The 72,089-nt window shown below is 35.4% G+C and overlaps 3 protein-coding genes and 1 pseudogene across 3 annotated transcripts; 1 reads left to right on the forward strand and 3 right to left on the reverse strand.

Annotated features, from left to right (window-relative positions):
- Positions 1–17,767: 17,767 nt before the first annotated feature.
- LOC149138054 (disease resistance protein RPV1-like) lies at positions 17,768–20,632 on the reverse strand. The gene is made up of 3 exons (XM_089450224.1): positions 20,616–20,632; positions 19,532–20,528; positions 17,768–17,932 (listed from the first exon to the last, which is right to left on the reverse strand). Exons 1-3 carry the CDS (start codon positions 20,630–20,632, stop codon positions 17,768–17,770), a joined length of 1,179 nt encoding a protein of 392 aa, XP_089306350.1.
- A 24-nt stretch (positions 20,633–20,656) lies between these two features.
- LOC149138055 (putative 2' cyclic ADP-D-ribose synthase BdTIR) lies at positions 20,657–21,223 on the reverse strand. Its single transcript, XM_089450225.1, has one exon. It carries the CDS (start codon positions 21,221–21,223, stop codon positions 20,657–20,659), a length of 567 nt encoding a protein of 188 aa, XP_089306351.1.
- A 17,200-nt stretch (positions 21,224–38,423) lies between these two features.
- On the forward strand, positions 38,424–38,920 carry LOC149138056 (protein CHROMATIN REMODELING 8-like; annotated as a pseudogene).
- Positions 38,921–45,323: 6,403 nt separating this feature from the next.
- LOC149138057 (disease resistance protein Roq1-like) lies at positions 45,324–53,589 on the reverse strand. The gene is made up of 6 exons (XM_089450226.1): positions 52,985–53,589; positions 52,827–52,893; positions 51,738–51,966; positions 46,317–46,459; positions 45,744–46,050; positions 45,324–45,652 (listed from the first exon to the last, which is right to left on the reverse strand). Exons 1-6 carry the CDS (start codon positions 53,587–53,589, stop codon positions 45,324–45,326), a joined length of 1,680 nt encoding a protein of 559 aa, XP_089306352.1.
- Between the last annotated feature and the right edge of the window lie 18,500 nt (positions 53,590–72,089).

Genomic DNA, 72,089 nt, shown 5'->3' on the forward strand with positions numbered 1-72,089 from the left:
TTGGCTTCAAGCCTGTAGTAAGTCACCTTAGAGTATTTGGTTGTAAATCTTTTGCGCATGTTCCCAAAGAAAACAGGAAGAAGTTAGATTCAAAGGCCATTAAATGTACCTTCATTGGATACTATAGTGAGTATAAGGCTTATAAATTGTTTGATCCTTCTACTCACAAGGTGTTTGTTAGTAGAGACGTAGTATTCCATGAATAGGTTGATGATGTTCAAGGTAATGAAGAATGGCATGTACCGTTACTTTCATATGAGGATGTTGAAACATGGATCAATCAATAGCAGCAGCAACAATAGCAATAGCAATAGCGACAGTAGCAGCAACAACAACAGGATAAAGAGGAGGAAATTGAGTTAAGTCCACAAAGAGAAGAACAAAGCAGAATAGTTGATACCCTACCACTCAGGAGATCTAGCAGGTCGAAACAGTTACCAGCTTGGTATAGGGATTGTGCGCTCATGACTGGTATGTTAAACATTGCAAAACCTTCTAATTTTTATGAAGTTAGTAAGAGTTCTGAATGGAAGGAAGCAATGAAGGAGGAATATGAATCTATTATTAAGAAAAATACTTGGGATCTAGTAAAGCTTCCTCATGATAAACAACCCATAGGTTGCAGATGGCTATTTAAGTTGAAATTTAAATCAGATGGGTCTATTGATAAGTATAAAGCAAGGTTGGTTGCAAAGGGGTATTCCTAGAAAGAAGGTATTGACTTTGAGGAAACATTTGCCCCTATTGCAAAATTAAATACCATTATATTGATTATTGCTTTAGCCACTAAGAATCAATGGAAAATACATCAATTAGATGTTAAATCTTCTTTCTTAAATGGTGATTTAAAAGAAGTATACTTAGTGCAGCCTGAGGGGTTTGTTAAGAAGGGAGAAGAGCATTTAGTATGTAGATTAAAGAAAGCTTTATATGGTTTAGAGCAGGCTCCTAGATCCTAGTATGACAAAATTGATTCATTTTTCCTAATGCATGGTTATAAACGGAGCAAAAATGATCCTAATTTGTATACTGTTTTTAATGATGAGGGGAAATAGTGTTGATTTCTTTATATGTAGATGATTTTATCATGACAGGGAGTGCATACAATCACATTGAAGAAATCAAGCAGCAGTTATCACAGAAATTTGAGATGAAGGACCTTGAAGAAATGTATTACTGTTTGGGTCTAGAAGTTTGGAGAGACTCAAGCCAAACTTTCTTGTCCCAGGTTAAGTATGCTAAGAGTTTGTTGACTAAATTCAAAATGGATGAGTGCAACGTTGAATTTGTGCCTTTACAGCAAAACAACAAACTTCAGGTGGATGATGGTTTGAAATATGCAGATGCAACATTGTACAGATAGTTGGTTGGTAGTCTTATCTATTTGACTACAACGAGACCAGATCTAGCTTATGCAGTGAGTGTTTTGAGTCAGTTCATGACTCAACCTCATGAGAACCATTGGCTTGCAGCGTGTTAGTGTCAGTCTTTGAAGCCTTCCTCTAGTGATCAAACATGCTCTTACAACGTGGTTTTAGGGTGTCAAAGTCAAAATTTGTCATTTCAATGAATCTTCAAGTAAAATTTGGTCACTCGGTATTAAGTCTAGGATTTGTTTTCACTCCTTCCAAAAGTCTTCCAAGTATTGGTCCATATCACCATTTGAATGATTTCACCATCATTAAAAGAGTTCTCATCATTATTTCATGTTCCCAATGGGTCATTTTACACCTTATTTGTGCTCAAGTAAGGCACATTTCCCTCTCCTAGGGTTTTTGTTTCTGAGCAAGGAAAAATAAATTTGGAAAACGTGAGAGAGGTTTTTGTCCACAAGAGGCCAAGGAAGAAAAACCTTCTTCAATTTTTACACAGGTGTCATGGTTTTAGAGAAAATTCAAAAATACAGTTGCCTTAGGAAAGTTAATGAACCTCTGGAGTGACCTTGGGAAAATCAAGATTTCTCCTAGCCTGGTTGGCAAAATGACTTTCTGATGAGTCAACTGATAACTAGACAAAGAGAGATTGCCAAAGAGCTATCATGAGCTTAATTTGGAGTTGAAGAAGACCTTCAAAAGTTGATTGCAATAACACTCTACATTTAGGCAGCCTCATTCTTCACATTTTGACCAATATTTGGAGATTTGACTTTTGATAGCGAAAATGAACTCCAAATTTAAAAATTCAAGATGTTCTGGAAATTCGACTCGACAAGCTTTCCAACGAGCTATCACATGCCAAATTTGAACACTAGGAAGGCCTTCAAAAGTTGTCTGCAAAAAGGCACTGCGCATCAAAGCCATTTCTCCTTCACAAAATTGCATTGGCGTTGCGGAATGGGAAGGCGTTGCACATTGGGTCGACTGTGCTACGCATTGAGCTGCCAAGCTTGTAAATCACCCAAATTCATCCTCCATCACTTCTTTTGCTACATTCACTTCCCAACAAGTAAGTGTCAACATATCTTGAGCTTACATAGGGTTTTCATGCATGGTTCATGATTTTTGTCTCCTAAAAGTCAAACCCTAGTTTGCTTCTATACACTATTTCATACCATTGCAAACCATAATCCCTTGTCCCTTTTCCCAACTTCATTTGCCCTAAATCTACCCCTTGATCCCATCTTCCCTAAGTCCTATTCCCTTCCCCCATTTTCCCAAAAATCTAATCCCTTTATGAAACCCTAAGCCCCTCATACATCAAAACCCTAGGTCCTCTATCCATCCCTCTCACTCCCATACCTCACCTCATCACTATTGTTCCTTTCACAAATCTCTTCATACTCATCATTTTCCCCCTTCTATTATCCACCATTCACCATATCATCACCACATCATCCCATAGAGACAAGCATGGAAAGAGACAGTGACCCTGATTTTGAGGAGGACGCCCTTAGTGATATTTCTAGGGAGAGGAATTTGCAGCAGGTAGACAAAGGAAAAGGAAAGGTTACAAAGGAGGAGCTTGGTGATGATGATGAGAGGGATTTTCAGCTTGAGGAGCATGATTCTGATGTGCCACCTCATCATACTCAGGTAATAGACCTAGATAGCCCTTCTTTTTATCAAAGAATGCTTTTGAAAGAACAGGAGGCTTACATTAACATGCTATAGGACAAGATAGCTAGAGGAAGATATATTATCTATTACCTAGAGTAGGAGAATAAGCAGTTAGAGGGTAAACAAAGCCAAATGGAGTTAGAGATGCTAAAAATTCAAAGGCAAAGCAACAAAGAGCATCCAGTTCCCATGACTCCTATTGAACAAGAAGTGAAACATGATAGAGAACTATGGCTTGAAAGATTTAACATTCACCCTGAGGGGCTTCTAAAGAAAACAAATAGATACAATAAGATGCTAAGGCATATGGCCCACAATTATTTGACTCGGAATAGGATATGCAACAGGAGGATCAAGCACCTTAAGGCAAGATTTAGGAGGGCCTTAAAAGGCAAAAAGAAGGATGAGAAGCTCAAAATTTTGGCTGATGTTACTATAGACCAACAAAGTAACCCATGAAGCAGCTTTGAGCCAAAACTGGGCAAATTTTGAAACAATTTTGTCAATTTCAAATTTTTGAATTATGCAACACAGGAAATTCCGGTGGGTGGCGCTGCGCATTGGATTGGCACACCCATTTGAAAAATGGCTTGTATTTTTGGATTCAGTATCAAAAGTACATCAATCCCTGAAAGTTGCATCTCATTTGGAGCAAAACTAGGTCTCCTAAAGGGCAAAAAACACTCAAAAAATGCCCTCTCTGCCACTTTTTGCACCCACAGGAAGCAGTCTTGGGAGAATTCATTTTTGAAGGGGCAAATGACCTCCAAATTAGGAAATTCAAGATGTTTCAGAAACTAGACAAATAGAGCTTTCCAACAAGCTATCTTCGGCCTGATTTGGTGGAGTGGAAAGCCTCCAAAAGTATGCTTAAAGCAGCACTACGCATATAGGAGATGGCGCTGCGCATATAGCTGATTTTGCCAATTTTGCCTGTTGGTCTCAGTCTCAGCTAGTCTTACAATTAAAACATGAAACAACTTGGTAATAGAGGTTTTCATTTTTGCCTTCTTGCAGCAGAGCCCATACTTGTTCATCTTGAGTCGAGGCTTCATCTTTGCTTTCCTCGCCATGAGGTAGTGATGTATCTTCACCTCATTTCTTCCCCCGTGATGGAAAACTTGAATTCTTATTCTCGCCCTTTTTAAGATTATGACAGACTCGATAGGATAATTTTTCCTCTCACTCTTTCTAGTGTCAACCATCTGAAAGTCAGCTATGATGTCTTCATCATTCATTGATGTAACATCTGCACACACAGAAATATTAATGAGATCATCACAATTTAAATTTAAATTTTCTCTAGCTTTGTCTTCTTCTGCCACGTCTTTGCAATCAGCTTCATGTGGCTCATCCAATTGATCTTCAACACTTTGTTCCTCTTCACACCCTTCTTGAAGATCAGCTCGTGAATCTTGCACAACAGACTGTGCCTCTTGATTCTTGTGGTCATCAATAGAACCACATTTTTCTGAAATTTCTTCTGACTCGAACATACTACCCATGCTAATTCCAAATGCCAACATGAGAAAATCATCATCATCAAAATCAAAAATATCTAAAAATATAGACATGTTGTTAAATTCCAGCTTATCTCGCTTCGAGATTTCTTTTTGACTCCACACGGTCCTCTAACGAGCTTCAACAACCCCGTAACCACGCAGGCAGGAAACTTCTCCCTTTCGCAGCTCTTCAACTGTAGAACCTTATAGACTGTGGCTTCTGTGCCACACAGGTTTTAGTGCCCTCGACTCTGGCGACAAGCAACTAAATGACCTCTCACAAGCTGGAAATGCTATCAATATCTAATTCTGATGTATGTAATTAGCAATAACACATATTTCTGAAGATGGGTTCAAATCAACAAAAAATTTCACATTTTCTGTGGCATATAATAATTTACAAGAAAATTTACCCAATTGGTTTCGGGATCTCCACAACCTATTTGGCATACACACCAAAAATCTGCAATCAACCGCCTTCCTCCGATCCTGCGGTGATTTTCACTCTTTTACGCTGCACCCAGAAGAAAATCTACCGATCCATGACACCACGAATCTACAATGATCGAAGGCACCAACAATTGAATCCACAGGGCACCACCAATTCCTGATCAATGCAGTGCTGGCCTCGCACTGTTCGGCCTCCAGGGAAGTCTCCGGTTCTTTTTCACTACTGTTCCAAACCACCGATCTACACAAGTGATGATGTAGTGCCCAGATCACGCCTTAAATCCAATGTGCTGCCCAGATTTACTTTACTGCAACAGCATATGGCCTTGCGGTCCTCAAGAAGCCCTCAGTTGTGGACTTCAACCACAGGCTAAACCCTCATTGCCAGAACAACTTTGAATGACCATGCTGCTATAGTAAAACGGTCTCAGAGGCCCTTGCTACCATCCGCCATAAGGCATGAGCTGAAAATTGAGTTGTTTCATAAAAATCGGCCAGCCACAGTGACAAGAGATGAGAGAGACGCTAATGACTTTCCATGATCGACAAATAGAAGAACATTCCATTTGAATACAAAGGTATTCAAAGATCGCTTTCAATTTGAAGGGATTCAAAACCACCTTATCAGAGAGCCATTACCTATACTGAGTCGTTGGTTGAAAAAAAGCCACCGATTCCTATCAAAGAAAACAAAGAAGTCGCAGGAACTAGTGCCACCGGTGCCTGTGCGACCTAGTCCAAGTTTATCAGTGACATGATCAGAGTTAAAAACAGAGAGACAACGTATTCATAGTGTAATATGGCATCCAAAGTAGAAGCCAATGTGCCCAAGCTAGATTCCAAGCAGAACAAAGCGTAGAAGAAAGCGAAGGTGCATGAGATAGTTCTAAAAAGTGTATGAAATCTCGAGAAATCAGTGCAGGAGTTGCGCCAATTAGGATCAAAATTATTTTGCTGCCAATTAGGGCATGAAATCATTCCTCTGTATCAGATAGGATTCATTGCCCTCATAGAAATTACTCCTTTAAGAAAGTCGTTGCCTCAGTGATTTTTTCTTAAGATCGGTGCAGCACCACAGACTCGCGAAGGTCTTCGTGACTGTACACTTGAAATCTGCGACGGCCGACAAATTTGGAAACACGAGAAGTGTGATTGGCGCAATTTTCCCTTCATGTGTTTGCAAAGATTTCGCCTTAGTCGCACCTTTAAAATCAACGTACCAGTCCCCTCTGTCCTGTAGCTTTGATACCATGATAAAAACTGAGTTTATTACCTAAATGGCTCTCCAGGTGAGATACCTAGAGAATGTATAAACACTCATACACACACTCTGTGTACAATCAGGAGAAAAACCTAGTACATATAAGCTTTCTCACAATCAGGCTGGTTTCAACCACTCCCTAGATAGTAGGATCTGAGATCTAAGATTAGAGTCTCAATATTATCATCATCATAACAGTAATCTAAGTTTAATTTTCTCCATTAATTCCAACACCTACAGCAGAGCATGCAGCGAAGTCACAGGAACATGGTCAAGACTCTATCATAGAGTCCAGTTTCTCGCTGTGTCCACCGAAGTTCAGATGGCTGGACACCGTAGAAGACCGAAATGATAGTTTTCCTGGACTCCAACATCAACACCAACTCTTTCAAACACCAAATGGATTTCGCATATCTGGAAGAGAAAATAGCTATATGAACAAACGTTGTTCAAACAGCGCCTTCGATTTGGGGAGGGAAGAGATCTCCCTCTAGTTGAAATTTTAATTTCCCCTGCTGCGTACTGTTTCCAGAAAACCACCGAGACTTCCCCGCACCGCTTTTCAAGAGACGGTGGTATTTCTCAAATGGCAGTGATAACATCTAGAAGCAGACACGTGGACAGCCGTTTTGCCAAAGCAGTTTTTCCCCGGAGCGTAAACTTCAGCAGAAAAGTCCACGCGATATGTTTTGTCAACCATCCGATGAGATCAACGATTGTGTACAAGCCTGTAGCAAATGAACTTGACGTGAAGTGAAAGTTTTGATTTTGACTGCCGGTTTTGTCAGTGAAACATTAATGAATTTAATGTGATTTGTAAACGTTGGTAAAAATAGTAAACACCAGGTTTTATTGCGGACATGGGGAATGTACCGCAACATCTAGAAATTTCAGGAATTAAACTTATTTGTCTGCCGCTCCATACCTTGTTTTAATTTCTAGTCTTGTCATAAAAATTTTAAGTAGTTTTTCTGGTGTGTTGTTTTAATGAAATATGCAGCAGCATAGAAACAGAGTGGTAGTAGTGTTAATCCCTCTGCAATATAGCACAGCAGCGCCCGAATGTAATTTTTGTTGTGAAAATGTAATGCGCAGCACCGCGAGCTCATATGAATGAAACTTTTATGCAGAGCAGTGCAGAGATTGAAATGTAATGAAAAGAGAAACTTGCCGCAGCGAATGTAAGGAGAATTCTTCCAACATGATGAATCTAATACACACAACAGTGTGGATGTAATGCAAAGAATATGTAGCAGCGTAGAATTGCATATGTAAGGAAAGCACGCAGCAGCGTGAAGTTTTTTTGTTGATTGAATGTGAAAGGAATGTGCAGCAGTGTGAGGGTAATTTTGTTTTGTTGAGAGAACATGAAATGTAATGCGCAGTAGCGCGAGAGTAATGTAAGAATTTGTTTTATGCATAACAGTATAGTGATAGAGATATTACAGCCTGAGCGCCATTGTGAAGAGCAACGTGAATGAAGAGATTTTTACACACAATAGTGTAAAATTTCAAAACAAAAACAGAGTATTTTGTAATGCACAGCAGTGCAGACATAGCAATATCAATTTGCAAGCAAAGACAACGTGAAATCTTTGGAACAGCATCTGAAGCGTTCCTACTGTAATCCCTCTGTGAGAGGAAGAATATTGTAACAACAGTCTTGTTAATTAATACAAGTTTTTTTTTTTTTGTGTTGCTGAAACACCGTATTCAGAAAATAGTTTCTCGGCGTCAAAAATAGAGTGTTGTTGAAACACCAGTTTCAGCGTTGCTGAAACACCGTTGCTGAAACTCAGTTGACGAAACTCTGTTGCTGAAACACTGTATTCCGCAAACAATTTTTATTTCCGCTGTGTTAAAACAGAGCATTGTTCTGTTCAGTTTTTGATCCTGTGGCAAAACAGAGTATTACTCTCTGTTCAGTTATTTTGTTTGGAATTACCAGAAATTCCCAACATGGTATCAGAGCTTGTCCAGGCTCTTTGAAGGTGTCAAAGAAGCTAAAGGAAGGATTTCTTGCTGCAGCAGCTTCTCTAGCAGAGTGAAGACTCAGTCAAGAAAGAATCCAAGGTATTTCTCAAGTTTGTTTTTGTGTTACTGTTGAGGACAGTCAGTTATTTTAAATACACAGTCAAGTATTTTGAAGCACAGTTAAGAGTGCAAGAATGGCTGGAGCCTGGTTCCTTCATTCAAAGCTTAACAGCTTGAAGGTCGACATTTAGAACACAAATGGTGAGGTCAAGGAAGAAAGTCTCCAATCCTCCTAAGGATGTGTCTCCCTCTACTACTAAAATAGAAGACAATCAATTTGATGAGGCTCCAAGGCTCAATGGGAACTTTAATATATGGGAAGCAAGAATGAGGACTTTCTTACAATCTCAAGGGATTGAAATTTGGGAATCAGTGATTGATGATAGCAGGATGGATAGAGAATCCAAGGAGTACAATGCAAAAGCAGCAAAGACAATCTTGAATGGGATACCTGATTTTGTAAAGAAGAATCTAGGAAAACATTCATCAACAAAGGATATATGGGAAAAACTTCATGACCTTCACTCAAAAGGAGCACTGACCATGACCATCAATCAAGAAGGAGATCCTGAACCCATCATAGAAGCTGAAAATGAGAATGATGACATCAAGGCTGAAGCAGACCTAGAAGATGAAAAGAATGAAAAGGACTTTGTAGAAGAACTCCTCGCTCAACTTATGACTGCCATGGAAGAGATTAACAATTTGAAAAAGGAAAATGAGGCACTTAAGAAGATAGCTCCAGTTGGTAACCAAGATCAAACAAGGAAGAAAGTTGACCTCATCAAGCTTCAAGTACAAGAAAGGGATGAAGAGCTTGCCAAACTTAAGAAGGAATTTCATCAAAGCAAAAGGAAGCATCATGAAGAAGTCATATCCATGACAAATCAATTGAATAAAGCAAAGAAGCAGGAAAATACCTTGTCAAGTCAACTTGAACAAAGGCACAAGAGTGTGAACAAACTTGAAGAAGAGATTGGTCAGTACAAGGTAGAGGTTTCCTCCCTTAAGTCTCAATTACAAGAAGCCAGGAAACAGGCACAAGGAGTTGAGAAGATAATGGAGAGCAGTCAAGCAAAGAATGAAGAAATATTCAAAATGAAGTCATATATCATCTCCCTTAAAATAGTAGCAGCTGAAGCTACTCGTAGCAAGGAAGAAACTGAGGAACAACTTGCAAAGAAGAATAATGAGTGTGAAAGATTGGAAGAAGAGATTGTCCTCCTCAGAAAAAAGGTTGAAGGGATGAACAAAATCTTGAAGAGCTCTCAAGCCTTGGATGACATGCTCAACTATCACAGATGTCCATCTGATAAATCAAGACTCGGGTACGCAGGTGAACCCTCAAACAAGAATGAAAATGCTTTAAGCAAAAGAGATGTGAAGAAGCTAGAAAGAAATTATGATGCTCCTAGTTCCAGCAAAAGAAAGGAGAAAAATCAAGGCTACAATAGAAGAAATCCTATTCCAAGAAGAAATCTTGCTCCAAGTAGAAAACCAGCTCCAAAAGGAAATGTAGATGATGTCAAAGAGGCAAGAGGCAATGGTTATCATCAAAGGATCTCAAGGCAGAAAGGCTTCGAAAGTACATCAAGGAAACCTCCATCTCCCAGGTACCAAAGTTCATTTTTTGGTTATTATTATTCTTGTTCAAACTTTGGTGATATGGCAAAAGACTGTAAAGCATCTCATAGAGATAAATGTTATAGTCTCCGACAACTTCCAAGAAACAATTTTACAGGAAGAAATCATGAAATCTTATTCATGAACAATGTAGAATGCTTCAAGTGTCATAATATTGGTCATATGGCACGTGATTGTAACTTAACATGGGCTCTTACACAATCTAGAACCATGCAAAAGAAGAAAGTTACACAAGTATGGAGAAGGAAGGAAATACAGTCCGAAAGTCCCTTGAGCTCCCCAACCAACCTAAGCTTTTTTTGAGAAGACTCTGCCAAAAGGAAGTGATGCATACAGTTAGGGGGAGCCTGTAATTCTTGATCATTATCGTTGAAGCTATTAGTGAACAGGTCCTTATGAAATCCTTGTTGAACTATATTAACAGTCATTCTTCCCATGAATGGGAGAAAGGAATTGAAGTCCCTTGAAGATCTTCTTATAGGGGAGAGATATGGAATTAAATCTGCCATAAGAGCAGAGAAGAAAAGGTTGCAGGATAGCTTGGAGATGCAAAGGTTGGAAACCTTGTCTGAGGCAGAGAGAAAGAGGATATTAGATAATGATCAGAATACTTTTGCAGCTGCTAGGGCATCTGAAGGAACATCTAAGGAACTAAGAGAAAATGACCCACTAATTTTCCCAGAAAGCACAAGTGGAGATCATGCCCCAATGGATATAGCCAGCTGCAAAGACAGTACTCTTATTCTCCAGAACAGTAACCAGGCACAATTTTGTGGCTCAGGATTGATTGGAGTGCCTGAGCACAACAGTGAGAGCGATGAAAGGAAAGCTGATACGAATAGGTAGAAAAGTTTTGAGTTTTTGATGAAATGTCTGGGTATCACTAATAACCCAGCAGTCGAAATTCAAGGGGAGTGTTGAAATGTTAATTTCCCCTGCTGCGTACTGTTTCCAGAAAACCAGCTAGACTTCCCCGCACCGCTTTTCAAGAGACGATGGTATTTCTCAAATGGCAGCGATAACATCCAGCGGCAGACACGTGGACAACAGTTTTGCCAAAGCAGTTTTTTCCCGGAGCGTAAACTTCAGCAGAAAAGGTCGCGCGATATGGTTTGTCAACCATCCGATGAGATCAACGGTTGTGTACAAGCCTGCAACAAATGAACTTGACGTGAAGTGAAAGTTTTGATTTTGACCATCGGTTTTGTCAGTGAAACATTAATGAATTTAATGTGATTGGTAAACGTTGGTAAAAATAGTAAACACCATGTTTTATTGCGGACATGGGGAATGTACCGCAACATCCAGAAATTTTAGGAATTAAACTTATTTGTCTGTCGCTCCATACCTTGTTTTAATTTCTAGTCTTGTCATAAAAATTTTAAGTAGTTTTTATGGTGTGTTGTTTTAATGAAATACGCAGCAGTATAGAAACAGAGTGGTAGTAGTGTTAATCCCTTTGCAATATAGCACAGCAATGCCCGAATGTAATTTCTGTTGTTAAAATGTAATGCGCAGCAGCGCGAGCTCATATGAATGAAACTTTTATGCACAACAGTGCAGAGATTGAAATGTAATGAAAAGAGAAACTCGCCGCAACGAATGTAAGGAGAATTCTTCCAGTAGGTTGAATCTAATACACACAACAATGTGGATGTAATGCAAAGAATACGCAGCAGCATAGAATTGCATATGTAAAGAAAGCATGCAGCAGCGTGAAGTTTTTTTGTTGTTGAATGTGAAAAGAATGTGCAGCAGCGCGAGGGTAATTTTGTTTTGTTGAGAGAACATGAAATGTAATGCGCAGTAGCGCGAGAGTAATGTAAGAAGTTGTTTTATGCACAACAATGCAGTGATAGAGAGGTGATGTGAGACGCAGCAGCGCACATGTATTGAAAGTTTTACACACAACAGTGTAATGTTTTTCAGGAGAAGACAGAGTCTGTAATGCACAGCAGTGCAGAGATATTACAGCCTGAGCGCCATTGTGAAGAGCAACGCGAATGAAGAGATTTTTACACACAACAGTGTAAAATTTCAAAACAGACAAAAAGTATTTTGTAATGCACAACAGTGCAGACATAGCAATATCAATTTGCAAGCAGAGACAACGTGAAATGTTTGGAACAGCATCTGAAGCGTTCCTACTGTAATCCCTCTGTGAGAGGAAGAATGTTGTAACAGCCGTCTTGTTAATTAATACAAGTTTTTTTTGTGTGTTGCTGAAACACCGTATTCAGAAAATAGTTTCTCGGCGTCAAAAACAGAGTGTTGCTGAAACACCAGTTTCAGCGTTGTTGAAACACCGTTGCTGAAACTCAGTCGATGAAACTTTGTTGCTGAAACACTGTATTCCGCAAACGATTTTTATTTCCGCTCTGTTAAAACAGAGCATTGTTCTGTTCAGTTTTTGATCCTGTGGCAAAATAGAGAGTATTACTCTCTGTTCAGTTATTTTGTTTGGAATTACTAGAAATTCCCAACACCTCTTGAAATTCCCGCTGGTAGAGGAATACTCTCAATCCATGGTTGCAAAGGCGATCATACAGATAGGTGGCCAATGTGTTCTTGCAATGAGGCCCGCGGTGGTTAATAAAAATATCATAGACATTGTAGTTGTCTCTAGCATACGAGGTGGACGCAGAGGTGGAAGAGGATGCCATACTACTACAGATATTAGTGAGGTTGATATCAGAACAAGTGAAAAGTAGCTACCAGCAAATGATCCCAACTCGGCCGTTGTTGCGTTGTGTCTCTCAATACTTGGCAACAAGCTGAAAATAAAACAGCGCCGAAATACAGCATATTTCTAAGTTTCCTAAATCGCTCACAAAACCGAGTCCTCCGCGTTTTTACAGAGGAAGTATTTTTAATATGAAAATGACAAGTAAATCAATTAGTGGAATGCAGGAAGCCACGAGAGAAGTGCTGGGAAATTTCGTTTGGTGGAGCTGCACTGTAATTTTCCTAATTTTAATATTTCAAGCTTATCAAAAGGGACGGAAGACAATGAGCAATGACCGCACATTAGTCGTGGACGACATGTGCATTTGGTCTGGTCATGTTTTAAAGATATTGCAATCCTCAGTTGGTGTTATGGTCATATTTTAAAGATATTATGGATAACGCGTGAAGCATTGGTGTTCTGGTCATATTTTAAAAATATTATGGATAACACCTGGAATGATTTGACGCAAAGGTTTATGTTTAGCAACTTGGAATGGTTTCAGGACAAGAGTTTAAAGACGCGTTACGATTACAGTAGGCGTTTTTCTCCTAGAGGATTTTTTCTTAATGTGATATGATGGTTATTTTCGTTTTTCGCAGAGGATTTTTTTCTTAATGTGATATGATGATTTTTTTCAGAAGTGGAAGGAAAACCAATTAATGGAGCCACAAGGAAAGAGGAGGAAAACAAATTAATGGAAGCAAGAAAAGTGATGGAAAATTTTAATTTAATGAAGCCTATTGCATTTAGACATCTCACCACCGACATATAATGGAGCTTTCTGGCCAGTGGCTACTGACAACATGGCAACAAATAAATCTTATGTTATTGGGCTTTAATTGAGCGGTCGTTGTATATGCCCACTGTTCGATTTTGCCAAAGGCCAAAATCGAACGGTGAACATACGCCGCTCAATACAGCTCTATAGCATAGGATTTATTTGTTGCCTTGACAACGTATTATGTTACAAATTTCAAAAGTTGATAGAATAGGATTTATTGGTTGCCCTGACAACACATTATGTTACAAATTTCAAAAGTTGACACTGTTGGCCGCTTCGTTCACACCTTTTCTTGTATTACGGAGAACAAGTGGCATCGATTTTAACCGATAAAAAAATGAAAATTATTTAAGTTGATTAATCTTTAGATGAAAACGGTAGATTATTATTATTATTAGCAATGGTACAAAATGTTGTAAAGAAAATGTTATAAGGGGTAGAATAGGAAAGAGTAGCATTAAATTGTTTTTCTTTCATGATGACAGTGAAAGCTTCATGAGATGTTGTCAAAAGGTGTAAGTAGAATTGTGAATCTTAGTTAAAGAGGGGGTCTTAGGAATTGCATCATTGACATGACAAGAGTATCCACAGTATCACGATCTCTTTTTTCGTTATTTATTGTAGTTGTCAAAGAATGCAATATAGAGATGGAAAATATCTCTAGAAAAGATTTGTATCCTTAGCAATTATTGACTAGAAGAACCTAACTTGGTCTTTTGTTGGAACATTTTTTGTTGAAACATCCATATGTATTTGCATTGGCAACACTTGTGTTTGAAGAATTTTACTACTTGAATGGTTGGAATTTATCCGCACCCTATTTGTATATTCCAACTTTATTTGGGATTCAATATTTCCATGCCTTCTTGTGTGGTGTGAATTCATGTCTCTTATTATTTGCATTTACTATTTTAGCTACAATTACTATTTATCATTAGCAGATTAAATTGTTTTAAAAGATTGCTAATAAAACATAAGAATTAGGATAAAAGTGATTGTAACAACATATAATGGTGGTAAATTAATAATATCAATATATCATTCATTCAATTTATTACCAGAACCATAATCAATCACATAAGAAATCAAACACAATATTTATAATGAGAAGGAAGTAGAATATTAAAAAGAAAACCCACTATTAAAAAATGCACAATACTAATCTTTAAATCATACTAGAAGATCTAGATATATAATTTTAGTTACTCAACTCTAAGTGCTTAGATGATAAATCAATGTGTAATTACAATTTCATATGAATATTTCTATTTATACTCCAAATTCATTCCACAATATTAATTGGTAAAATTAAAATTAATTATACATTATATACATCGTTAAACTGGGAAATCAAAACTTATAGTATTCCATAGATATCACTTTTTTAATATTTATCTACCAAATTTTTAAGATTGGGGAATATTAAACTGGGAAATCAGAGCCTATAGTATTCCATAGATATCACTTTTTAATATTTTCTTGTACTACAGTGTTTTATTCTCTTTATTTTATCACGTATTTTATTCTCTTTATTTTCTCACCCATTTCCCTGCTTGTTTGTAAAGGGATGTATTACATTTTTCTTATATTTCCATATTTTACATATGTTACTAATCAATGCCAAAAGTGTTCTTGAAATTTATATCTCTTTGTGTAATGCTAGGACGAAAGCAGAGTCTGCGGTGGTGGAAATAGTATGAGTTATTATTTATTTAGAATTTCTAAAATTATATCTGGACCAGAAATGTTTCCATTACCTCTATATATATGCGCACTTTGTGATTAAGATTTTAACATTTTTGTACTTATTATTTAATTAGAATTTCTAAAATTATATCTGAACTTCTAGACCTGAAATATTTCCATTACCTATATATGCGCACTTTGTGAATTTTTTTATGACTCGAATGGAAGATAACACGAATCTGGCATCTCTCGATCATATAGAATTTATGACTCGAATGGACTTGGGGTGAATGGAAGGATTCAGAGCAATGTCTACTTCATGATGAAGATGCCCTTTTTCACCATAGGTTAGAAATCCTGGACAACTTCTATGAAGAGGAATTACTTTTCTTCTTTTCTTGTTCTCTTGGTGTGTTTCTTTATCTCAAAATTGGATATTATTGCAATAATTACAAGATTCTCTTTGATCTTGACACATCATGTATTTGCTATCCTTGTTCATTTGACATCAATGCCAATATTATGTTCAATTTAACAAGTGGATATTACGAAAAAAATATAAAAACCTAAAATTGTTTTTTAATATGTCATGGACAAATAATTAAAGTGAAATTAAATTAATTATAAATTTAATTTAATTAAAGTAATTTTATTTCCATTATTAATTTAATTAATTATTTTATATTTTATATTTAACTATTTTTTATAAATGTTAAATTTTTTTGAAAATTAAATTAGTCTTTATATAGAAAAAGGAAATATAACATCTTTTACAAATTAGTAAACAAGATTTTACCATATTCATTTATATGGGAGTTTTAAAATTGGAAAATCGAGAAATCCGTAAACAAGGGCTACATAGTAGCTGGTACATGTAGCTTAATTAAACAAAAGAATAACAAAGACAAAGATTTCATCACAAAATAAAACAATTAACAAAATATTGTATTATTGAATGTTATTACTAAAAATTAAGAAATGTGATTAACTAAATATTAACATACATATATCTATATGTGTGTTTTATTTTTATTAATAAATATATAATTTTTTGTAATTAAATTTATTAAAATATATTTTTAATATAATAATAAGTCGCATTAAATTGAAAATATTGTGAAAAAATTATAATTCATGAAAATAGAAATAGAAAAAAGAAAAAGAATAAATCAAAAAGTTAAATAAAAAAGAAATAAAAATAAAAAAATAGTAGCTAATAGAAATGAAAGTTATTAAAGACCTCAACCAATCAGTTTACAAATAAATAAATTTAAATAATAATAAAATTGAATTCCTAATGTTAAATATAGATAAGCATCATAATTTTTTGGTCTTTCACAAAATAATAACTAAATATGTAATACTCCGGTATAATAATTTTGTTTTTTCTATATTCATTTATATTTATATGGATTTTATAACAGGATAATAGTAATAATAAAGTTTAACAATTTATGAAGATGTATTTTAGTTTATTAATAAATAGAGATAAAATGAGATTAAAGTTTTAAAAGAAAAGTGATAAAAAGACTTCAATTCAATTTAAAAGTTAAAGTGTAAGTTAAATTGCAATCATTTTAATTAGCAAAGCAGGAGAGAAGTATCGTAAAATTGAAATAAAAAGTATAAAAAAGTTTAATAGAAGCATAGTAAAATTCAAATAAAAAATATACAAGAGTTATAAAAAAGTTTAATGCGGGAAAAATGAATTTGAAATTAATATACTAAAAATTACAAGTTTAAATACAAATAACTAAAATATAAATATTTAAATGTTAAATATTAAATTATTATATATAAAAAATATATCATACTGTCATTTAATCATATTTTTAAAATTAAATTATTATTATAATAATAAATAAATATTTAATCAAAATTATTTATTTTAAAAAAAATAATATATATAACATTATATATATATATATATATATATAAACAAAAATAAATTATTTTGTAATTGATGTGTCTAAATCTCTAGTGCCAAAGCTCTTTTGTAGTCAGGCTCGCTGTTGTTAATGCTCAAACCAGTGCAGGTCTCACATCCAACTTGTACAGTCCTCCTGTCCGAATTCCTGTAGCAATTGTCTTCATACCATCTAGCAGATCCTTAATGTAACAGTTAGATTTAAAGAATTCAACTTTCAAATCTTGATCTGTAATCATTGATACAGAAATCAAGTTCTTTGTTATGCCAGGCACAAACATTACATTATAAATTTGTTTGATATTACCATCAGGTAGAATAACAGAAACTTTCCCACATCCTTTGATTTGATGGCTTCTGTCATCTCCTAGGTAAATCTGTGCGCCTTCATTGATCTCTTTAAAATCCTCCAGCCAGTGCTTGTTCCCTGTCATGTGTGTTGACGCTCCTGAATCTACATACCAAATGTCTGCATCAACATTTTCATCACGATCTACCATGAACAACCTCAAATTCTGCACCTGATCACTATTCGCGAGATGACCTGCATGTCTCTTTGACTTCTGTTGTTCTTCATGATACTTCTTTTTCCTACATTCCTTGGCAATATGACCCAATTTTCCGCAATAAAAACATTTTGTTTTAGAGTAGCTTTTATTCGAATGCATACCTTGAGTCAAATTTGCTCCGTTTTGCTGCTATGGACCTCCTTGCCCTTTGTAGAAGTTTTTCCTCGCCACTAATGCAAGATCGGCACTCTGGGGCTTCGGAGTTGATCTCCTCTCTTCTTCCTGCATCAGTATACCTGTTAGCTCTTCAAAATGCGAGATCTTCTCTCTGGCATTGATCCCAGTGATGAACATCTGATAATCATCAGTGACACCATTCATTATAATGGTCACAAGATCTGTATCATCCATTGTATGACCAATATCTGATAATTTGGTTTTCAGATCCTTGATCCTTGCTATGAATGAAGCAATCATTTCATTCTCCTCCATCTTCATGGACACAATCTTACTCTTGAGAAACAAAAGACAATTTGAATTTCTAATCTCGTACAATTCCTTCAAAATTCCCCAGATCTTGTTAGCTGACTTACCTTCTCTGATGTGCGGTATAATACAGTCTTTCACTGACATATTTAACATTGTCCTTGCTTTGCTTTCTAATTTCTCCCAATCTGAGACTGTTGCAGATCTAGCCGCGGGCTTCGGCTCATCCCCATTCACAATCTGCCAAGCACTCTGCGCTTCTGGTAGAGTTTGCATCTTAAACTTCCAATTTGCATAATTGGAACCATCGAGCTTGTTATGCTCATTCAAGCATGCTTCAAATATGTTGTTATTCATCTTGGCAATTTAGAGAAGAAAAAAAAAATTCACAGGTAAACGATGTTAAATTTACCCTAGATATGTGATAGATACAGATCATTGTTGTTTGATCTCGCAACACACGTGCAGATCTTCGTGGCTTCCTTCTCAGCCTCCAAACAAGCTCCTGTTGTCAGCTAGAGCCTTGTTCTTGGCTTCCTCACTCAGTTTCTCTGGCAGCTACAACCTTGTTCTTGGCTCCCTTTGCAATTTCTTTGATTTACACGATCTTCGCTAATATTTTCCAAATATGCAAGACCATCGCTGAAATACACCAATTTTCCAAGACTAGTCGCTGAAATAAGCCCAATTTCAGAGAATGTCACAGTTTTTCAGCGATTTTCAGAGACCGTCGCTACTGTACACCTGTAAAGTGCGATGATTGGAAAATAAAAAATTTCGGAAGTGCAATAGTGATCATCGCGGCTATACACTCAAAAACCTGCGACGATTTCGGTACAAAGAACCACCCACCAGCCAGCGTACAGGTTCCTTAGCCCTGACGCTCTGATACCATGATAAAAATGGCAATGTTTCTATTAATGAAAATGAAACCCATTGGTCAGCTCTAGGAAAAAGAGTCTGAACCAGGAGAGTCTGGCTCTGCAGAACGCTCTACATTGTTCATTAACATTACACATTAAATAGAATACATGGTTTTAGGGAAGTTAGAACAACATCCTAAGAAATAGAAACTAATTCCTATCCTGAGGCTACGTGAAGCAAATCTACCTATTCTAGGATATTCTCCATTATCTTCAACAAGGAGGGGTACGAACATTTATCCCAATGTAGCCATATTAGTTGGGGCGTTTGTGCAACGCTGAATATGCTTTGCACAGAATGACCTTCAGCCCTAACCAGCAGCACACTGCTCATATGTTCCGCAAGCTTTTCAAACAATCACGGAGGCCATTCGACAACCATGTTAATTCCTCTTACCTAAAACACGATTAGTATTTATGCAAATAATTTTAACAATTCAAAACTTAATCATCATAACACAATCACATTTTTTCAAATTAGTTTCAGAATTCAAAACTTCACAGCACCATTTCAAGAGATGATCTAAAAACTCAAAATACGTACATGTGATCGCTCGGACAGATTACGAAGGTTGTAAGTTGGGCACCAAAGACGAAGCTGACTATGTGGAGGTCCTTTCCCGGCAAGATCTCTGCCCAGATCTCGAAGATGATCGTGCATTGTTATTCGATTATACTTGTCTACCTCCAGAAGGCACTTGTTTTGTAAGTTCAGAAAACCAAGCTCTCCTTCCCACCCAGATCCATCCCAGATTCTTATGGTTGTATCCCTGTCTTCTCTTATAAAGAAACAAGCCATGTCTAGGAATATCTGCTTCTCCTCTTCATCAAGGTCGTCATAACTAATCTGAAGCCTTTTTTGGATATCCATGGGAACTACTTTGGAGATTTTGCGCAACTGGGCTTCCCAATACATCAAATCATTTTGTCCATGCAGATGCGCACCAAGCACCATAAGAGATAACGACAACCCATCACAGGCATTCAAAAACTCTTCAACTATGACTTCAAACTCTACAATTCCCGCGTGTTTAAGAACATCCTTATTGTGAGATGTAACTAAAATCAAGCTATCCGGTTGGAGGACATCCTTCGCTGGCAAAAGTAAGGCATCCATTTGCTGGATATGATCCACATCATCTAAAATGATGAGAGCTTTGCAAGATGAGAGATACTTTCTGAGCATCTCTATACCTTCATCGGAGCTGTTTATTTGTACATTCCACTGAGCCAAGTCCTTAAGAAGCATGGTCTGCAAAGAATTTAAAGGTTGGTCTCTGACATCAGACCAAAAACAAGATCGATTGTAGTTGGATACCCGACGGTTAAAGATGTCTTTTGCAAGGGTCGTTTTTCCAACCCCGCCTCGTCCCACAATTCCTATGACTCTAGTCTGCCTACTTTGCTGTTTCAAATACATTTTCCTTTCAAAATATTCTACTTTCTGATCCAAAGCTATTGGATATTTGGATACATGGAGTTTTCTCGAAACGTTTTTCAGTACTCCTTCTAAAACATGTTCGAAGAGCCGCTGCTTGTCACTGAATAATATTCGGATTACAATTACCAGTCATAAATGTATCAATTTAACAAACAAAAGCTAAGCCAACAAGGGTTATAGTTCTTACCCATTATAAGTTTCCATGTCGAACCCGCTTATGTTTGCAACCTAAGAAAGAGCCTCCCTCCACTTTCCAATAATGTTGGAGTCGTATCGAGGCTTCTTTTGACCAGTTTGAGAATCGATTGTCTTCTTGTCTTCGAGCTTGCTTAGGGAACGAGCATACACCCCATTTTCATCCCTAGTACAGCAGAGCATGCAGCAAAGGCATGGGAACATGCTCAAGACTTTATCATAGACTCCAGTTTCTTGCTGTTTCCACTGAAGTTCGGATGGCTGGACACCGTAGAAGACGGGAATGATAGTTTTCCTCGACTCCAACATCAACACCAGCTCCTTCAAACACCAAATGGATTCCGCATATCTGGGAGAGAAAATAGCTATATGAATAGACGTTGTCCTAATAACACCTTCAATTTGGGAAGGGAAGAGATCTCCCTCTTTCAATTCCCACTGGTCGAGGAATACCCGCAATCCATGTTTGCGAAAGCGATCGTACAGATAGGTGGCCAATGTTTTCTTGTAATCAGACCCATGGTAGTTAATAAAAATGTCATAAACATTGTAGTTGATTTTGGCATTCGAGGTGGACGCAAAGGTGGAAGAGGATGCCATACTGTCTCAGAACAATGCAAAGTATCTACCAGCAAATGAGCTTAATGGAGCTGTACGGTAATTTTAATATTTGAAGCATTATCAACACCCACAACCTACACATAACATGTGAAAATGGCATAGAAAGCCATTGGTGGAGAGCTAGAAGTGCCAACAATTTTGTTTAGCGAATTATAATATAGATTTATTTTATCATTACACTTACGGAAGGAATCAAATTGTTGGAGAGCTGGAAGTGCCGACAATTTCGTTTAGCGAATTATAATATAGATTTATTTTATCTTTACATTTCCGCAAGGAATCAAATTTTTCAAAATGTATAATAAAAATTGAAAAAATGTTGAGAAAGAATCAAATTTTTGAAATGTGAAAAGAAAGGAGAAAAGAATTGGATAGATTTGATTTTTTTAGAGGTTTGCTAAATCCATAATTAAGATAGATCTATGATACTTTAATTTTTCAATGTATTTATAATTAACAATTTAAAGTGTTTACTTTGTAAATTACTATTTCGTAAGATGGTTATATACTCATTTTTAATAATATTATTTATATTTATATAATTTTTACATCTTAATGTAGAGACAACAAGACCTTCTTATGGCTCTACTTGAATATTGAAGCTGTCAGAATTATATTTTTTTCTTCTTCATGTAATGGTTTTGGCCATATAATCCAAGCTTTATGAAATATAAATAATAGTTTCATTTAAATACGAAGTTTTGAAATATATTTCTCATGAATATGTCATTATTAGTCCTTGCAAGGGAGGATGGTAGCAATCAATTTGTCTTTTGACCATTATTAGTTTAGCATTCACTAATGTAAATTATAATGTTTAACTTTGAAAAAAAAAATATTTATTTTTCAATGTTATTAAAAAACTATTTTTTAACATTTAACTAGCCAATTTATCTTAAAGATCTCAATGTACCCTTTGCATACAATGCCATGTGATAACTATCTCACATGTTTTGACATAATTTCTAGATATATTTGGAATATTCATGCCATGATATTTTTTGCAGCGGCAAAACTACCCAAAATATAAATCCTTGAAAATAACTCATATTTAGGTAAATAACATATTTACCATTAGTTATTGTCCATCATAATTTATGCAAGTCTTTGCCTAAAAATGTATAAGAATAAAATATAAATAAATAAACTCACCATGACTTATTGCCCACTGTTATTTATGTGTTCTTCATTAGCAAAAATGTAAATGTGTAGACTTATTAGTGGTTACTAACCACCAAAATGTATGCAAGTTCGCAATTAATTTCTCCACTTCATATATCAATTTATCAGTAAAGGCTTTACTATAGCAATGGATTCGTGTATTAGGCTTTATGATATCAATGGATTTGCCTGTTAACAATTATTATTAGTTTAGATGAACTAAGTTTCCATGTAGCACTTGTTTTAATTTATATGGTTAAATGGATCTTAATTTATACTACTACTTATATTTTGTATATATTTCACATTTCTATATTTAAAAATATTTTTTATTCTTATTTACAATTATTAATCAAATTTATTAAGCTTTTATATATTTATTGGTGAATGCATGATGATGGATAACGTTCTTGGGCCAAATGTGGCAATAAAATTTTACTCTTTTATAAAATTAAAGCCCTCAAAATTCATATAAGTATTGCGAATTCTGATTCAGAGAAAAAAGACAATTTGTAGAAAATTATGTTGTTGTCCTAATGATATTTTTGCAAAAAAAATTAGTGTCATATAATCTGTCAATTTTCCATTAAATGAAATGCTTGTCCTTGCAAATTTTCACACATCTTAAAACGGATGTGTGTGTTCACGTGCAATAACTTAGTCTAAAAATGTATAATGTTTAATATATATATATATATATATATATATATATATATATATATATATATATATATATATTACATTTTTGAGACAAATGCATTCACGGCGCGATTTTTTATACTATATAAATAAATTAAAAAACCATAAACAAATTAAAAAACCAAGAGTATCTTTTTGAAGAGGACTCGTAAATGAAGACGGAGATATTTTTTGAAATTTTTCGTTTTGTATATTTTATGTCATTGATTTTTCATTTAGCCCTTTTGAAAGTGTCAAAATAAATTCCAAGCATAACATTTAAAAGAAATTAGGTGAAAAATATCATATGAATTGGAAAATATCAAACTCATATGCCATTAGATAAAGGATTCCTTCATGAATCCAACATGATCAATTCTGCCACCTAATAGCAAATAATGCCTTAAGTCTTCCAGGTTACAAAATGGTGTTGTAGAGAAATCTAGAAAAGGGGAGCTAAACTTCTATTTTTTAGGCCTCAATAGCTTGAATGGGCATTTAAGAAGCTCAATCGAGTGCTTCAAGTAAAATTTTAAATAGCTTGATCAAGGGATTAAGAGTTGAATTTTCATTCATAGAAAAATAATAGAGAACATTCATTCATGGGAAAATAACACAACATGGAAATTAGACAAAAATTGACAAAAAAATATTGGAAATTGGAGAATTCGATCTCGAAAAGGAGAGAAAGTGCCAAACACAGAGGAAGGGTGAGAAAAAGCTAGAGATAGGATGAAGAAAATACGATAAAAATTGAGTGAACAAGAAGATTATCCAATTCAACAAATTCATGCAAATACATGTAATTCGTTGTATCACTTCTCATAAATTACCTACTCCATATTGTATGCAATAGGAAATATTATTCAAGACAAGAAAAAAATGGAGAATGAAATAAAAAAACTAAGACAAAATAAGTAGTGAAAGTAATACCACGTAGTTAAAAGTTGAAATGCAACAAAAACTAAAGAAAAATCTCTTGGTGTGATTATTGATTCATTGCAAATAAGAAACCACTTGAAATTATGCAAATTGTAAACCACCTTCAAATTTTAATAGCATAGGGTAACCCACAAAAACTAAGGATGTGATTCAACCAAAGAAAATCGTTACATTTCCATATATCATTTATATAAATGACAATCCATGGAAATATTTACAAGAGAGATTAGCAAAAAGGATTGTCACATAGGTGTTACAAAACCTATAAAAATTAGTTTGATTGAAGCTCAATATTTGTGTACGAGTTAAAATAGAGAAATTAAGGTGTCAAGGTCTAGAAGGAGCAAGAGTATCCTTCCTTCCAATGTGCATGTTGAGAAGATATTCTTTGTTAAACATATAACAATGTTAAATATTTGTGACATCCATTATCATAACATAATGGTTCCTTGAATCCTAAATGATGATCCCTACCTAATGCAGAAGCATCCCGACTTAGGCAGCAATGTGATTGTATGTTCACATGTTGTGGCTAACATGAAATGAATTTCATTGACATTAGTGGTCAAATCAATTTTTATTAGAGGGGGTTGAATCTCTCAAATTTATTTTTACTTCAATTATTGTAATAATTAGAACATTGTATTATTTTTATAATAGGCGATAAGTTGCTAGGATAGGTGTGTATCAAAGCTTGAGAGTAGGGATTTAATTGCTGAACAAATAAAAATAGAGACTGAGTTGTAAATGCAGTTAGAATAGGAATTGATCCATTAAAGAGGAAAAATGTAATGATAAAAAAAAAGGAGAGAGGGAGCGAGAAGGAGTGAAAAAAAAAAGGGTTTGAGAGTGAAAAAAATAGAGGTCAGACAAATTGATGTAATTGAGCCGAGAGGGCAAAGACTCTGTAATTCCTATTTACTTGAATAATTGATCTAAGTGTGGTGTGTACGTGTTGTTCCTAGTACATAAATTCCTTTGTAATCTGTGTATCCGTGTTCTAGACCCTAACCGGGTATTATTCTTCCATTTATGCGTTTTATTAAAAATATCAGTTAAATAACATCAAGGGTTTTATTTCAAGTCCGTAGAATAAGTGCTAAACCCCTTTTCATTATAAAAGTGTTTCCATCAAAGTTCCATGAGGAACCATGGGCAGTATTCCAAAATAGTAAATGGTATATCGCGGGGTATGAAAATGGAAAATGGTATTTTTCTAAAACACACGATTAACCTAAGGAGGTGACACGTAGCACGGAGAAACCACGTATCTCGCGTGCTCTCGACCTGCTATCGATTGTGCTAGTTATCGTGCGATATTGCATGAAATCCGTTGGATTTGGGTAAATGAGATAAATGGTGAAGACTGAAGCACTCGGGGAGTAGAAAAGTCAAAGTGGGACCAGCGGAGATTGGTCAGGTAAGTGGGACCTTCAGTGCGAAATACGTGTATAATCTGATTAACTTGCAATTCATTAGTTTTATAGTCAAAACTATTCTGGATTCAGTTGTCCACATCATTTGGTATCAGAGAACCAGGATTAAGTTCTGCTACAGCAAACATGCCACCTAGAAGAAGAGTTGGCATAGGTTGGGGAAGACCTGTAGCTAATGCAGTTTTTCTAGAAGAGATTCGACACCTTCTTACAAGGATGGACACAATGGAAACTGCTCAAAGGAGAGCACCTGATGAAGGAGATGTCAGTGCTGTAGCGGAATCTTCTGAGGAAGAAGAAGAGGATGAAAGTGAAGCTGTCAAAGTTCTCAAAATGTTGGCCAAAGAAAGTGGAAGACCAAATATGGAAATACCTTTGTATAATGGGAACCTCAACGTAGAAGAGTTGATGGACTGGATCAGTTCATTAGACAAGTATTTCGACTATGAGGAGGTTGATGATTAAAAGAAGGTGAAATTTGCAGTTACTAGATTGAAGAGCCATGCAGCTATCTGGTGGGATGAACTACAAACATCCAGAGAGAGAAAGGGGAAGCCCAAGATCAAGCAGTGAGATAAAATGGTGAGTAAATCGAAATGTAAATTCATGCCAAAAGATTATCAATTAAATCTTTTCAGACAGTTACAAAATTTGAGGCAAAAAGGAATGATTGTCAAAGAATACACGGAAGAGTTTTATAAGTTGAGCATTAGAGCAGGACATGTAGAGGATGACGTAGAAAAGGTAGCCAGATACATCAATGGCTTGAGATATGACATACAGGATGAAATCAGTTTGTTGAGTCTGAAGACAATTGAAGATGCCTATCAAGTAGCTTTGAAGGCAAAGGAGAAGATGTTAAGGAAGAAAAATCAAAGGAATAGAGGAAAAAGTCCAACAAGAGGTAGAGGAATTACCAGATCAAGATTCCAACACTCTCAGGGTGAAGCAGGAGGTTTGAGTAGTAGACCGCCACAGAGAGGATACTTTGGTAGAGGGAGATTTGCACCCATAGGAAGAGGTCGAGGAAGAGAAATTCGGTGGGACATGGATCATGGGATTGTCCTCATAATAAAGCAGCAAATCAACAGAATGTGAATGTGGCTGAGGCAAAGGAAGAAAATCCTCAAATTGCAAGTAAAGAAGAACCACCCGAAGTAGGAGAATCCTTGTTATTGAAAAGGGTATTGCTTAAAGTAGAAAAAGAGACAGGAGAGCCAGCTCAGAGAAAGAATCTATTCAGGACTACATGCAAGTCCAAAGGAAAATGTTGTAAAGTGATAATTGATAGTGGAAGCACTGATAACCTTATTTCTACAAAAATGGTGGACAGATTAGGATTAGTAAAAACAGTACACCATACTCCTTACAAAGTATCGTGGCTGCAAAAAGGACATCGGCTTATTGTGACAGAACAATGCAAGGTAGAGATCCAAATTGGTACTTATAAGGATGTGATATTATGTGATGTAATTTCGATGGATGTATGTCATATATTGCTACGAAGACCTTGGAAATTTGATTGGAAATCTATGCATGATGGGCGAAGAATCACTTACACTCTAGAGAAGGATGGAAATAAACACACGCTGCTACCATTGAAGGGTGAAGTAGGCAAAGAAGCACCTGGAAACTGTGTTATGCTAATAAGTGGGAAAGAACTACTACAAGAAGTCAAGAAGGATGAAAAGATACATTTTGCTGTAATAGGGAGACCTAAGGTAATTTTGACTTCCACAAACTTAGATGATTTATCTGAAGAAATCAAAACTATGTTGAATGATTTTGTTGATATTATTGTAGATGAGTTGCCAAATTCATTACCACCAATCAGGAGCATTAGTCATCACATTGATCTAATACCTAGAGCAAGTTTTCCAAATAAAGTAGTTAACTTCTCAAGAAAATGTAGAAGTTGGGAGACAAGTGCAAGAACTGATGGATAAGGGATTAATCAGAGAGAGCCTTAGTCCATGTGTTGTACCAATAGTACTCAGTCCAAATGATCCAAAATGGATTTTAGATAGACTTCTAAGTCTAAGTGTTCCTCATAGAGGAAAATGAAATTCTAAGGATGCTCCTAGAAATAGTCCCAGTGCGTAGATCTTTTAATTTTGAATCTACTGCAACTTGAATGGGCTAAAACGGACTTCGGATGATGAAGTTATTGCAAAAAGAAGCTTGTCTTGTTCCTTTGAAAAAGAGGCAAAATCGTATGAAAAATGGCATAAAGGCCTTAAAAGGGAAATCGCATCGCAAAAGGCTAAAGGGAAGGACTTAAGGCCGGGCGGAAGGGATCCCCGATCAGCGTTCTTCGATATATCGGATCAAAGATAGGCCCGCATGTGATATTGGGAACCCACACCCCTGTGCCATGCGATTAGCGATTGCGATATCGGCGATCGGGGTGGTTGGAAAATCGGCAATCGAAATAACCAAAGGGAGAACCCCTGGGTCGTTACAAATGTGATTTTGCAACATGCGATTTCTGATCTGCGGTGTGCGATCTCAGTCGTCGGATTGGAAATGAGATCAACGGCCAGGATAAAATCGGCGGTCGGGAGATTAGCGATCCCCAACACAAAGGGCCGATGTGATAGCAATATGCGATGCGATCTGGATCGTCCGATCGGGCATCAAATCAATGGTCCAGATTAAATCAGTGATCCCCTATAGCAGCGATAATGCGATTGCAATTGCAATAAGCAATAAGGGCCAGACCCGATGGGGATTATAAGCCTGGTTACATAATTTTTGAAGTCCAGGAATTGGGATTTTCTGTGTTATCCTGTGTTTTTGGAATTTTGGCCATGCAATGATGTGATAGCGATATTACGACTAATGGTGAACCCACATTCAGAAAATGAAACAACATGCATGTGGGTGAGGCGAGTCGCTGAATCGGCAACTGTTCGTGAAAAATAGTTTCATGCATGCGACAACAGTGAGATGTTGACGAACACTGAAATGGTGCTAGTATAAGCTAGTATGTATCAAAACGACAGCAAGCACTCACTAAAATCAAGCAAACATCATTCATATGAATCGAAACACAAAAAGTGTTAGAAATGCAACACAAGTCATTGAAAGTGAATTTACCCCAAATCAGCTGAGTTGATGTTGAAAATAACAACAAGAAATGCTAAAAATAGAAGTGCTAAAGTTAGCACTGCTATAAATAGCATTTCGGGATACATTCCAATTTTAGTTAGTCCCTAAACTAAAATTGTGAATTAAATTTCGAATTTAATATTAACAGTTGTTTGTAAAATAATTAATTAATTAATCTTGAGTTAATTAGTTGTAGAAAATCAAACATGAAGTCTATGTGAAGACATGCAACAGTTTCTCCATTGATTGAGGAAGTTATCCCTTGATTAAACGAGATTAGGATGAGTTGTACTTTGAGTTGTAATTAGTTAGCTCAGATAATTGAGTTAAGTCTAGTTAGATTAGTTCAAATAATTTGTTGAACTAATTGTGAGTTCAGTTAGCTAATGCATGCATGCATGTAACTGCTGCACTTCAAATAATTGAATATTCTATCAAAAATAACTCATGCATGTCAGTTCAGACAGAGACCCAGTTGAGATTAGATGATGGGACAGTGTACTATCAGTTGCAGGAATATTCCATGGAGGATATCTCTTGCATGCAGAAGGAATTCATTCCTTGGAGATTGCGTAGTTACTTTTGGGTTTGATGGTTGTGTGATGAGGCCAATTCACACAAGTGGTAGCATTGGACCCCAAGGAAAACTGCACAAGGAAATAGGGGGCTTGGAGGACTGAGGGAAGGAATATCTTGTGTCTATTCAGTCTGTGAGATGTATTGTTGGATTGTGCTAAGAGCAGGATAGCTTGTGAGCTGATGCTTTGTGTAATCTAAACATATTTCCACTTATATGATAATACAGAGATTGGGTTTTTTAGCTGAGGCTTTCCCCAGAGTATTCTTCTGTGTTCATGTGTGATTTCTTTCTCATTCTCAGTTATATGTGTTCTATTTGATCTTGCTCAATTCGATTAAGCTTCTGCAAGTTTGTTGTAGAAGTACATCTTGTATTTTGCTTTAGTATATTGCATAATCTGTTAATCTACAGTGAGAATTTCTACAGCTGAATGTGTCGACAACTCCTATATGTGATGTGGGATGTCAGAGCTTCAAGCTTGATGTGAGGAATGAGCTTTGCGACGTCTGGTTGATGAGTTTTGATAACATCAAGATTATGACGTGCATATCACAAATCTAGGGAAAGCAACACTTGGTGGGAGGATTCTAAAAAAATTCTTGCATGTTACCTCCAACTGCTAACAATAGATCCCTAAAACAAGGGATTCCTTTGCATGTTTCCTTGGGGGAAGAAGCCCATGCATGCAAGTCAGTTTTGCTCAGTACCGAAGGGAACCGGTCAACTCAGCTGCACATGCAAGAGACTGCTCGACTGCTGGGAGAAAATGAGCATTTCTAGGTGGGAGCTAGGTTGGTTTCCCAAGAGATTTACGCAATTTCTGGGCAGAGCATCTAACTGCTTCCCAGATTTGTGCAAATTCTGGGCTGAGTAGCCCTGCTGGGGAAAATTGCGCAATTTTCACTGTGGGTGTTGACTTCCAGAATTGTGCAATTCTGGAGCCCATCAGGTTGCCAGTCAGGATTACACAATTTCTGGAAGGAAGGCTTGTTTCCCTCCAGAATTGCGTAATTTCTTGGGGGAGCTGCTTAGCCTGCAGCTGGACCAAGTCCGAGTGATCAACTTGTGAGGGGAATGCATCGAGCTGTGATCAACAAACTGCCTTTGTGCAAGAAAAACACTGAATCTTGTGAACTTGATGGAGCAAGGCAAGCTGTTGTGAAAGTTGGAAGGGAGGATCCAAAATGAAGCTAAGGAAAAATTTTGGAGGGTGGTTGTAGCCACTAGAACATGATGATATGTTAAATGATTACAATGTTAATATTCTTCAACTCTGGAAATCTAATGTCATTTTTCATTGAGTTTTTATCAACATGTAATCATGAAATATATTGCAAAGTATGCTTCATAAGTAGAAAAGAGGTTATAAAGCTGTGAGGATTTGACGAAAAGAATTGAAAACATAAAAGACATAGGATATCCTTCTTTGTGTGCATAAAAACAATTTCTTATAGAAATATAGTTTTTTAAATTCTCTTACCCCTCATTGTGCCCTACTTGATTGTTGTGCTAAAATTTCATGTACATTCTCCCAGACACACACTAAAATCACGTGTGCCCTTATTCACCACAAATGATAACAATGTATATCTATTATTGACAAGACCTTGAAGCATCTTCATTTTTCTCTAAATCCACTGAAACCTTTATCTCTTGATTTCTTTTTGTTTCCTCATCAACAACCTTGCAAATTATTATACATATCTTCTTCATCAAGTTTGTTATCTTCATCCTCTTCTCATTTTTTAGCCACTCTCTTTGGCTTCTTTATATTTTTATTTACTTTGCAATTCTTCTAATTTTATTCCTAACACCTATTATTTTTTAATCACTTTTTTATTTCCTTCTCTTCTCATAATCCATTTTACTAGGAATTTGATTTTAATTGAAATGTTTGGTGAATGTGATATACGAACAAAAATATAATACCACCCTTGTTGTAGGGATCACTTTTAGTTTTGGATTTGTATAGCCTTTTGAAGAAATGAAAAATTGTTGCTAAGAAGAACTAATTTGAAAAAGGTTGAGTGCTTCACTTGTTAAATGTGACTTATTGCGTGAAACCAAACAAAGATTCAAACCTATTCACTAGTAAAATTTTGGGGTTATAGAACAATAGATCACCTTTATCACACACTCTTCAATCTTATGCTCAAATGGTTAAGTTTTTTCATTTCTTAAACATGTCTTGGGGGGAGAGTGAAGAGATGTTATTGCTTGTGGGACTAGATTACTTAGGAAGTAGGTATATTGTCTTTACAACTATTTTACAAATTGCATACCTTCAACTAGTTTGCAAATTTCTTATCCTTTACATAAAGTTGGATTACAAATAAATATTAAGTAAAACAATGTGAACTTTGAAACAGGAACTATAAACTCAAAACGGAAACTCTAGCCAAAAAACCCAAAAAAAACATGAAAAATGGTGCTAAAAACGAAAGTTCGTATACTGGAACGATGTTTTTTTTAGGTTAATTTTCAACATATTTTAAAAATGGCAGTAAAACCAATTTTTTTTGTGCAAAAAACAATTGTTTTGAGGAAAAAAAATACACTAATGTTTTTGGTAGAATAACATTTTTCTTTCCCAAGTATAATTTCAACATTTTTTAGTAATGATGATAAAGATAAAATAATGGGATCCGAAACACATTAAAATTCCATTAGTTTTCATCCATGTTATTAAACATATAATAACATGACACTAAATATCGCTAAAATTCTAATTGTTTTCAACCATAACATTAAACATTAAAAAAAAAATGGAAAATTTTCAACCATAGAATTAAAAAACTCTAAGTTTTCAACAGATTTTAAAAATGACATTATGAACAAATTACATGATTAAATTAATCAAAATGTCAATACTTGTAGATTGAATGAAAAATAAATTATATCTCTAAGTTATTGTTGCATTGTAGATATTCTAAACAACAAAACTCATCATAATTAAAACATATAATCCAACAAACATAAAAATGACTCATAACTTCATTTAACATCATATGGAAATAAAAATTTTTATTTCAAGATATGATGCAAACATCAGTTATATAAACTGACTTAGACAATTATTCAAAATCACTCATATTTTCTTGCACACCAGCGGAATTCACATCTTCAGATGAATGACTGGATGCAGATGAAGATGTTCCATATTCTTCTTTTTCATCAACTAGTGCCCCATCTGAATCCACATGCATGCCCACCATTTCAGGTTTCAAAATTCTTCTGGATTTACAACTGGTTTCATCATACTCCCATCTAAACATTGTTTCTCTTAGTAACAACCTCTTTAAAATCTCTATCGTCTTGAAGCGAAGAGTTCCTCTTTGTTAAATTGAAGTCATAAACATGTATGTAGACATCCTCCAATTTTAAGAGGTTTGTGCGCGACAATTTATATTTGTACCATTCCTTTTTCTCTTTCCACCAATTTTGTTATCAACTACCATCTTTGACTTGTACACACCATTGAATGGGTGTGTATTTGTGGCATACCAATGTACTTCAACCCCTGCAACATTGTCATTTTCTGTAATGACCTTTATAACCTTAGCAACCTAGAATGGTTAGCCATTGGCATCTCCATATGCTAGCATTGCGATCATGCAAACCTCCTTAATATCATGTACTGAACCCCTATAAAGGTCTTCCATGGGTTCATGTTGTGCACGAAATCTTCTAGAACCAATATACATTTATCTTTCCTCTACCTGTGAAGAATTAATAATTCCTTGAGATTGTTGTTGTTCAACATTGTTTCTTTCCTCATGTTCATTTGACAAATTTTGTAGCCAAACATATGGAGTTTCAAAGGTATATCTTCATTTGTTGTTCTTGAAATGATATCACTTTGGTTATTGAAAAAATACCCCCAGCAAACTGAATCAGCAATATCAAAGTACTCATATGTATATCTAATACATTTTTTAATTTCTTCGAGGCATTCAGAATAATCTATATCTCTATTATGTCTGTGTGCATTACGAACTTGAGAAACTGATTATAATAACAATATATTTGATGCAAATATTGGATGATCTGGAATGAACTTCAAAAATGCCAAACCTGATGACGTCGCCCATTCTGCAGTATTTGAATACTTCTTGCCCCATAGTAGTGTTTTTCCATCAATTTTATTGATACGAAATTGATGTTGGAAGCTAATGTCATTAAGTTGTTCAATGCATTTCTCCTCACCATGCGATCCTAGAAAAAACCTTCGCATGTCAAAATTTTATTCCAACACATCAAAAATAGGCTCTGGCATGTATGATTTCTTAATACATTCAATTAATGAAGGAAAGCTCCCAACATCCTCCTCAATGTGACTGAAAAACAACTAAACGTTTGATCAATATGTTCATGAGTGTTCCCAACAAGAAGGAAACCAACCTTTACCTTCTGAAAAATTCTCAATTCAACAAGCATGTTTAGATATCCAAAAACAATCTGTTTTTTATTTTCACGACAAGTGTTTTCTAATTGTAGATATAAAACTTCAGGAAGATTACCAGACCAATGAGAAAGAACATCATGAATTATGGTTATTGTTATATTTGCATCATTATGAATATTTGGAGGTGTAAAGTACACCCTTGGCAACATTTTACATTGAAGAACATACAACCGACCAAGTGACACTGAATAAAATTTCCCCCCTGTAAATTTTTGGGTGTGGAAAAAAAATGTGGTAGAAGTGTTTTCTTCTGGTCCATACCATCAATTATCAAACCCAAATATTTATTTGGATTATCATAACACTTCTTTCGATGCTTGTACAACTTTTTCCTTTCACTTGTTTGTTGTTCGCGATGCTCTTGAAGCGCTTTGACAATGGAATCTACACAACATAAAAGAAAGTCATTAATAAATACATTTTCATAGTTGATGACTATACAATTTTAAAAATTAATGTTATGAATGCTTACCTCTTTCTGCCCCTTCACATTTATCCCTTTTTTATTTAAGAGAAGCACATGTACTGCAAATCCCCATCCTTGTCTTCTTAGGAATACAGACATTGTTGAATTCTTTCTTCCATATCTTCACAAAATATTGATATGTAATAAATCGACCATTTCCTTCAACACCTTCTGCATATTCTTTGTATAAGTTGTAGATTTCTCGTCTTGAGAAATTATCTGGAATATGTATTATCTCTCTATTTGGAATACACTCTCCATGCTTTGAAAATACTTCCTTCATTCATGACATTGTAGTATTTGATAATGGCCCAAATTGTCGTTTATGACATACGTTTGAATAAAATGTGGGATCCTTTTCCAAATTATTTTAATTTAAATTTATTATTATATAAACTATTATATAATAAAAAAATTATTGAGAAAAGTGTATGTATTATACCATGTCCACAATTATACCTTCATTGTAAGTTTACTTAATCGCTATTTTCAAGTTTTATTTTTGCATAATGAATGGCTTGGACGAAAATGAGCTTTGTGTAACATACTATATCTATAATATTTGATCCCTTGAATGTCTGAACAGATTGGAAAAATGACAGTTACCAGGTTGTGCGAGAAGTGTATAATAGAAATTGTCAATGGACAGCTACGAGGTCCAACCATTCATGTTCATGATGGAGACATTGTTAATGTCAAAGCTTATAACAAAGCTGGGTACAATGCCACTCTTCACTGGTATGTCTATACAACTTGATAAATTATATTTCAGAGCTTGAGTACATATGCTATTGTTATAGATAAGTTTGGTGATATGCGTTATAAGAGTTGTTGTTACATATTGTCAGGCATGGAGTCGATCAGTTGTGAAATAAGAACAAAAACCATCATTGGCTTAGTAACTTGTTGTTTATATTTGCCATACCCTTACACCGGATACATGCCTGATCGACCAACCATCAGCAAAAGGTTAATCCCAGAAGAAGGGTCCCAAGAGTTCTCAGAGCTGGTGGAGAATCCGGATTTCGCTCTTACAAAACTTTGCAGGAAGGGAGACAACCATATCTCAATGACAGCAGGGAGAGCGACACCAGGTTATCTTGCACCATTGTTGTGTTCTAGCGATATGGGTCCTGTTACAGATAAATATGATGTCTACAGTTTCAGAATGCTTTTGGTAGAAATTGTTGGGGGTAGAAAGAACATCAATTAGAAGGTGAGACTCTCTAGTCAGTTTTACTTTCTTGATTGGGCTTTCAAGTTGCTTGAGACCGGGGACTTCGGTGTGAGATTGAGAGGAGGATAAATGGAGGCAGAAGATGAGGAAAAGGCAAAGAGGCTCACTAAAATTGAGGGTTGGTGCATTAAATACAACTACAGAGATTGTCCCTGTATGGCCAGGGTTCTTCAAATGTTATAAGGAAATGGAAACGATGTGGTGGATCCTCCCTTGCCCTGCAATTCCTCCTCGGCTACAACTGAAATACGAGTTGCACCATAAATACCGCTCTTGTCCACCACTAAAGAATATACATCTACATCAATTGAAATTGCATCCTAGATATCCGGGAGAGACTTGGTTATTGAAAACCGTCTAGGTTGCATTGTTGCAAGTGGATATTCTCTATCATGCTATTCAATGCCTCTGTGACTCTAGTATGAATCTAGATACTAAGTCTTCCACCACAATTATTTTCCTTAACCTAGGAATGTAGTTGTTGGCCATCTAAAATCAATAGAAAGTTATGTCCATGCAAATGATGAATATGGGGATGCTATGGAATGCAATTACAAAATAGTGAACATATTTGATGTAAAGAAGGGGTATGTAATTGATATGCATCACACATTTGAGATTATGACAAGTTCTAAATATTTTGTTAGTGCTAATTTAGGGAGTTCAACGCCATATTCAAATCTCGAAAGATAGTTTTTTTTCAATAGAAGATATCCTGTTTGGAGCAAGCTCTTTCATGTATTCATGATTTTGTATAAGATTGGACTGCAAAATTTATAGAGACCAAACCTCCCCACTTAACCATTAAATCACATTCTTGAGACTCTATTTCAACTAAGTTATTGTCTAATTCCCCTAGACCTTACAATCTGATTTCCTGAAGTTTAAGATCCCGATTTTAGTTTTATTAAATATTTTCTATTAGAAACTTGAGATTTTTATCTCAAAATATATATTTCCTTTCTTATATTAAATTAAAAAATTAATCCATAGTTACGTTTCAATATTGATAAGAGTCCTTTCCATTCACAGCTAGGAAATCGTTTCCATTCAAGTTTAGATCAATGTTAGAATACATATGGATGGGCTAAGGGGAACATGTGCTCTGATAATTATAATTGTGTATATAGAGGCTCTGATATAGTTTAGGATGCCCAAGAACAAGCGTTCGTTGTTTATGCAGCATGGGTAGATCTAATTTTGCATCTTAGTGTTACACTTAATTTTCATCTTAACATTTGCATTGTTTAAGTGGTTGGCACCCTGAATGTTCTCTGTAGAGAAGGGCGATGAAGAAATAAATATGTAGACTCGACAGGAAATTGGGAAATCAACCTGTTCTTCTCCTGCTCATGCTCAGCAACCTGTTCTGCAACTTGTTCTACTCCTGCTTGTGCTCGGCTTTGGTTGTAGGGCACTCCTATGTCAAGATTTTTTTTGGCAGAGATTTATGGTTTTTCTCCCGAACCAGGAAATATCATATACAGAGATTGTATTGCTCGAGTATCGTATTCAGAGATTAAACAATTATGCGTATGGTTGTTGGATGTCCATTCCACATTAATTAATAAGACGCCAACAGTCGTAGTCACATTAATAATACCCCATCCCATGCCGTCCATTTCCCATACACCGTCAATCAACACAGCTGGTTCGTCTACCAGAAAAATTCCGAGAGAGCTGAAACTATCATCCATACCATCCATACCATGCATGTATATTCGTCCTTCACTAAGCCAATCATTGGCTTAGTGACTTGTTGTTAATATTTGCCCCAAACGAACACCAGCAAAAAATGTTTAACACTATCCGTGAGTCACCAACAGATAAATGCTAGATGTCAAGCATGTCAGATAAAATTTCCCAAGTATATTATCCAAATGTTGAGTGTTAAAGGTCGACGACAACAACTCAGGTAAATTGGATGCAAGTTTCAACTAAATCAATGGAGGGGATTTAGTTGTGGACCCCAGGTGGTTCGATGTTTAACGAAAGAGGGGTCTGCAATAAGTTGTTTTGTTAAAACAAATTTTCATACTTGGAGTAAACTGGTTAATTTCACACCCCTCAGCTAAAAAAATGGAAACCACCAGCAACTCCCTCCACATTCCATGTCTTGGTCAACAAAGACTACAATGGGGATTATGCCCAGTTAAACCATCAAATTTTATGGTCATTCCATATTTTATTCATTTTTTATCGAGCATACTAGAAATAATATTGCATAATTTCTTTAAGAAAGCAATAACTAAACGGATATCATCACCTAAAAGCATTGAAGTTCTCTCATCAAAGCATGTAGCAATTTCAATATTCTCCAAAAGGATCACACATAAGTCAATTTGTTCTTATCAAAAAAATTTGATGATGTCATTCTTTTGTTGGGATTTTGATATGTGAAATTAAACCGAGGTATTTCAATCCTGTTGGAGCTCATCTTAGTGGATTTATTGGTGAAGATCCTCCACGAATTGCAAACAGTTTCATGCTATTATTCAACAATTTGCAGTTAAGGCATATTGTTGAGCTTCACAATAGAATTCTTGAGTGATTGAGGATACAATATGTTGTAAAACTAGGAGATAGTAGGTGCAATGATCTTTTCACCGGGGAAGAGTTTTTTTTATTCCCATTTTCTGGATTATGATGGTGAAAATTGTCGATTGGTAGAAGAATTTCTTTTTGATAGGAGTTGTTACCTTGAAATGGTTTAAACACAATTGCTTCATGAACAGTTGAAACTAGAGTGTTAGAATGCAAACCAAAAGCTAACTTCTTTGTAGTTATATGTTTTCATGCTAGAATTTTGCAGTCGGCATGGAATATTTAGGTGATTCTGAATGAATGTAGATATAGGTACAACACATGTGACCTAGGTCGGGATAAGACAAAGACATATAGCATTTTCAGTTTATTGGCTGGAGAAATCAATTTAGATGATTAGTACGAACATTATATAAAAGTATCTTTTGTTCCTGGATAAAGTGAAAATACTTCAACTCGTAGCAAGCGTGATGGAGGTCGCGACAAAGATATTCCTAGAAGCAAAGGGAAAGAAAAGGTTGAACCTAAAGAAGAGGCCTCAAATACGGATGAATCTGATATGTTAAAAGTCTTGTTGGATAATGGAATTCATAGCTATATGGATCACGATGCTATTCTTGACATCAATGATGAAGAGAAGATGAAGCTTCTCTACTTTCATAAAGAGCAGATGAAGCTTTAAGACAATCCTGAATGCTTAGACGGTAAGATATCATATCAATCCCGACATGGATAGGAATGTTTGGTGCAATTGGAGCTCCAGCAGATGTAAGGAGGAGATTTGGATCAAAAATAAATTCCCAATTCATTTCTGGTTCTACTGAATATTCCAAGATCAATGGAGCAAGTACATCCCATGGTTCGAAAGTAGGTCTTGCCAGAGCCTCCTTGGGGAAGGCCTTGAGTTCTGGCAATCTTCTTGCGTGGATACGAGGTAATTGAGAATGTCCTATAGGCATAACGATAGAGTTCCAAACAATATTTGGAGCAACCACTAGACTGGTGAATGGATTTGAAAGGGCACCTGGAAGGTGTAGGCCTACTACCAATCGCTAAACACACAACACTCTACAAATATTCTCGAACAGTTAACTACCATCAAGCTTAATTGCATACTGGATTATCTATATAATGTAATGTTGTTGGGCATATCTATTCAATATAAATGGATATGAAGGTTCTATAATGGTATTTAACTGCTCAAATGAAGAAAATTGTGAGTGAACTGAATCATATTTTGGCAGAAACTTACCTGTGAATTTGGAGCAAAAACCTCTGGTTAAATGAAGAGAAAGGTTTTTAGAGCAACCTCCAGGCATAGGAATGAAATTGAAAAGTTTGGTGTCCACTTTCTCGATCTCTAATGAATTCTCCTTCTCCACCAAGCCAATGAACAATTCAGGAATTCTCTTTCTCCACCATACAGCAGAACAATATGTGGACAAGCAACCATTGTAGTTAAGTTGGTGGTTCATTGAAGATTTCCTCAAAATAGCATGTTAGGAGCTCGAATAAAGGTACTCTTGAATAAATGGATGTCATTAATAGAGTTGCAGTGGAGCCGTTGAATTGTACTAGCCAAACTCGCTTGAACATCAATCATCAATGCATGCTGCTTCCCAGAATGCTCATGGTCATCGTCGGATCTTTTGAGAGTAGCATACATGCATGTATGATGGGCATAGTCAGTCACCAAGAAATTATTGCCTTAGTGACTTGTTGTTAAGCTTTGCCATGACCGCACATTATTCATCGAGGACACATGACATGTGCGTTTGGCCTGGTCATATTTTAAAGATACTGCAATCCACAGTTTGCGTGAACCATTAGTCTTCTGGTCATATTTTAAAGATATTAAGGATAACATCTGGAATGATTTGACGCAAAGATTTATGTTTAGCAACTTGGAATGGTTTCAGTAGAAGAGTTTAAAGACGTGTTACGATTATAGAGAAGGCATTTTTCGCCGAGAGGATTTTTCCTTAATGTGATATGATGGTTATTTTCGTTTTTCTCAGAGAGGATTTTTTATTAATGGGATATGATGATTATTTTAGTTTTTCTATGAGAGGATTTTTTCTTAATGTGATATGATGATTATTTTCAGAAGTGGAAGGAAAACCAATTAATGGAGCCCCAAGGAAAGAGGAGGAAAACAATTAAGGGAAGCAAGAAAAGTGATGGAAAATTTTAATTTAATGAATCTTATTGCATTTAGGCATCTCACCACTAACATATAATGGAGCCATCTAACTAGTGGCCACTGACAAACCATTATGTTACAAATTTCAAAAGTTGATACTGTTGGCTGCTTAGCGCACACCTTTTCTTGTATTATGGAGAACAAATGGCATCGATCTTGACAAAAAAAAATGAGAATTATTTAGGTTGATTAATCTTTAGATGAAAATGGTAGATTATTATTATTAGCAATGGTACAAAGTGTTGCAAAGGAAATGCCATAAGGCGTAGCATAGGAAAGAGTAGCATTAAATTGTTACTTTTTCATGATGACAGTGAAAGCTCGATGAGATGTTGTCAAAGGGTGTAAGTAGAATTGTGAATCTTAGTTAAAGAGGGGGTCTTAATAATTGCATCATTGACCTAACAAGAGTATCCACAGTATCACGGTCTCCCTTTTTGGTTATTTATTGTAGTTGTCAAAGAATGCAACGTAGAGATAGAAAATATCTCTAGAAAAGATCTTTATCCTTAGCAATTATTGACTATAAGACCGTGATTTGGTCTTTTATTGAAACATCCATATGTATTTGCGCTGGCAACACTTGTGTTTGAAGAATTTTACTACTTTAATGGTTGGAATTTATCCACACCCTATTTGTATATTCCAACTTTATTTGGGATTCAATATTTCCATGTCTTCTTGTGTGGTGTGAATTCATTTCTCTTATTATTTACATTTACTATTTTATCTACAATTGCTATTTATCAGTAGGAGATTAAATTGTTTTAAAATATTGCTAATAAAGCATAAGAATTAGGGTAAAAGTGATTGTAACAACATATGATGGTGGTAAACTAATAATATCAATATACCATTCATTCAATTTATTACCTGAACCATAATCATTCACATAAGAAATCAAACACAATATTTATAATGAGAAGGAAGTAGAATATTAGGAGGGAAACTCACTATTAAAAAAGGCACAATACTAATATTTAAATCAAGCTAGAAGATCTAGATGTATAATTTTGATTACTCAACTCTAAGTGCTTAGATCATCAATTAATGTGTAATTACAATTTCATATGACTATGTCTATTTATTGTCCAAATTCATTCCACAACGTTAATTGGTAAAATCAGAATTGATTATACATTATATTCATCATTAAACTCGGGAATCAGAACCTATAGTATTCCATAGATATCACTTTTTTAATATTGATCTGCCAAATTTTTAAGATTTGGGAATATTAAACTGGAAAACTGGGAAATCAGAGCCTATAGTATTCCATAGATATCACTTTTTTAATATTTTCTTGTACTACAATATTTTATTCTCTTTATTTTATCACCCATTTCCCTGCTTGTTTATAAAGGGATGTATTACATTTTTCTTATATTTCCATATTTTACATATGTCATGTTATGAATCAATGCCAAAAGTGTTCTTGAAATTTATATCTCTTTGTGGAATGCTAGGACGAAAGTAGATCCTACATTGGTGGAAAATTATGTGGTGGAATTACTGAAAAACAATAAGCTCGAGAAGGAGTTGCAAAATATCTGTGTTACTCAACTTCATGTGTTTCTTGGAAATAGTATGCATCATTATTTATCTTTTTTCTTTAAGATTTTAACATTTTTGTGCTTATTATTTAATTAGAATTTCTAAAATTATATCTGAACTTTTAGACCATGAATATTTCCATTGCCTATATATGTGCACTTTGTGATTTTTTTATGACTCGAATGGAAGATAACAGGAATCTGGCATCTCTCAATGATATAGAATTTAGGAATCTTGTAGATTCCACTACTACTATTGTCCTTGGTGACTCTGCGGGCATGAGTTCATCTCTTCACAATTAAAGACTTTCTAGTGCTATTGTTGGTGATTTTTCTGAACAGATGAACAAGAGCGAGGTAATGAGGAACATGCTGAATGAAACTCTAAACACACCAAGAAAATTGTTGACTCTCCATCATTTACACATGGTGAAGATTTAAGAGGTATTTGCAACAAGATGGTTAGGTCTCCTAGTGATGAGCTATCAGTACTAGAGAGTTAGAAGGAGATATCCAAACAGTCTAGGGATATTTAACACTGACACAAATAGAGAACAATCTAGAAAATATCATAAAGTTTGTCATGGATCTACATTATTTTCCCGATATATTTTGGATGGAGATCATAAAAGAAGTCAGACAAATCTTGAGCCATTTATCAGAAATGGGCTTGGAGCAATGGTTATTCCATTTCTAAGACCACCAGATCTTGCCTTGCCTTGCCTGGACTTTCCTCTCCTCTTGATAAAGAGAACGTCATTCTTTTCTCTTACATTGGATAGAGGATTTGATAGTAAACTCCCTTGAGACGTTCCTTGAAGAGTTCAAAAAGAGCATAACTGAAGGAAAATGGCTAAAAACACATCAGGGTACCAATCTCCTAGCCTGTCTTTTTTAATCAATTCTGAATGGAAATCTGCTGGTTTTCAGTTAAACGACCTTCCCTTCATTGATATTTCATTCTACGGAAAACCCATTGATGATTTCAAGCGGACCCTCCAACAAATGGGAGTGGTGGTTGAATTTGTGAAAGGATGTGATGTTATCACCAAACATATCCGAATGCACATATATTTGCCAGTCATAACCAGACTTTACGTCTATCTTCATAACATTGAATGGAACTCTGTCGATGGTAGCTTTGTTAAAATAAGGATTCCACTTGATGGTGGACTTGGGGTGAATGGAAGGATTCAGAGCAATGTCTAGTTCAGGATGAAGATGCCCTTTTTCACCATAGGTTAGAAATCCTAGACAACTTCTATGAAGAGGAATTACTTTCTTTCTTTTCTTGTTCTCTTGGTGTGTCTCTTTATCCCAAAATTGGATACTATTGCAACAACTATAGAATTCTCTTTGATCTTGACACATCATGTATTTGTTGTCCTTGCTCATTTGACATCAATGCCAATATTATGTTCAACCTAACAAGTGGATATTAAGAAAAAGATATAAAATCCTAAAATTGTTCTTTAATATTTCATTGACAAACAATTAAAGTGAAATTAAATTAATTATAAATTTAAATTTAATTAAAGTAATTTTATTTCCATTATTAATTTAATTTAATTATTTTATATTTTATATTTTATTATTTTTTTTAAATGTTAAAATCTTTTAAAAAATAAATTAGTCTTCATATTAAAAAAAAGGAAATATAACATCTTTTATTTTACAAATCAGTAAACAAGATTTTACCATATTCATTTATATGGGAGTTTTAAAATTGGAAAATTGAGAAATCAGTGACATGATAATAATGATAAAGTATAATAATCCTAAAACAAGGGCTACATAGTAGCTAGTACCTGTAGCTTAATTAAACAAACGAATAACAAAGACAAATATTTTATCACAAAATAAAACAATTAGTAAAATATTGTATTATTGAATGTCATCACTAAAAATTAAGAAATGTGATTAATTAATATTGCTTATATTAACATACATATATCTATATGTGTGTTTTTTATTTTTATTAATAAATATATAATTGTTTATAATTAAATTTATTAAAATATATTTTTAATATAATAATAAGTCACATTAAATTGAAGACACTGTGAAAAAATTATAATTCATGAAAATAGAAATAATAAAAAAAAAAAGAAAAAGAATAAATCAAAAAGTTAAAAAAAAAATAAAAAATAAAAAATAAATAAGTAACTAATAGAAACCAAAGTTATTAAAGACCTCAACCACTCAGTTTACAAATAAATAAATTTAAATAATAATAAAATTGAATTCCTAATGTTAAATATAGATAGGCGTTATAAATTTTTCGTCATTCACAAAATAATAACTAAATATGTGATACTCAGGTATAATAATAAAATATAATAATTGTGTTTTTGCTATATTGATTTATATTTATATGGGTTTTATGACATGATAATAATAATAATAAATTCTAACAATTTATGAAAATGTATTTTAGTTTATTAATAAATAAAGATAAAATCAGATTAAAATTTTAAAAGAAAAATGATAAAAAGACTTCAATCCAATTTAAAAGTTAATGGGTAAGTTCAATTGCAATCATCTTAATTAGCAAAGCAGAGAGAAGTATAGTAAAATTGAAATAAAAAGTATAAAAAAGTTATAAGAAAGTTTAATAGAAATATAGAAAAATTGAAATGAAAAATATAAAAGACTTATAAGAGCATGTGTGGGCCTAATGGTTAAGAGCATGTGTTTCCTCCTAAGAGGTCACAGGTTCAAAACCAGAGGGGGTTAGAGTATGTAGTATGTATGTCTTCGTAAACTTAGCACTCATATCGTTGCGCGGAGGTGAGTCCCTTGTCCCACAAACAAGGGGGTCTCATACACCAATTTGGTGTTGTGACTTTAAAAATGAATATTATTATTATATATTATAAGAAAGTTTAATATGTAAAAAATGAATTTGAAATTAATATACTAAAAATTAAGTTTAAATATAAATAACTAAAATATAAACATTTCAATTTTAATAATTAAATTATTATATAAAAAAATACGCATACAATCATTTAATCATTAAAAAAAAATACTTGGTCGTTCCTCCAATTCCATGCTAATATCCAGCAATTTTAGTTTCGAGAGACCACGCCAGTGCACCACAACTTTCGTCAGTGCACCACAATCACTCAAGTCCAGAGTTATCAATGTTGGTGGCAACGATCCAACCTCCACCAAAGCATTACAATCCACAATTTGAGATGTTGAAGGTTAGGGCAAACATCTTCTGAATAGGATACCTCCGAAGCGTCTCTTGAATTGCTAAATGTTTCAATTTCCCCTCCATCTCTTATGAATGGCGAGTCACTTGGCTGACAATCCTCTATTTTAAACACTTCAAGAGTGTCCAGATCCTTTTGAATTCGTCCCCTTCTATTTGTAAAACTCTTAAATTCTCCAGTGGAATCCATGAAGGTAGGGAGGGGGATAGAGATTTATCCCAGCGTAGCCATATTGGTTGGGGCGTTTGTCCAGCGCTGAATATGCTTTGGATAGAATCACCTTCAGCCTTAACACTGCTCATATGTTCCGCAAGCTTTTCAAACAATCGCAGAGGCCATTCAGCAACCATGTTAATTCCTCGTACCTAAAACATGACTAGTATTTGTGTAAATTATTTTAACAATTCAAAACTCAATCATCATACCACAATCATGTTTATTCAGAATTCAAAACTTCACAGCACAACATTTCGAGAGCCGATCTAAAACTTCAAAATACGTACATGTGATCGCTCGGACAGATTAAGAAGGTTGTAAGTTGGGAGCCAAAGACGAAGCTGACTATGTGGAGGCTCTTTCTCTGCGAGATCTCTACCCAGATCTCGAAGATGATCGTGCATTATTATTCGATTATACTTGTCTACCTCCATAAGGCACTTGTTTTGTAAGTTCAGAAAACCAAGCTCTCCTTCCCACCCGGATCCATCCCAGATTTTTATGGCTGTATCTTTGTCTTCTCCTATAAAGAAACAAGCCATGTCTAGGAATATCTGCTTCTCCTCTTCATCAAGGCCGTCATAGCTAATGAAGCCTTTTTTGGATATCCATGGGAAGTACTTTGGAGATTTTGCGCAATTGGGCTTCCCAATACATCAAATCATTTTGTCCATGCAGATGCGCACCAAGCACCATAAGAGATAACGGCAATCCATCACAGGCATTCAAAAATTCTTCAACTACGACTTCAAACTCTATAATTCCCGCGCTTTTAAGAACATCCTTATTGCCAGATGTAACTAAAATTAAGCTACCCGGCTGGAAAACATCCTTCGCTGGCAAAAGTAAGGTATCCATCTGTTGGATATGATCCACATCATCTAAAATGATGAGAGCTTTGCAAGATGAGAGATACTTTCTGAGCATCTCTATACCTTCATCGAAGTTGTTTATTTGTCTATTCCACTGAGCCAACTCCTTAAGAAGCATGGTCTGCAAAGAATTTAAAGGTTTGTCTCTAACATCAGACAAAAAACAAGATTGATTGTAGTTGGATACCCGACGGTTAAAGATTTCTTTAGCAAGGGTCGTTTTCCCAATGCTGCCAAGTCCCACAATACCTATAACTCTAGTATGCTCACTTTGTTGTTGAAATATTAATTTCAAACTGCCACGCGCATTTAATTCAGAAAACCACTGAACCTTATCGCACCACTTTTGCTGAAAGGTGTTTTTCCTCCAAACGGACACAATAAAACCCTGTGCTGACGCATGTCCTCAGTACGTTTTGCAAAAAAACTTTTCATCGGGACGTAACGTTCATTTGGATTGGGCAAGTGATAGCCGTTTGATCGAAAGGAAGGCTGTCCACCGTTGATTAAAGTCAAAGCTGCGTACAGGCCTGCAGCAAACACATTGCATGAAGTTTTTTTTGGTTGACCGCCAGTAAAACAATAAGTAAAATTAATTGAGGTTCATAAATATAGGTAAAATTTTTTAGTTCATTTTGTACGTGAGTATGGCACGATTAAAAGAAAGGTATGGGCACAAGTAAACGTTGGTAAAAGCCATTTAATTTTAATGTTTTTTTTATTGTTACGGAAGTATGGGCATAGGTCAACGTATTTTGTTATGTTTTTTTGGTTTTGTGCATATGTAATGTTTTGTTGTTTTTTGTTGAAAAAAAAAGGAGAGTGAACCACACAACAACGCGTGAGTAAAAGCCATTACATAGCAGTGTAACATTTTGTATGCAGAGGCAGATTGTTTCTTAATGTAATATGCAACAGCGTGAAGGTTGTTTGGGTGTTCGTTGAAAAACGAAGTGTAACGCACAGCAGTGCGAATGAATTGTAATTTTTTTTTGTTGGGCATATGAAATGAAACTTGCAGCAGAGCATATGTAAGGGATTTTTTTTACAGCAATAAATCCATGTAATTTTTTTTATTTACAGCAGTAAATGTAAAAGAAATTTTTACACACAGTATTGTAAAATTTCTAAAAGAGACAGTAATTTTTTAAGTTCTTGGTGAATCCCTCTGTTAAGAGGATGAAGTTTGTATCAGGCAGTTTATTAATGAATATAAAGTTTTTATGTGTGTGAAAAACTCTGAGCTTCTCCAGCAATCTATTTTAAGCTTCCCTATGTGAAAGATTCTGTGGCAAAAACAGAGTATTACTCTCTGTTCAGTGATTTTGTTTTGGAATTTACCAGAAAATTCCCAACAGTGGTATCAGAGCTTCTCGAGGATCTTTGAAGGTGTCAAAGAAGCTGAAGGAAGGTTCCTTTTGCTGCAGCAGCTTATCCAGCAGAGTGAAAACTCAGTCAAGAAAGATTCAAATGTATTTCTCAAGTTTTTTTTGTGTCGCTATTGAAGACACTCAGTGATTTTTAAATACACAGTCAAATATTTGAAGCATAGCTGAGAGTGTAAGGAATGGCTGGCTCCAGCACCAGGACTAGCATGGGTATTTTTAATACTCAGCTCCCACAGTTTAATGGGAAAAACTATGACTACTGAGCAATAACCATGAGAGCCCTGTTTGCCTCACAAGATTTATGGGAACTTGTTGAATATGGGTTTGAAGAACCAGGAGATGAAGATGAGTTTAATAGATTAACTTAGGCAGAGAAAGATCTGTTGAAGAGAAATAAGAAGAAGGATTCAAAAGCCCTCGTATTTTTGTATCAAGCAGTGCATGAGAGTGTGTTTCCAAGGATAGCAGTAGCCAAGACATCCAAAGAAGCATGGCAAACTCTCAAGACAGCCTATCAAGGCATGGAGAAAGTGAAGACAACAAAACTACAATTGTTGAGGAGAGATTTTGAGAATTTGTGCATGAAGGAGTCAGACAATATTGACTCATTCTTCACACATGTGATTGGTCTGGTCACACAAATAAGGACTCATGGAGAAATTCTTGAAGAAAGGAGGATTGTGGAGAAACTATTGAGGGTCCTACCCTCAAAGTTCGATGTGATTGTCACCACCATAGAAGAGACAAAGGATCTCACAAACTTTTCAGTTGATGAACTTCATGCATCACTGGTAACACATGAGCAGAGGTTGAGTAGAAATGAAAACTCATCTCTAGAACAAGTCTTTAAGACCTAGATGTCCTTTGGAAGAGGAAGAGGTCAAGGCAGAGGAAGCAAGAGAGGAAGAGGAAGAAGCCAAAACAGATGTGGAAGGAACAGTCCAGCAAATACTCAAGGAAGAGGCAGCAATCCAAATCAGAACCAAGGCCAAGGCAGCAGTCAACAAAGTGGACAACATTATGCTCAAGGACAAAGGTATGAAAAATCCAATGTCCAATGTTATTATTGTAAAAAAATTGGGCATTATGCCAATGAATGTAGGAAGAAGCAGCATGATATGAGTAATAGATCAAGTGCAAATATCACTAGAGAAAATATCAGCCAAGATAATGTGTTGTTAGCTTGTAATATGGTTGAAACAAACAGTGATGATATATGGTTTCTAGATTCCGATTGTAGTAACCATATGTCAGGAAACATAGCCCTGTTTTCTGCTTTAGATCAGAGTGTGAAGTCACAAGTCACACTTGGGACTGATAGTAGAATTTCTGTTATAGGAAAAGGAGAAGTAAAAATATTTACAAGGAAAGGTGAAAAGAAAACCATAGAAGATGTCTATTATGTTCCAGGAATGAGATGTAACCTCTTAAGTATTGGACAACTTGTTCAAAAGGGTTACAATGTTTTCTTTGTGAATGATGTATGCACCATCATGGATAGAGCACCCAGCAAACGATGTATTGCTGAAGTGAAAATGACAAGGAACAAGATGTTCCCTCTCAGGATAAAGGCAGATTTGAAAAATAAAGAAGCAATAGTAGCAGTTACACAAGAGGCTTTCCAAAGCGGACCAAAGGATGAAAATTGGTTGTGGCACTTGAGATTTGGACATCTCAACTTTGGAGGTCTTAACTTGTTGAGTAGAAAAGGAATGGTAAGAGGATTACCATTGATAGAGAAACCGAACAACCTTTGTGAAGGTTGTATATTGGGGAAACAACACAGAGAAAGTTTTCCATCATGGAAAAGCATAAGGGCAAAAGCACCCTTAGAAATTGTCCACTCAGATTTATGTGGACCAATGCAAACTCCATCACTAGCAGGTAGCCAATATTTTCTAACATTTATTGATGATTTTACTAGAAAAACTTGGGTTTATTTCCTGAAGTACAAAAGTGAAGTGTCTGAAAATTTCGTAATTTCAAAGCACTTGTGGAAAACCAAAGCGGGCTACATATCAAAGTTTTAAGAACTGATAGAGGAGGTGAGTATATCTCCAAGGAATTTCTACATTTTTGTAGAGAAAATGGAATTCATAAACAATTTACAACGAGGTAAACCCCACAGCAAAATGGAGTTGCTAAAAGAAAGAATAGGACCATCATGGACATGGCGAGGAGTATGTTAAAGGCAAAGCATTTGCCAAATGATTATTGGGCTGAAGTTGTACACTGTGTAGTATATATTTTGAATAGATGCCCAAAAAAAGCAGTCATGAACAGAGTGATGGAAGAAGCATGGAGTGGGAGAAAGCAAGGAGTCACCCACATGAAAGTTTTTGGATGTGTGGCCTATGCACATATTCCAGATCAGCTAAGGAGGAAGTTGGACAACAAAGGGGAGAAATGTATTTTCATTGGATACAGTGAGGAATCCAAAGCTTACAGGTTGTATATCCCATCTGCCTAGAAGTTTTTTGTGAGCAGATATGTTCAATTCATTGAGGAAGAAGCTTGGGATGGAAGCATAGAGAAAACAATGAATGTTAAAAACTGTTTGTCTCATGATGAAGATGATGAGGAGATGGCTAAAATACATCCCCAAACAGCAGCGCCAACACATGGACAACAAGGGACACCCTTGAGGAGAAATGAAAGTGCTTCTCCAAGCACACCACAAGGAGGAAATTCAAGTGCTTCTTCAAGCACTTGTACACCAAATGAAAGAGGTAAGAAGTTCAGAAATTTAAGTGACATTTATGATGAAGGTATGAATTCTTTGCTTGCTTTATATTGTCATGTTGATGACCCTATTCATTTCGAAGATGCTATTAAGGATAGGAAATGGATAGAAGCTATGGATGAGGAGATTAATGCCATAGAAAGAAACAAGACACGGGATTTGGTTGAACTACCAAAAGGAAAAGAAGTCATTGGAGTAAAATGGGTCTACAAGACCAAGAGTAATGCTGAAGGCAAAATAGGAAGACAAAAGCCAAGGCTGGTTGTCAAAGGATATAAGCAGAAGTATGGGATAGACTATGGTGAAACTTTGACACCGGTTGCAAGAATGGAAACAGTGAGAGTAGTGTTGTCCATAGTAGCACAAAACAAGTGGAAAGTTTACCAAATGGATGTGAAGTCAGCATTCCTAAATGGAGTGTTAAAGGAAGAGGTTTACATTGAACAACCTCCAAGCTATGAAAAGAAAGGCCAAGAGCACAAAGTGTGCAGATTGAAGAAAGCTCTTTATGGGCTGAAGCAAGCACCAAGAGCATGGTACAGTAGGATAGATTCCTATCTACTGGAAAAAGGATTTGAAAAGTGTGAGGGAGAACCCACCCTCTACATCAAAGAAAAGGATGGTAAAATACTAATTGTTGTGTTATATGTTGATGATGTTATTTTCACAGGTAGTGATGACTACCTTATTGAAAACTTCAAAATAGTCATGAAAGAAGAATTTGAAATGACTGACATGGGTTTGCTGAGATACTTCTTAGGAATAGAAGTAGATCAAAATGAAAATGGAATTTTTATTTCACAAGAAAAATATGTTAATGAAGTATTGGAGAGATTCAATATGCAGGACAGCAAGGCAGCAATCACTCCCACAGTGATGGGATTAAAACTCAGCAAAGAGGACAGCAACAAGGATTTTGATCCTAGTTTGTACAAGAGTATAGTTGGCAGCCTTATGTATTTGACTGCAACTAGGCTAGATATAATGTTTGCTGTTAGTTTAATTTCTAGATTCATGGAGAGGCCAAAAGAAGCACATTGGCAGGCAGCAAAAAGAATTCTGAGGTATGTTAAAGGTACTAAAAGGTTTGGCATTTTATATACTGTCTCAGAATGTTCAGATTTAATTGGATACACTGATAGTGATTGGGCTAGAAGTGTAGATGATCGGAAAAACACATCCGGTTATGTTTTTCACATGGGTTCAGGAGCCATTTCATGGGCTTCTAAGAAACAGCCTATTGTAGCACTGTCTACAGCAGAGGCTGAATATGTGGCAGCTACAGCAGCAACATGTCAAGCAGTTTGGATGAGAAGAATGTTAAGGAGTTTATGGCAAGAGCAAGCAAAAGGAACTGTGATCTTTTGTGACAGTAGCTCAGCTATTGCATTATCCAAGAATTCGGTGTTTCATAAGAAAACAAAACACATTGATACAAGGTTTCATTACATCAGGGAATTGGTAAGCAATGGAGAAATTGTTTTAAAACATTGCAGGACTCAAGAGTAGGTTGCAGACATTCTGACCAAGCCATTGGACCAGAAAAGTTTTGAATTTTTGAGAAAATGTCTGAGTATGAATGATAACCCAGCAATTGAAATTTAAGGGGAGTGTTGAAATATTAATTTCAAACTGTCGCGCGCATTTAATTCAGAAAACCACTGAACCTTATCGCACCGCTTTTGCTGAAAGGTGTTTTTCCTCCAAACGAACGTGATAAAACCCTGTGCTGACGCGTGTCCTCAGTATGTTTTGCAAAACAAATTTTCATCGGGACGTAACGTTCATTTGGATTAGGCAAGCGATAGCCGTTTGATCGAAAGAAAGGCTGTCCATCGTTGATTAAAGTCAAAGTTGCATACAGGCCTGCAGCAAACACATTGCGTGAAGTTTTTTTGGTTGACCACTAGTAAAACAATAAGTAAAATTAATTGAGGTTCGTAAATATAGGTAAAAGTTTTTAGTTCATTTTGTACGTGAGTATGGCGCGATTAAAAGAAAGGTATGGGCACAAGTAAACGTTGGTAAAATCCATTTAATTTTAATGTTTTTTTTATTGTTACGGAAGTACGGGCATAGGTCAACGTATTGTGTTATGTTTTTTTGGTTTTGTGCATATGTAGTATTTTGTTGTTTTTTGTTTAAAAAAAAAGGAGAGTGAACCACACAGCAGCGTGTGAGTAAAAGCCATTACACAGCAGTGTAACATTTTGTATGCAGAGGAAAATTGTTTCTTAATGTGATATGCAGCAGCATGAAGCTTGTTTGGGTGTTCGTTGAAAAACGAAGTGTAACACACAGCAGTGCGAATGAATTGTAATTTTTTTTTGTTGGGCATATGAAATGAAACTTGCAGCAGAGCATATGTAAGGGATTTCTTTTACAGCAGTAAATCCATGTAATTTTTTTTATTTACAACAGTAAATGTAAAAGAAATTTTTACACACAGTATTGTAAAATTTCTAAAAGAGACAGTAATTTTTTTAAGTTCTTGGTGAATCCCTCTGTTAAGAGGATGAAGTTTGTATCAGGCAGTTTATTAATGAATATAAAGTTTTTATGTGTGTGAAAAACTCTGAGCTTCTCCAGCAATCTATTTTAAGCTTCCCTGTGAGAAAGATCCTGTGGCAAAAACAGAGTATTACTCTCTATTCAGTGATTTTGTTTTGGAATTTACCAGAAAATTCCCAACATTTGGGGCTGAAAATACATTTTCCTTTCAAAATCTTCTACTTTCTAATCCAAAGCGATTGGATATTCGGATACATGGAGTTTTCTCGGAATGTCTTTCAGTACTCCTCCTACAACGTGTTCAAGGAGCCGTTGCTTGTCACTGAATAATATTCGGATTACAATTAGCAGTCATAAATGTATCAATTTAACAAATAAAAGCTAAGACTAACAACAAGAGTTGGAGTTCTTACCCATTATAAGTTTCCATTTCGAAACCGCTTATGTTTGCAACTTGAGAAAGAACCTCCCTCCACTTTTTAATAGTATTGGAGTCATATCGAGGCTTCTTTTGACCAGTTTGAGAATCGATTGTGTTCTTCTCTTTGACCTTACTTAGGGATCGACCATACACCCCATTTTCATCCCTCGTACAGCAGAGCATGAAACGAAGCCACGGGAACATGCTCAAGACTCTATCATAGAGTCTAGTTTCTTGCTGTGTCCATGAAAGTTTGGATGGCTGGACACCGTAGAAGACCGGAATGATAGTTTTCCTGGACTGCAACATCAACACCAACTCTTTCAAACACCAAATGGATTCCGCATATCTGGGAGAGGAAATAGCTATATGAACAGACGTTGTCCAAATAGCGCATTCAATTTGGGAAGGGAAGAGATCTCCCTCTTGCAATTCCCACTCGTCGAGGAATACCAGCAATCCATGTTTGCAAAGGCCATCGTACAGATAGGTGGCCAATGTTTTCTTGCAATCAGGCCCGCGGTGGTTAATAAAAATGTCATAAACATTGTAGTTGTTTTTGGCATACGAGGTGGACACAGAGGTGGAGGATGCCATACTATGACAAATATTAGTCTGGTTGGTCTCAAATGAGCTTAATGGAGCTGTACTGTAATTTTAATATTTGAAGCATTATCAACACCGACGACCTACACATAACATGTGAAAATGGCGTATAAAGCCATTGGTGGAATTATATAGATTTATTCTATCTTTACAGTTACGGAAGGAATCAAATTGGTGGAGAGTTGGAAGTGCCGGCAATTTCGTTTAGAGAATTATAGTATAGATTTATTTTATCTTTACATTTACGCAAGGAATCAAATTTTCCAAAATGTAAAATAAAAATTGAAAAAACGTTGAGAAGGAATCAAATTTTTGAAATGTGAAAAAAAATGAAAAAAAAAAAATTCAAAATGTAAAATAAAAATTGAAAAAAATGTTGAGAAGGAATCAAATTTTTGAAATGTGAAAAAAAAAAATGAAAAAAAATTGGATAGATTTGATTTTTCTAGATGTTTGATAAATCCATAATTAAGATAGATCTATGATACTTTAATTTTTCAATGTATTTATAATTAACAATTTAAAGTGTTTACTTTGTAGATTACTATTTTGTGAGATAGTTATATAGTAATTTTTAATAATATTATTTATATTTATATAATTTTCACATCTTAGTGTAGAGACCCTGTTATGTCTCTACTTGAATATTGAAGCTGTTAGAATCTCACAATTATATTTTTTTCTTCTTGATGTAATGGTTTTGGCTATATAATCCAAGCTTTCTGAAATATAAATAATAGTTTCATTTAAATACGAAGTTTTGAAATATATTTCTTATGAATATGTCATTATTAGTCCTTGCAAGGGAGGATGGTAGCAATCAATTTGTCTTTTGACCATTATTAGTTTAGCATTCACTAATGTAAATTATAATGTTTAACTTTGAAAAAAAAATATTTATTTTTCAATGTTATTAAAAAACTATTTTTGAACATTTAACTAGCCAATTTATCTTAAAGATCTCAATGTACCCTTTGCATGCAATGCCATGTGATAACTGTCTCACATGTTTTGACATAATTTCTAGCTATATTTGCAATATCCATGCCATAATATCTTTCACAGCAGCAAAACTACCCAAAATATAAATCCTTGAAAATAACTCATATTTAGGTAAATAACATATTTACCATTAGTTATTGTCCATCATAATTTATGCAAGTCTTTGCCTAAAAAATGTATAGGAATAAAATATGAATAAATAAACTCACCATGACTTATTGCCCACTGTTATTTATGTGTTCTTCATTAGCAAAAATGTAAATGTATAGACTTATTAGTGGTTACTAACCACCAAAATGTATGCAAGTCTGCAATTAATTTCTCCACTTCATATATCAATTTATGTGTAAAGGCTTTACTATAGCAATGGATTTGCCTATTAACAATTATTATTAGTTTAGATGAACTGAGTTTCCATGTACATCTTAACATGTATGTGTGTGTTCACATGCAATAACTCAGTCTAAAAATGTATAATTTTTAATATCTCTCTCTCTATATATATATATATATATATATATATATATATATATATATATATATATATATATACAAATGCATTCATGTGCGATTTGTTTCTACTATATAAATAAATTAAAAAGCCAAGAGTATCTTTTTGAAGAGGACTCGTAAATGAAGATGGTGGTATTTTTCATTTAGCCCCTTCGAAAATGTCCAAAAAAATTCCAAGCATAATGTTTAAAAGAAATTAGGTGAAAAATATCATATGAATTGGAAAATATCAAACTCTTATGCCATTAGATAAAGGATTCCTTCATGAATTCAACATGATCAATGGTGCCACCTAATAGCAAATAATGTCTTAAGTCTTCCAAGTTACAAAATGGTGTTGTAGAGAAATCTACAAAAGGGGATCTAAAACTCTATTTTTTAGGCCCTCAATAGCTTGAACAAGCACTTAAGAAGCTCATCGAGTGCTTCATGTAAAATTTTAAATAGCTTGATCAAGGGATTAAGAGTTGAATTTTCATTCATAGAAAAATAATAGAGAACGTTCATTCATGGGAAAATAACACAACATGGAAATTAGACAACAATTGACAAAAAACATGGGAAATTGGAGAATTCGATCTCGGAAAGGAGTGCAAGTGCCAAACAAAGAGGAAGGGCGAGAAAAAACTAGAGACAGGATGAAGAATAGACCATAAATATTGAGAGAACAAGAAGATTATCCAATTCAACAAATTCATGCAAATACATGTAATTCGTTGTATCACTTCTCATATTACCTACCCCATATTGTAGGTAATAGGAAATATGATTCAAGACAAGAAAAAAATGGAGAATGAAATAACAACACTAAGATAAAATAAGTAGTGAAAGTAATACCACGTAGTTAAAAATTCAGATGCAACAAAAACTAAAGAAAAATCTCTTGGTGTGATTATTGATTCATTGCAAATCAGAAACCACTTGAAATTATGCAAATTGTAAACCACCTTCGAATTTTAATAGCTTAGGGTAACCCACAAAAACTAAGGATGTGATTCAACCAAAGAAAATCTTTACATTTCCATATATTAATTATATAAATGACAATCCATGCAATATTTACAAGAGATATTAATAAAAGGATTGTCACATAGGTGTTCCAAAACCTATAAACATTAGTTTGATTGAAGCTCAATATCCGTGTAGGAGTTAAAATAGAGAACTTAAGGTGTCAAGGTCTAGAAGGAGCAAGAGTATCCCTCCTTCCAATGTGCATCTTGAGAAGATATTCTTTTCTAAACATATAACAATGTTAAATATTCGTGACATCCATTATCATAACATAATGGTTCCTTGAATCCTAAATGATGATCCCCATCTTTGAAAACCTCACAAGTTTCTTCTTTGAATCCTCATGAAGGTTATGTGAATTTGTAAGAAAGCATGTTTTTTAAAGACATACAAAGTGTAATGTAGATTCGTGCTTGCACAATAAGGAGTCCATTATTGTATATTTCTTTTTCTCTCTCATGAAATCCTCTTGGCCCTTCAATTTGGTAATCACTAGCTTGATTTTTCAGGAATCTCCCATTCTCTCAAGTTCAAAATAATTCTCCATATCATTAAGTTAGTAATAATTCCCTCAATATGTATTCAAATTTCCTATATAAGAATAAACTTTAATTTCTATTATTCTTTAGTTCAACAACCTTGCAAATTATTTTACATATCTTCTTCATCAAGTTTGTTATCTTCATCCTCTTCTCATTTTTGAGTCACTCTCTTCGAATTCTTTATATTTTTATTTACTCTGTAATTCTTCTAATTTTATTCCGAACACCTATTATTTTTTAATCACTTTTCCATTTCCTTCTCTTCTAATAATCCATTTTACTTAGCATTAGATTTTAATTAAAAGGTTTGGTGAATGTGATATATGAACAAAAATATAATACCACCCTTGTTGTATGGATCACTTTTATTTTTGGATTTGTATAGTCTTTTGAAGAAATGAAGAATCCTTGCTGAGAAGAACTAATTTTGAAAAAGGTCGAGTACTTCAATTGGTAAATGTGACTTCTTGCGTGAAACCAAACAAAGATTCAAACCTATTCAGTAGTAAAATTATGGGGGTATTAAACAATAGATCACCTTTATCACACACTCTTCAATCTTATGCTCAAATGGTTAAAGTTTTCTAATTCTTAAACATGTGTTGTGGGGGGTGGGTGGGAGTGAAGAGATATTATTGCTTGTGGGACTAGATTACTTAGGAAATAGGTATATTGACTTTACAACTATTTTACAAATTGCATACCTTCAACTAGTTTGCAAATTTCTTATCATTTACATAAAGTTGGATTACAAACAAATACTAAGTAAACATTTTATAACAATCAAACGAACTTTATAACCTGACTAAAATGATTATACACTCTTTTCATGACAATAACTCAAACGACATATAATATGAAAAGGTACTATTGAACAATTTTCTTTTTTATAGAAACATTTCAAATTTTGAGGAAAAATTACCCGTACAAATTATAAGATTTTAATCCTTTTAATATACTTTTGGTCTCTAATAACATTTTATAAAATAATTTTAGTTTACTCCTTTAAATATAATTTTAGTCTCTAATAACCTTTTATGAAATAATTTTTAACTTTTCATAAAAATGTTTGACAATTTTGGACATAATGTTTTAACCAAGATTCTTCATTACGATTCTTGAAATATTATAATTTTCCACTTGGCAAATACATCAATCCATAGTGACAAGTTCATTTTTTTAAATATTTGGATGGTAGTTATAAAGAAAGACATCAAACCATATTTTTGATGTTAGCTATAAGCAGTCTTGAATGATATGGTGCACTCATTCTATCCATGTGTCTGCTTCTCTATTGGGTGTTCTCAATTGTGACATTTCTTGAAGTTAAATCATGATTTATGCATAAGCAACAAATTTGAGCTATTTCAATGGCTTGGTTTAATGAAATTTATTTTTGCAGGGGCCAGTTAAAGATTCATTTCCCAATTGTTGTTTTTCCAACCCTTCTTAGTCCCACAATTCCTATAAATCTAGTATTCCCACTTTGTTGTTTCAAATACATTTTCCTTTCAAAATATTCTACTAATTTCTGATCCAAAGCGATTGGATATTTGGATACATGTATTTTTCTTGCAACTTTTTCAACACTCCTTCAACAACCTTTTCGAGGAGACGCTGCTCGTCACTGAACAATATTTAGAGTACAATTACTAGTCATAAATGCAACAATCCAACAAATTAAAGCTAAAAATAATAGCGAGAGTTGGAGTTCTTAACCATTATAAGTATCTATGTTGAAAACGTTTATGTTTGCAACATTAGAAAAATAATAGAGAATGTTCATTCTTGGGAAAATAATACAACGTGGAAATTACACAAAAATTCACAAAAAACATGGGGAATTGGAGAATTTGATCTTGAAAAGGAGAGAAAGTGCTAAATACAGAGGAAGGGAGAGAAAAATATAGAGATAGGATGAATAAAAGATGACAAAGATTGAGAGAACAAGAAGATAATCGAATCAGCAAATTCATGCAAATACATGTAATTCTTTACATCACTTCTCATATTACCTACTCCATATTGTAGGGGAAATATGATTCAAGACAACAAAAAATGGAGAATGAAATAACAAAACTAAGATAAAATAAGTAGTGAAAGTAATACCGCGTAGTTAAAACTTGAGATGCAACAAAAATTAAAGAAAGACCTCTTGGTGTAATTAATGGTTCATTGCAAATCAGAAACCACTTGAATTCATGCAAATTGTAAACCACCTTTGAATTTTAATAGCTGAGGGTAACCCACAAAAACTAAGGATGTGATTCAACCAAACAAAATCATTACATTTCCATATATTATTTACATAAATTACAATTCATGGAAATATTTACAAGAGATTAGCAAAAAGGATTGTCACATAGGTGTTCCAAAACCTATAAAAATTAGTTTGATTGAAGCTCAATATTCGTGTAGGAGTTAAAATAGAGAATTTAAGGTGTCAAGATCTAGAAGGAGCAAGAGTATCCCTCCTTCATATGTGCATGTTGAGAACATATTCTTTGTTAAACATATAACAATGTTAAATATTCTTGACATCCATTATCATAACATAATGTTTCCTTGAATCCTAACTGATGATCTCTACCTTTGAAAACCTCACAAGTTTCTTCTTTGAATCCTCATGAAGGTTATGTGAATTTGTTAGAGAGCATGTTTTTTAAAGACATATAAAGTGTAATGTAGATTCATTCTTGCACAATAAGGAGTCCATTATTTCATATCACTATAATGCTCCACAGAAGGCTCATGATTAATCAACATTAAATTCATATATTATAAATGAAAAATAAATAAATTAGCAGGCATGTATTGATGTGTTGACGGTGTTGGACCCACCAACATGTTAAGGGGATCTCCCCAGTAAGAAGTCCCAATTAGACCTCACACTATTTGGTGTGGGAGTCCTAGTAGTGGGTCGTATGGTAATGCCTTGACCACGATTTCGCACAAAGGCAAGCAAGATAACTCTGTTAGTAGCAAGGGTGTGGATGTTGCAGTGAGTCAAGGAAGGTGCATGAGAGGTTCTAACACCACTGGGTTGAGATGAGTGCACCCCTTAGCAACCTGTAACAGTACTTGGATGGGAAGGGAACACACGAGCAAAGATGCATAACAATCTAGAAATCAAGTCAGATGGAAATCCAAAGTGATGGTTAAACCAATCAACACATTTCAGAAAGATTCATACATGCTCATACAAAATAGTCCATACATGCTAGTTTAAGAAAGCAAATACATATGCCATTTAGAGTAAACAAGACAGCTAGAATACAATACAACATATGCATGAAACGTGCTGGCTCTTATTATATAAAGAAGTGTAAGTTCCAATCATACAATACATCCATGTACACCCGCTAGCCCCAACAGTGGAACATTACAGCCACATTCGCCTACTCCTCCAAAGATATGTACTAGCTCCGTGCAGTGGAGAAGCCAAGGCATGTTACAATATTGTCCAAGCTCTCTCCAAGATAGTCTTATCGGAAGCTTGGCTGACCAAAAGCCTCTACAATGAGTTATGAGGTTCTATTTATAGCAAAGGGTGGGGTGACCCTTGACATTCCCCTTTGTGATAGTTCATCTACCCTCATGACTCTTCATCTACTCTATGATTGTTACATCCAACTATCGACACTTGACTTACACTTGATATGACGTTACATTACAATGCACATGTACTCATGTGAGACAACATAGCTTGACCAAGCCATGCAAGACATCACTGACACTCGATCCGTTGTGACAAGAACAACTCTTTGACATGCTTGTGATGACAAAGGTAGTGAGTTGATGCCAAGCTTGGTTGTCCGTGATGGTGTGCATGCACCCCATGGTGACATCTTGTTGAAGCGAACTTTTGCCTCCATTGCAACCGGTGCATTGGTTCAGCTCCTTCATCCAACTCATCTACTAACATGCACATGGTCTTCTTGGGTGCAGCTGAACTGGCAAAACACTGATGCACAGTGTCCATGTTGATTTTCAAGTGTGTTTTGGTGATCATGCGCCTGAATTTGTCGAAGTACATGTTCAGCTCCAGTTAGACTTGCTTCTTGTCTTCGCCTTGGTGATTGTGCTGAATGGGTTGGATCGCATGTGTGCGCACAATGACATGCATGCTGTTGAATCCCTTGCATGCGATCAACAACACTTCTCACTATGTCTACTCCGTGCCAGCTGCTGGGATGGATCTTTAACATCTACGGGTGTAGCTTCATCCGTGAGTGCATGTTGCGCCCACTGTTGTTCCTATTCCTACTGCAACTCATTCATCTGTCTATGCAGCTTCGCTTTCTTCCCTGAGTTGTTGCTTCAACACAAGAAACTCCTTATTTTTTCCACTCTCTGTCTTCACGCGATCTTCATGTCGCATCGTTACCTCAAACCTGAGTCTCCAAATTTTCTTTCATCATCAGTGGATCTTCTTGGGCTCGCAACTTTGTTCCACCTCTGTGTTGTCAATAACCTTCCTCTTGCATTCATTGTATTCGAAATGCTGACTTCAGCTATTGTTCATGATGTTGCTCGTTGTGATGTTGCTGCTATCATATCTTGATGTCCTTATCTACAAACAACTTGATGTATTCGTGAGTAGGCAAGCTCATAGACATTTGATCGACTGCACCTCCAGGTTTTCTTTGGACGGTGTCTTTGACACTTCTCTCTTGGTAACCATTGTACCTACACTGCTGAGAGGTAGATGAACACCTGCAATATTTGGAGACATGGCAACACTCATGGCAAGAAATATGTCAGTCGAAAACCAAAATGAACTTGGGAACTGACTTGCAACATACCTGTGTGACTCATCATGAACGTTGCGCAATTTCAGTCAGGAGGTCGGGAGACTGACTACCAAGACTGCACGAGGCACAATCTAGGCTACTGGGTGACTGACTGACTATTGGAACTGCACAATGCACTGTCCAGTCTAGCTGCTGACTATTGTAATTGTGCAATAAACAATCTTAGCTGGCAATGGTTGCAGACTCAGTGATTGCATTGCACAATTTTCTAGGCCAACAGTCACTGTCCCTCAAAAATGTGCAAAACAATCGTAGATGATAGTGCCTGGGAAGAAATGCACATTTATGGAGAGGAAGATAGAGCCTTCCTTCCCCAGATTACATAATGTTATCTCAGTGAAGGCATTTTTCTGCTTAATCAATCAGTGACTTGATTTTATTTTCCTTTAAGGTGCTTCATCTCGAAGTTGAATCCACTCATAAAAGCGTTCCACCTGGCTTGACAAGCATTTAAACTATACTGATTAAAAAAAATTGTTAAACTACTATGATCAATTAACATCAAAAACTTCTTTCCTAGAAGGTAGTGTTGCCACATTTTAAGTGCGTGTACTATTGCGGTTATTTCCAGATCGTAAGTAGAGTAACGTTTCTCATAGTCCTTCAACTTACGTGATTCATACGCTATGAACTTCCCTTCTTGAGTCAAAACACCACCAGCCCCCTCTTTACTTGCATATGTGCATACCATGAATGACTTTTCCGGATCTGCTACTTTTAGCACTGGTGCAGTGGTGAGTAACTGTTTTAACTGGTCAAAACTTTGCTGGCAATATGCTGTCCAATTAAAGGTACGTCCGTTTTTTTGTAGCAAGCTCATAGGAAAATATATTTTTGAAAATTCGATAATATCCTGCCAAACCCAAAAAGGACCTAATGTCTGCAACTTTTTTCGGAGTTGTCCATTCCATAATAGTCTTGGTCTTTTCTAGATCTACCGCTATACCTTCAGCTGATATAACATGGACCAAATATTGAATCTTGTCCTTGTAAAAATTTCACTTGCTATACTTGGCATACAGTTGATTGTCTCGCAAAATATGCAAAACCATTCTCAAGTGTTTTTTGTGCTCTTCCTGATGTTTTGAGATCAATAAAAATCAGTACAAACTTATCTAGGAAGGGCTGAAATATGTTGTGCATCAAGCTCATGAATGTGGTTGGGGTGTTTGTAAGGCTGAAAGGCAGTACTACGAACTGTCGTATTGAGTTCAGAAGGCAGTTTTACAAATGTCTTCATCCTTAATTCGGATTTGGTGATAGCAGACCTTGGATCAACTTTTGAGAATACGTTGGCCCCTTGCACTTGGTCAAATAAGTCATCAATTCGAGGTAAAGGATGCTTATTTTTTACGGTAAGTTTATTTAGTTGTCGATAGTCAATGCATAGTCTTAAGGTCTCGCCCTTTTCTTTGACAAACAACACAGGGGCTCCCCAAGGTGATACACTGGGGCAAATGTACCCTTTATCACGAAGTTCTTGAAGCTACATTTTGAGTTCTATTAATTCTAGGACACTCATACGATAAGGATTTTTGGAAACAGGCGTTGCTCCAGGCATTAGTTCAATGGTAAAGTCAATATCATGTCTAGGTGGAAATCTAGGAATGGATTCTGGAAATACATCCTCAAAGTCCTGAATTACAAGGATACTTTCTAATGAAGTCATTTTGTTTTTGTCATTAGAGTACCCAACTTGGACAACATAAATTTGGCAGTCTTTCCTTATGCATTTTCCTAGCTAATTGGCAGTAATAGGGCGCAATTTCAGACTTTTATTGATTCCTTGAATTTCTTTTCTTTTCCTTGATTCAGTAAGGTACCTTACAGATTTCTCCTTACAGTCTACCAGGGACCAACATCCTTCCAACCAGTTCATACCAATTAATACATCATACAAACCTAAGGGCAGTATTTTTAAGTTAACATGGATGGACTGTCCTGAAATTTTTATTAGATAGTTTTCTGGTTTTGCAGACACCTTTCTCTTAGATCCTTTGGCTAATTGGACCAGCCATGATTTCTTAAATCTGTTGCTTGGCAGCCGACATTTCTCAATTATTTTGGGGCTAATATAACTTAGGCTAGCACCTGGATTAGATAAAATAGAAACAGGTTGATCAGCAATCATACCTTCACATTCAATCATGGTAGGCTGGTATTCTGCTTGGTGATCATCCAGAGCGACATTAATTATGGGCATACTTCTTGCTATATATTCAACGGTGGAGGCTTCCTACATATTGGAGAGTTGTTCCGTCTGAGCTCTCTGCGGGCAATTCTTATAATAATGAGACTCCCCACATCCTCAGAATTACAAAGGTTGTTTTGATCGTTGATCAGTTGCAGGTTTACTGATGCCCTCTGACTATTTACTTTCGGTGTATGCTAGAAATTTGGGTGTATTTCTGCTAAACTTCGCAAAGGTTCTTTGCTGATTATTTCGACCATTTATTGTTTTCTGGTGTCTGTTTGGGGGTATACTCTTCATTCTTCTGCCTGAAGTTCCCTTGGGTGCTTCACTTTTCTACTTCATCTACTAGTAACATATACGGGCTTTTCGTACCATGTCATCCATTGTTCTAGGATAATCAACTTCTAATTTCTCTTTCATGAAGTTTGGCAGACTGTTAATAAATCACTGAATTTTGGATTTTTCCTCTTGCATGTATGGGACATATCATAACAAGGGGGTGAACCGCTTCATATATTCGTCCATGGTCAAGGTCCCCAACCTTAGCTCATGGAACTCCTTGGCTTTTTTGTCATAATAAAGCTCAATCAAGTATTTGTCCTTAAATTTTTTTTGGAATTCTTGCCATGTCACTGGTCCTTCATCAATCTTTCTCATTGTTTTAATCTCCTCCCACCAAAGAGTGGCCTTTCCCCATAACTGGTAAACTCCCAATCGTTCTTTGAGTTTGTCTGTATATTCATAAATATGGAAATATTTACCCATGTCGATCAACCATGCTTCAGCAGCCTCTTCTGATTCTCCCTCGAACAGTGATGGTTTTATTTTTTTTAACTCACCTTGTAATTTTATCTTCTGCCTTTTGTTCTTTCTTTGATTTGAAACGTTATCAAAACACCCCTCTTCATCCTCCTTATGTCCCTCTGTTGATTCTGCATTTTCTTCACCATGATGGGCTGTTGGGTTTTTTTCCCTATCCCCCATACTGGGATCAGGTCCTCACTAATTCTGACGATCAGATAAGATTTTTAGAATTTTTTGCCTGTTCCTGCCTTAGATGTTCATTGTCTATCCTTAAATTCATCATTTCTACACGCAACTATTGCATAGTTTCCAACAAGGCAACGTTGGCTTGCCGAGATTATTCTCCTAGCTGTATCCAAATATCTGGAATTGTCTCCACATAAGGCACCTCTGACTGGTTTGACACTCTAGGATCCCTCTGCATCCTGTACCTTGATGTGGATTGTAGCCTCTAATTCTTTCTTTCTCTATGTTCACAGTTTCCAAACTCAGTGGTTTATAATAATAAAAATTTTGAGCTTAATTTTAACATACAATTTTTATCCCAGACGTCTCAGTGTTTGAGCCTGGGCTCTGATACCATCTGTAACACATAACCCTACAATAATATGCAATAATAATAAAAAATTTACATTAGTAGTTAACTGTTCCTACCATAATATAACACTACGAAACTATGTAGCCTTTGGCACATTTGACTATGGTAAGGTTCGACATTAAATGATGGTTAATATGATATGAAATAAACTGGAATGCATTGCCGACGAATTTAAAGTGTTGGGAATCCTCCCTCATCATAAGCTGACTTGGAAAACCTCACTTGTACGTATGATGAATGATTATATGCCATCTAGTATGTGCATTAATTGACAATCCAGTTCTCTGCCAGAGGACTAAGGTTTTTAATGCCGGACGCCGCTCCATCGTCGGATCTGCAGTAGTGAATCCAATGGTTCATACGATGGCGGATAACCCTAAATGCCTCTACGCTTATTAGTTTAGTTTCCTTCTCATTTGCATTAGGTGGTCCTGAGTATGTGATGCGCTCTGCAACTGGGTCAGACTCTGCACTTGGCTGCGATGATTACAGTTGACAGTTTGATTCATGGTGTATTTCCATGGTGGTATTGAATGTCTTTGTCATGTCCTTGCTGGGAAATTGTGTGGTAACTCGTTAACCTTTATTTGCTCTTTCTCTACAATTCTTACAGTCCTTCAGCATTTTGTTTATGTTAATGGTTGCTAATGCCTTCGAGTTGCAGGCCTGCCCTGGTTGTCGCCTCGTTCTCCTGTTGGACTGCAGCATGCCAGGCACATCTCCTTCCCGAGGTAAGGTTTTAGATCTAAAACTAAACATCTGACTAATTATAAGGTGGGTTGAGAGGAATTTAATTTTTGTTTGGCATTTCACACCCTTGGCCCCTCCACGACAGGAAAGACTCTCCTTTAGGTAAGGGATAAGAGAATAAGACATTTCCCATTAGGGTTTCTTAATTGCAAGGTTAAATTTGATTGCCTAGACTCTAATTTCTTATCATGGTCTTGCAAGTATGCCTCGTGACTAGCAGTCTTTCGAGGATGCTATTAAAAACAAGCTTCCTAACAGGGTTTTCATACCCCTTATTCGAGGTTGGTGTCTTGAGTCCTTATTGTGACTATAAGAATGGAAGAGTTTAACATTTTTCTCTTTGACAAAAACAGCTAGGGTTTAAGCTGAGATTATTAAGGGTTATGCTTATAAAATTATTTGAGGGTTTGTTGTTAAGTTATTAAGGGTTTGCGGCCTTGAGTGAACACTTGCCCAACCCTCGTCAAATGTATCCATCTAGTTTCACCATTACTGCTACTATATTTTTATAATCACTATGTCTAGTTAAGAGTTGGTTTATCGTGTTTGCACTTTGTAAATATATATATAAAGCTACTCACTTAGAGTTTATTTTAGTTTTTATTTTCTGGTTAGAGATAGTGAGGGTCTAAAATTTTGTTTGAATGTTATTACATTGAGCCCGACCAGCCTCAATCCATTCCTCAGGAATGCGATGGGAATTCTTTTCTGGGTACTATATATCAAAGTTTCATTTACATATATGTATAAAATATCATAGTTCTTTCTCCTTTATCGCTCTGTCGATCTGATTTATTACTTGAAAAACTTCACTAATTTTTAGTTAATAAATGAATTCTTTATGATGTAGTTACCAATCTAGGGGTCTAGATTAGACTAAATTTAATGTCAACCAAGGTAGGTAAACTTAGAGGCACGTGTCTAAAGTTTATAGACCTAAAAGGATCTCATCTACCTAGATAAGTGTCTACTGTGACAGGCTACAACACTCTTTTACAAGAGATTGGAATATGTTTCCTTTCACAATTTAAACACCTATATCCTCTAATTTAATTAGCTGTTCTAAAACAGAGTGTTACTAGTCTGAGTCTTCAATCCTCTTACAAGGATATAGTTCACAAAAACTCTTTCCAGCTAACACACTAAGCATTCATGAAAACCAAAAACTCTTTTAAGCATACTAAAACTCAAATTCATGAAAACAGAGTCCATAGAGATACTTTGAAATTCAATGTTCAATTAAACCTTTTACAAGATCTTGTTCAATAATTTAGCAATTGAATTTTCAAGCTATCACCATGAATCATACAATAACACTCGCCAGAACTTCTAATTTAATTAATAAACTCACAAGCAAGGAAATAACATCAAACGCTATTCAAAACTGAAGGCTAAATCCTATGAAAATGAAACGACAGTGTACCAATCTTCACGTAGGGCGCTTCCACGCTTCGATGGCACGCTTAGAAAACTTCAGGTGATGAAAACGTTAACACGTAAACACTACAATTGATGAAATGCTACCTGTGATTAAGTTCTGGAAAATTAATTACATACTAGAATAGAGTTCTGGAATACGCAGTCTTAAGCCTGCCCTTGCCTCCTCCTAGTTATTACCATTTACATCCAAACGTACATGCATTATTGCTTCAGGTGTTTCTTCTTTTACAATAAAAAAGGCTAGGTTCATTTTTTTCTACTCCTAACTAATTTCTAAAACAAAACGAAATCAGTTTAGGTAACTTCAGATTTTTGCTGCTTTTACAACCAAAAAGGCTGGGTTTGACCAACATTGACCACGTATTCAGGAGCTCCAGATTCGATGCTGAATAGATCTTTCACCATGTATGTACATCCTAGATCACGTCCTTATCCTCTGTTTTGATTTTCCTGCCATGCCATGTGTCACAACATAAACCAATTACAGGAAGTCATGACATCCCGTAATTTTGTTGAAAATTTCCAATTTTTAACATAAAAATCCACAAATTAAATTTAATGTAAAATAAAAATTATAATGCTTCATTAATCAATTTCAATGGACTATGAGGGGTTTATGGGAGAAAATGATAGATAAATGATGGATTTTTAGAAGAAAAGAATGGCAATAAAATAGTACCAACATCTCCCCCAAGCTCAATGATTTAGCATGTCCTCATGCTAATCCTGATGTGCTCCCTTTATATTCTGTTCCTGCTTGTGTCTCTGCCACTTGTAGCAAGACTTCTATACTCTTTTGAACTTGGGTATTCCTCTAAACTTGGAACTCATGTTTCAGATTCTTATATTTTTCTTTGAGAGCTTTTTTCTGAGTGTACCATTTTGTCGCCCATTTGCACGTTCCAGTTTGATGAGTCTTAAGTTCTTTGATTTGCTTCTTCAATTTCTCATTTTTCTACTGAATCTTCTTACTCTGAGCTCTCAACATTTCATTTTCCTTCTTTATGACCTTCTCCAACATGTTTACTTCCATCAATTCCTCTTTTAGCTCTTCAATTTGTTTCTCTAACCTTCTCTGTCTCTTGTTTGTAGGTACTGGCTCTTTCCTTTCTTCCTTGTTACTCTCAATTTCCAATTCTACTTCCTGTTCTGGCTGTGAATTAGTATTTCTTTCAATTTCCATTGGTGTCTTTGCATTCGGCTCTGATTGATCATCTTGCGTTTGATTCCTTTTTATTCTCCTTGATCTTCTCTTATAAGTAGTGAAGATTTTATCTTTTTCAATTTTCTTGGCAGTTTCTTGCCTCATCCTTCTTGTCCTTACACTACTACTGGGTTGAGGAACATTGCTTGACTTACGCTCAGGGATTTCTTCATCAATATCAAGCATAAACTCTGTGCGTTCTTGCTGTTCCTGTTCATCTTCTTTAATTTGATTGGCAATTAAAAATTCTTTCCATGTTTTTCCTCTCCTCTGCAACTCAAATTCAATTAGAATTTTGATCAACCCAAAATGATACAAACTCTTATCTTCATTACCCTTTTGTTTCTGAATGGTCTTTGACATTTTAGTCAAACTCTGTAAGAGAAAATAGGGCAGACTGATGGTGCATTGACCTTTTAAGTGCAACAGAAGTTTGATGTGATATAGGTATACTATACTGTAACGTCCTTCACATGTAACAAATTTTTGAATAATGTACACCATTTCATCCCATGGGTGAATTAGCCAGCTTCTAGGAACACCATTTTTCTAATTGACAAAGGAAACCCTTGACCTAGACATAAACTGAGTCCATGATTTTTCCTTAAATTGTTTGGTTTTGAAATATTTTTCCCCTTCTGGACTAAGGAAACCCTTGACCTAGACATAAATTGAGTCCATTATTTTTCCTTAAATTGTTTGGTTTTGAAATATTTTTCCCCTTCTGGACTGATTCCCAATGTTTGTGCTATGGTATCCTCTGAAATTCTAAAAGAGAAGTTTCCTATTAAAGCTTTCTCTCCATTGAAGGAAAATGAAAATTGCTTTGTAACTTCTTCATTGTTTCCATTGAATTTCTCTAGAAAAGACAACCATTGTTTTTCCCTTAAAATCGTGACACAGTCTTCATGATATTGTGAACTATCAAATTTTTCGGGCTCTGCTCTATTGGTCATTTTATTAAAAATCTATGTTCTAACCCTTTTGTTTATGCTCAAAAATTTAATCAAGGTTTTTCAATTTGTTACCTCTTTTCCTGCATTCCACTGAGCTGACCTGGTAACGTCTTCGATTCTCTGAGTTTACTTCTTCAATTGCTTGAGCGAGCGACCTGGTTAACGTCCTCGATTTATGGGCAGAAGTAAAAACTCGGGGTAAGCCTGTCTGCTATTCTCTCCCTTTGTAGCACCTACTATCTCGGCCCTCTTTGAGAAACTCAGAGTCTGAACACTAACACGGTAACGCACTTTATGAACTCAGAGTTTTATAAAATGAAAACTCAACAGCCGACCTTCATCCAATTGCTATGATGACAATGCAGAGTTGGAAGGCGCATTCACATCATGAAGACAGAGGAGCAGTACTAATTTGCAGAGGTATAATCATGAGAACACCATATACAAATCGTATGATGGTAACGGATATATATATTTCATGAGCAGACTTGGGTCAAAAGATTGTTTTATAACTCTAGCAGTCGAAATGAATGAACTCATTTGAGGATAGATGGTTTAACACTTGTCTTTCCATTGCAGGGACTTCGACATTGAGTATCCCAATTGTTGGTACTTGATTTCCAGAAGGTTGATTTAAAAATGATGAGTTGATGACAAGGTTTGAAGAGCGGTGTAGGAAAAGGTTTGAAAATCGTAGTAGGAATATGGCAATAGGCTAAGGTGTGATAGGAAATGATAGCAGAGTGATAATGAGATGAATAGTTAGGAATATTATAAGGGTGATGGGTATAGGGGTTTTTGAAATTGATAACAAGCAATAATAATTATCATTTTTAACACTAAAATAATTTAAGAATTTTAAATGTTAAAAATAAAATTTCAACAATACATCACACTTGTTGGTTGACAGAATGATGATTTGGTGTGCACAGGTAGGATTGAGTTGTTTGTACAGGTATGACTGATCTTCACTGTCCAAAACAGGTCCCTTTGAAATGAAATTGAATATAATAGGTCCCTTTAAAATCTGAAGAACTTTGAATAACTCTGAAGAACCATGTTTGTGAAGCTTCTTTTATCCTTGGTGTTGATGTAGCCTTGATTATAATTCTGATGATAAGAAACCTTTGAAAACTTTGTTGAAGTAGCCTGATGTATCTTGAATGCAATCTTTAACAGGTCCCTATGATATTGGTGATGTTATCATAGCCTTTTGAACAGGTCCCACTACATATTGCCTGAACAGGTCCCTCTGATTAGAACAAAAACAACTCTTTTATTGAAATACTAAATTACTGAAACAAATTCCTTGCAGATATAAAAATGAGGAGATGAGATAGGGAAAACAAAATGCTGATTCTTGCTGATTATTCTCCCCCACTAAAGCTTTGACTTGTCCTCAAGTCATTATTGAATGGATGAAAAACAGGAAACAAGTAGAACAAGGAATTCTTACCAGCCAAATGATTGGTTTTCTAGTAAGAATTCTGGGTTAGAGTGTGCCAGAGTCTGTTTTTCACATCTAAACCATTATTATTGTTTTTGTTTTTGTGGTTATTTATTTATTTTTATATTGATTTTTATTTATTTATTTATTTTTTAAATGAAATTGAATGAACTAAGGTAGAGATATCACAGCTGAAGGCTGCAATATCTCAACCTCCCTTTGCTGAGATACAGTGTGAATAAAATCCTCCTTGCTGATGGGCTTACAATAGAGTTTCAACCGATGGCCATTGACAATAAATGTGTTTCCTTCTCCATCAATGGTAGTAAGCTTGATTGATCCATTTTCATATACTTGAACTATTTCATATGGGCCCATCCAATGTGTGGTAAATCTGGTTTTATGATCTCTGAATTTAGAGTCAAAGAATAAAGCCTGGTCTCCTTCTTTGAACTGTTTCCTTTTAATGTGTGCATCATGCCACTGCTTCCTTTGTTTCTGCATTAGGATTGTTGTCTCCTCTGCTTGCTGCCTCATTTCATCTAACTAGTTCAATTGTCAAATTCTCTCTTGTTGGGCTTCATTGAGATCAATTCCTAAATCTGCCGCCATCTTATAAGTATGTATTTGAAATTCAGTAGGAAGCATTACCTCTTTTCCATACACCAACCGATATGGTGTAAATCCTGTAGTGTTTTTCCACGTGATTCTGTAAGCCCAGAGTGCATCTTTGAGCTTCTCTTCCCAATTCTTTCTGTTCATTGCTACTGTCTTAGTGATAATTCCTTCCAATATTTTATTTGTAGATTCCACCTGGCCATTGGCCTGTGGATGGTAAGGTGTACTTTTCCTGTGCTTGATTTTATATTTTTCTGTGATGTCTTTCACCAGCTTTGAAGTAAACTGAGTACCTTGATCTGTCACTATCTCCCTTGGTACTCCATACCCTACAAAAATTTCTTCAAAAAGGAATTTTACCACTCTTTGTTCAGTTTCCCGGACTTGTGCTTTTTCTTTAGCCCATTTTGTCACGTAATCAATACATACTAGGATATACTTTTTGTCTTTGGAAGCTGGATTGATGGGTCCTGTAAAATCTAGAGCCCATTTTTCAAATGGCTCTAAATGTACTTGAGGCTGAAGTGGCATTTCATCTGTAGCTGTTGGTCTGCCAATTCTTTGACAGCTATCACAACTTTTCACATATTTCTTGGAA

This window comes from Pinus tabuliformis, chromosome X, assembly GCF_031772625.1.
Source record: "Pinus tabuliformis cultivar Carrire ecotype Pingquan chromosome X, CPIR1, whole genome shotgun sequence".
NCBI lineage: Eukaryota > Viridiplantae > Streptophyta > Pinopsida > Pinales > Pinaceae > Pinus > Pinus tabuliformis.

Bases quoted from the DNA above. Each gene is read 5' to 3' on its own strand.
- LOC149138054 (XM_089450224.1), bottom strand. The intron at 17,933-19,531 runs GTACGTATTTTG...GATGATTATCAG, and splicing joins ATCTGTCCGAGCGATCACAT to ATGTTCATCACTGGGATCAA.
- LOC149138055 (XM_089450225.1), bottom strand. From the start codon at position 21,223: ATGGCATCCTCTTCCACCTTTGCGTCCACCTCGAATGCCAAAATCAAC.
- LOC149138057 (XM_089450226.1), bottom strand. From the start codon at position 53,589: ATGGCATCCTCCACCTCTGTGTCCACCTCGTATGCCAAAAACAACTAC. The intron at 52,894-52,984 runs GTAAGAACTCCA...AATATTATTCAG, and splicing joins GAAATGGAAACTTATAATGG to TGACAAGCAACGGCTCCTTG. The intron at 46,051-46,316 runs GTTTTATTGTGT...AATTCTTTGCAG, and splicing joins AGGACATGCGTCAGCACAGG to ACCATGCTTCTTAAGGAGTT.